Source organism: Abramis brama, assembly GCF_963993115.1.
Source record: "Abramis brama genome assembly, chromosome: 20".
In the NCBI taxonomy this organism is placed as follows: Eukaryota; Metazoa; Chordata; class Actinopteri; order Cypriniformes; family Leuciscidae; genus Abramis; species Abramis brama.
In genome coordinates, this window is record NC_139982.1 from 33,145,529 (window position 1) to 33,217,617 (window position 72,089).

Genomic DNA, 72,089 nt, shown 5'->3' on the forward strand with positions numbered 1-72,089 from the left:
CTAAACACACTCACTTACACGTATGTGAGAATCGAAATATCAGATAGGCTAGTTGATGACATGGTAAGCAAGTTTGTGAATATTTTGAATAAAAAAGGAAAAGCGAAATAAAAGCGACACATCTGTCATACAGTATTATTGTGGCTGCGGTCAATCGCGTGACGCGTCGCCATGGAAACATAAACATGGAAACGTTCGCCTTGAAAAAACTCACTTTCTCGTGGCCACGAGTTAGTATCTTGAGGCCACGAGTTACTATCTTGAGGCCACGAGTTACTATCTTGAGGCCACGAGATATACTATCTTGAGGCCACGAGATATACTATCTTGAGGCCACGAGTTACTATCTTGAGGCCACAAGTTAGTATCTTGAGGCCACGAGTTAGTATCTTGAGGCCACGAGTTAGTATCTTGAGGCCACGAGTTAGTATCTTGAGGCCACGAGTTAGTATCTTGAGGCCACGAGTTAGTATCTTGAGGCCACGAGATACTATCTTGAGGCCACGAGTTACTATCTTGAGGCCACGAGTTACTATCTTGAGGCCACAAGATAGTTATAATAATTTTTTTTGCCAAAGTGGGACTAGGGGGGCTCCGTAGAGATCATATGTTATTTATAATGAATATAATTATATTTAAAAAAATTAAACATTTTTTTAAAAAGTCATAGCTTGTGGGGTACGCTGAGGGGTAAAACGCCCCCCTGGGAGCATAGTTTCTCTCTATCATAATTACTATAATAAAATATTTCTGTCTATCAAATCCTTTGTTTTACACTTAATGCAGTATAACTAGGTGGTAAAACCAAAATATTTGAACAAAACATAAAAAAATTACCTCAAGTGAACATTAACTAGCTAGCTTGCTAGCAAAGTTAGCTCACTGATGGAAGGTAGTTAAATTTGGCTATTTTGGACATTGCTGAAATAAATATTAATATACATGTTTATACATTACTTTTACTTTTAGAGATTAAAAACTATTGTCTGTTAATTTTGCTGTTGATCTATGAAGCAAACTGGTTGGTAAGAAAGGGGGCATTTTACCCCACCGCTGGGGCAAAACGTCCCCTTTGTACAAAAATATTTTCAGTCAAAATGCTAATTAATTATTAAGGCTGAGCAATTTTAATATTTGGTGAATAACTCCTGCCATAGTCACTCAAAACCGGGATGGCAATTCTAGTCATATTTATGTTTTGTTTCACTGTAATGTCACATTTTCCTTAAGGGGGGCGTTTTCCCCCACTCTACCCCTCGCTGCCGTCTCATCTCACTGAGCTGGTAGCTTTTCTTGCACTACTAGCGAGCAGTGTTGGGCAAGTTACTTCGAAACTGTAATGCGTTATTTATTACTTGTTACTGTCATTTCAAAGTAATTCGTTACATTACAATATTACTGTATTTAAAATGTAAGGCATTACACTACTATTGCATTACTTTTAAGTTACTCTCACCAAAATAACTGCAAATATGGATTTGGCAATCTAAATGTATAAGAAATTTTACCATGATGTACTATAGTACATACCATGGTATACCATAGTAGTACCATGGTAGTACCATGGTACCTTACATCTAACCATGGTACATACTATATAGTACTTCAGATAATATCATGGTACCATGGTACATTGCATGGTACTGTAGATGTTACTATGGTACATAGTATGGTACCTCAGATTTACCATGGTACCTACCATGGTACATACCATAGTACCTCAGATATAACCATGGTACATACTTTATAGTACTTCAGATATTATCATGGTACCATGATAATATCTGAAGTACTATACTGTACAGTATGTTACTATGGTACATAGTATGGTACCTCAGATTTACCATGGTACATGCCCTAGTACCTCAGATATAACCATGGTACATTCTGCCGTACATATTACCATGGTACATACTACCTCAGATATAACCATGGTACCTCAAATATTACCATGGTACTTTGCATGGACGCATGGTACAGACATCTTTTTACTTTAAGCCCGGGGTAAACTTTAGGCTTAAACTTTAGCAAAAATAAAAATAACTAATGAATAATAACTAAGCCAAATATTTTTATTTTATTTTAATTATTATTGTGAGTGACTGCAGTAGTGTGGGCATAGGCCATTTGGTCTATGAACGAGTCATAGATCTCCAAAATCAGTTTTAAATGTATAATTTAATATTAATGAGATTTTTATTTAAGTAATGTTCTAATTCTAGATGTTTGTAAATGCTGCATGATTTTGACGTGGTTTAATCAATGGCCGTGCGCGTGAACTTTGAACATTCATGTCGCTTTCAAACACTGGAGCGGCCGCGGCGCAGAGTTGCCATGGAAACGGCGCTGGACCACTGCGACTGGTAAGCAGGAAACTCCCTCTCTCGCTGTTGAGAATGTACTATCCGCTGCAGGCTCACTCATCTCGGCTCTGTCTGATTAACGTACAGGAAGTGAAACATTTTGCGCGGACGTTTCTCCTCTGCTGATCTCGCGGTGATTTTGGCGAATTTGTATGAAGAAAAAAAAACTACCACTTTATTCCAGGTTAACTAACAATGCTTGTAACGCGCGTTACTGACATTTGTACCGAGTAAAATATTACTTTTTTTCCCCCTGTAACGCCTTACATTACCGCGTTACAGCAAAAAGCAATGCATTACAGTAATTAATTACTTTTGTAACGCGTTACTCCCAACACTGCTAGCGAGACGCTGCATTTTGATGAACTGGAAGGGTCCTCGAGTCCCTTCTCATACTCTGTGGATAAAAGATGCCTTATTTTTTGTTAAATTGGAAAAAATTAAACACAGCCTTCGTGATTCCATGATTACATTTTCAAGAATTTGGTTACCCTTTTTTGAGCATGTTAAATCTCTGCAGCTGGACGCAGTCTCATCTGTCTGACTGACCGCCCAACCCTGCACTCTCAGTGGTTTTTATTATCGTTAGCAGCACACATTATTTTCTAAGTTTTGAGGTTACTCAACTTTACTTGCTGGACCTAGTTAAGGCTGACCTTGTCCTATTTCTGAATTATGACATAAAGCTCTGTTATATATTATATACTATACTAAACCTGTTAGTACTGTAAGGGATTTTGTGTTGGTGTTTTTGTATTAATGTTTTTATTTTATTTTATTTTTTATGTCGTTTTTTTGTGCTTTTTATTATATTATTATTATTATTTTTTGTTTTTATATTGATTGTTTGTGTTTGGTGTTGTGAAAAAATCAATAAATAAATCATAGCCTATATAAAAAATATATATCTTCATAAATCTCAAGGGTGCGTGTGGAGTGTGAGGATGATCAATCACAGTCGACTCACGACTTTCCATTAGCAGTGACTGCAAATACAGTATTGGTAAAAAACAACATTATATTAAAACTACATTAATCACTACATTCTCAACTTTTGTGGTGATAATGATTTAAAATGTTTCGCTCACACATGCATAAATCATTTTATGACAATCAAATGTATGTTTATTGAAGATTATAAAACAAATCTATAAATAAATGCAAACAAATAAATAAATGCACATAGCCCATAGTCTACAAAAAAAGAAAGAAAGAAAGAAAGATTATCACTTCCGGAAGAGTTCATATAAAGTGGGCGGAGTCTATCTCTGAGCGGATGCCGTTACAACAGTGAAAGTAAACCTAAACACTGCGCAATATTCATTTTATATTCATTTCAAATTCTACATTAATTCCACAAAATGAGGTGCACAATTAATGTCAAAGACCTTCACGGAAAGACAACACCAGTAGATGTGGGTTCAGAGGAGAAACTGAAGAACATGACCGTTGGAGAGCTCAAAAGAAGACTCGATCCCACAGTTCCATGTAAGTCGAACTCTTCAGAGTTATGTGTTAATGTCCATGTGTGTTTCTGTCACTCAGTTAATAATAACATTAATTATCATATGCGAAAATGATATAAACAGGAAAAACTGTATCAACATGTGAATGTTTATTCATCAGCTCTGATCAACCCAAAGGCCTGAACTACATCAGATTGTATAATAACATCTGCTGGATTTATCCTTATATAAATTAACCATTATTACTACAGTAACCATATTTCAACCATGATATTTATAGTAAAATGATGTTAATTACAGGAAAATCCTCTTAATGATGAAATGATCGTCTTCAGCTCTTAATGAGGTTTATACACTGATGATTCTCACGCATTCATTGTTTGTTTATAGGTGAAGATTACAGACTAACGTTACTCTACAGAGGCATGGTACTGAAGGATCAAGTAACACTGCGGGATTACGGCATTGAACATGAATCTACAGTGATTAGGGTTGATCTTCAACGTGGAGGAGGTAAAAACAGTGTTAGTTTATAATGTTTAATCTGACTCTTCATGTCGTCACTGAAGACAAACTCTTGTTTTCTCTATAGCAGTGATTTTATATTAGTAATTCTTCAGTGAATTCTGCTGTTAAACTGAATGTATATTGTATTATTTTCTGTCATTATTAATATCTGTTACACGATTAAACCCCACAGAGGAACAGCAGTCAAGTGTCAGTTTATGATCACAGTTTTAACCAGTATTTTATACTAACAGGGAACGTTCTGGAAAGATTCTCTCAAAGTTATGATCAAACGTTCCTCCAGTAACATTACACATTTGTTCAGAGTTATCTGGTGTTTAATAAAGTCCTCAGAACATCAGCACTAAAACATTATTAATACATCATTAATGGAGCTTTTATTCTGGAACGCTTTAGTTGGATATTTAACGTTTTTAAAATTTTGCTACTTGTTTCAAAACATTCAACATTCAAAAGTAACGTTCCCATAATGTTTATAAAATGATAATATGGAGCGTTCTCTTAATGTTTTGCTGATTTTCACATAATCAAGAATAATGTTTTTAAAACAATAAAAAATAACATTCAGAAATAATGTTTTCATAACTTACTGTGAATGTCACCAAAAGTTCTCAACATTTCTTTGTTTTCTGGGAAGATTGAGTGTTTAATGGCGACTGTAAATCAGGCCGTTATCATCATGTGCTTTACTGTACATGTGATTTACTGAATGCTGGTCAGAACTTTGGTTTGTTTGCAGTTTTACTGTTGTTTTATTCTTCATAATTGTGTTATTGTTGATCTTTCTCTGACTGATTTACACATATAGTGAGACACACAATTTATGTCAAAACCCTTGACGGAGAGAGAATAATACCAGTAGATGTGGACTCAGAGAAACTGAAGAACATGACCGTTGAAGAGTTCAGAAGAAGACTCAATCTCTTATTTCCAGGTAAGTCGAACTCTTCAGAGTTATGTGTTAATGTCCATGTGTGTTTCTGTCACTCGTTTAATAATAACATTAATTATCATATGCGAAAATGATATAAACAGGAAAAACTGAATCAACATGTGAATGTTTATTCATCAGCTCTGATCAACCCAAAGGCCTGAACTACATCAGATTGTAGAATAACATCTGCTGGATTATCCTTATATAAATTAACCATTATTACTACAGTAACCATATTTCAACCATGATATTTATAGTAGAATGATGTTAATTACAGGAAAATCCTCTTTATGATGAAATGATCGTCTTCAGCTCTTAATGAGGTTTATACACTGATGATTCTCACGCATTCCTTGCTTTTCATAGTGGACAGATGGAGACTCATCTTTGCAGGCAGAGAACTGGAGGATAATCAAACACTGCGGGATTATGGCATTATACATGAATCTACAGTGCATATGGTTAGACGTCTACCTAGAGGAGGTAAAAACAGTGTTAGTTTATAATGTTTAATCTGACTCTTCATGTCGTCACTGAAGACAAACTCTTGTTTTCTCTATAGCAGTGATTTTATATTAGTAATTCTTCAGTGAATTCTGCTGTTAAACTGAGTGTATGTTGTATTATTTTCTGTCATTATTGATATCTGTTACACGATTAAACCCCACAGAGGAACAGCAGTCAAGTGTCAGTTTATGATCACAGTTTTAACCAGTATTTTATACTAACAGGGAACGTTCTGGAAAGATTCTCTCAAAGTTATGATCAAACGTTCCTCCAGTAACATTACACATTTGTTCAGAGTTATCTGGTGTTTAATAATGTCCTCAGAACATCAGCACAAAACATTAATAATACATCATTAATGGAGCTTTTATTCTGGAACGTTTCAGGTGGACGTTTTTTCTAGTGGTTTTTAAATGTTACTGTAATTTCCGGACTATTGAGCGCACCTGAATATAAGCCGCACCCACTGAATTTTAAACAAAATATTGTTTTGAACATAAATAAGCCGCACATGTCTATAAGCCGCAGGTGCCTACCGGTACTTTAAAACAAATGAACTTTACACAGGCATTAACGAAACACGGCTTGTAACAAAAATAAAAAATTAGCGGTAAACAGTAGCCTACCAAGAAAGTCATTGGTCACCATCTTCCTCCTCCTGTGCACTGAAACCACTGAAGTTATCTCCTTCGGTGTCGGAGTTGAATAGCCTCAGAATTGCTTCATCCGATATTGGATCGTTTTAATTGTTGCTCTCGTCACTTTCATCCGGAGGCAAATTCACCGCTGAGCTCATGCTGCTCTCTTCAACACGCAGCAGTCCAGCCTTTCGAAACCCGTTGATGATAGTGGATTTTTTGACAATGCTCCACGCTGTCAGGACCCACTGGCAGACTTGACCATAAGTTGCTCTTCGCATGCGGCCCGTTTTAGTGAAGGATTTCTCCCCACTTGTCATCCAAGCCTCCCACTGAACAGAGAGAGCCACCTTAAATGCACGATTTACACTGATGTCGAGTGGCTGCAAATACTTTGTTGTGCCCCCAGGAATCACAGCTGGAATTGAGTTTGTCCTCTTGATGGCTTCTTTCACCGAATCTGTTATGTGGGCCCTCATGCTGTCCAAAACGAGCAATGCCTTGTTCCTGTGTAACACTCCGTATGCCATTCATGCATTAGGCTTTCCGTCATCCATGAAAGCGTAAGCGAAAGTTCTACCAGAAAGACTTCACTGCCACGTCATTAATTAAAGGTGCTCTGTATGTAACTTTTCTACTAAAATGAATCCTTTTTTTATTGCATGTGTGTGAAGGGGTTGTAATCTCACATTAAAATGATCCACTTTGCAGGTTTTGCTATTACCTCGGAAAGCAAGTATTCTTATTTCTATGTGAAGGTGCCGGGTCGGATTCACCGCAAAATCCAGTGACGTGACCTGTACGCGCACTCCCGAGCCTCTCGCCTCGTCTAGCCTACTGACTCTGCACTCAACAGCGACGACACTGCAACTTATAACATGTCTGATAACACTAAGAAACGACCTGCTCCCAGCAAAACACAGACTCCAACACAAACTCCACATATTGATAAAAAACAAAAAACAAGTTTTTCTGCTGAAGCTCGTAAGGCCAGACGTGAATCGGATGAACTTCGGGTGAAAACACGGATCCACATCGGCAGGGCATTTGAATCATGGAGAAACCTTATCTACAAACCTAGAATGTACATTTCCTGAAGAAAATGTGAAGTGGTGCTTATTGCAGTGGCACAATTCGGCACGGTTGATAGGGTTCCATACTTATCATGGTACGAGCATGGAGCATTAGTTCAACGTCAAGCTGATAAAAGTAGCCTATTATTGTAACGTTGCAGTGGGAGTTTACCTGAGTTTCCAGCATGTTGTGTGATGCTTTCTCCGGTGTGTTGCGTCTCAGTCTGGAAGGTACCCACAGTGCCGTTTATATACTGTCTATGCACAGTGCTCGCTCATAAATTCGAGCACGGTCAGCACGCGCAATGGCAAGAGCACGCGCTTGTAAACTTATTGGTTGCAATCTGAAACATCACCGCTAGAGGTCGCTGAATCCTACATACAGCACCTTTAACAATTCCACGCTATCAATCACAACCTGACATCAAATATAAAAGACTGATCTTACCCCGTCCCATTTTGTTGCCCGCAGGTGTCGTAGCAAAGTTTTCCCCCATCCTCCCCACCACCACCAGAATGGCTCCCGTCCACTTGTCAGGGGGTAGGCTCCGCCCCTGCCTCTACTATCAGGCAGGACCTACAAGCTAACATTCAGACCCGGACGGAGGACGGGGCCTACGCCAAAGAACTATGAGACGGAGCTTGTCGAGCATCTACTTTTATTTTTGTCTGTAAAATCCTTTCATAAAATAAATAATTTTTTTATTCGAGAATCCTCCTGAGTCTTTTTGGTAGAAATCCTTTTCTTGTTGACTTTCACAACAATTCCTCTCGGGAATTTTTCTTTTGGTATCGTCGTGCGTTTAAAAATCACCATCGGTGGAAGCTGTTCTCCCGATGCCGTGCAGCTCAGAACACAGGTGAAGTCCATATTTTCATGCCCAGTTGTTTTCAGCGTGACGGATGATTCACCTTTCCTGTTGACAGTCCGAGTGAGAGGCAGGTCAAACGTCAGAGGAACCTCATCCATACTTATGATGTCGTGCGGGCCAATGGAATGCTCTGCTATCTTTGCATCAGTGAATTTGCGGAAGTTTGAAACTTTTTCCTCGTAGTCGGGAGGGAGCGGCTGACACAGACTCGTCCGTACCCTGATGGACAGGCCTTTACGTCTCATAAATCTGAGACGCCACGATGGTCCACCTCTAAAATCCTCAAACTTCATAGCGGTGGCGATTGTTTTGGCTTTCAGTCGGATCTGCACAGTTGAAACACCTCGGCCGTCTGCTCTCTGTGTGTTGACCCAGTCTTCGAGCTCATTTTCTAGTTCGGGCCATCTGCTTTTCTTCCCTCTGAAAGCTTTAGTTGTCTTTTTGCACCGAGTCAATTCCTCACGCTGCTGTTTCCAACATCTTATGATCGACTCATTAAGACCAAGGTCCCGTGCAGCAGCTCTATTTCCTTTTCCAACAGCCAGATCAATCGCCTTCAACTTGAAAGCTACATCATATGCATTTCTCCGTGTCTTTGCTATGATGAGGGTGACAAAATGACTTCCGTAATCATAATGATGGGAAGTTTGAGCACGCTCGATTTAATCTAAACGGTAAACGAAAAAGTTGTTTGACCTTAACCCGTTCTGCAATTTCATTGGCCTAATGAAAGCTTCATGCCGCCAAAAAACTGAGCACGTCACAGAATGCGTTCAGTTTTTTGGCGGCATGAAGCTTGTGAAAGCAGGAAAAATCCACAAATTAGCTGCGTCATTGTTTAAGCCGCGAGGTTCAAAGCGTGTGAAAAAAGTTGCAGCTTATAGTCCGGAAATTACGGTACTTGTTTCAGAATATTCAACATTCAAAAGTAACGTTTCCATAATGTTTGTAAAATTATAATATGGAGCGTTCTCTTAATGTTTTGCTGACCTTCACATAATCAAGAATAATGTTTTTAAAACAATAAAAAAGAACATTCAGAAATAATGTTTTCATAACTTACTGTGAATGTCACCAAAAGTTCTCAACATTTCTTTGTTTTCTGGGAAGATTGAGTGTTTAATGGCGACTTCTGTAAATCAGGCCGTTATCATCATGTGCTTTACTGTACATGTGATTTACTGAATGCTGGTCAGAACTTTGGTTTGTTTGCAGTTTTACTGTTGTTTTATTCTTCATAATTGTGTTATTGTTGATCTTTCTCTGACTGATTTACACATATAGAGAGACACACAATTTATGTCAGAGACCTTCACAGAGAGAGAACAATACCAGTAGATGTGGGTTCAGAGGAACTGAAGAACATGAGCATTGGAGAGTTCAAAAGAAGAGTTGATCCCACAGTTCCACGTAAGTCGAACTCTTCAGAGTTATGTGTTAATGTACGTGTGTTTCTGTCACTCGTTTAATAATAACATTAATTATCATATGCGAAAATAATATAAACAGGAAAAACTGTATCAACATGTGAATGTTTATTCATCAGCTCTGATCAACCCAAAGGCCTGAACTACAACAGATTGTAGAATAACATCTGCTGGATTATCCTTATATAAATTAACCATTATTTACTACAGTAACCATATTTCAACCATGATATTTATAGTAAAATGATGTTAATTACAGGAAAAGCCTCTTAATGATGAAATGATCGTCTTCAGCTCTTAATGAGGTTTACACACTGATGATTCTCACGCATTCCTTGCTTTTCATAGTGGACAGATGGAGACTCATCTTTGCAGGCAGAGAACTGGAGGATAATCAAACACTGCGGGATTATGGCATTATACATGAATCTACAGTGTATAGGGTTGATCGTCTTCCTGAAAGAGGTAAAGACAGTGTTAGTTTATAATGTTTAATCTGACTCTTCATGTCGTCACTGAAGACAAACTCTTGTTTTCTCTATAGCAGTGATTTTATATTAGTAATTCTTCAGTGAATTCTGCTCTTAAACTGAATGTATATTGTATTATTTTCTGTCATTATTAATATCTGTTACACGATTAAACCCCACAGAGGAACAGCAGTCAAGTGTCAGTTTATGATCACAGTTTTAACCAGTATTTTATACTAACAGGGAACGTTCTGGAAAGATTCTCTCAAAGTTATGATCAAACGTTCCTCCAGTAACATTACACATTTGTTCAGAGTTATCTGGTGTTTAATAATGTCCTCAGAACATCAGCACTAAAACATTATTAATACATCATTAATGGAGATTTTATTCTGAAACATTTCAGGTGGACGTTTTTTCTAGTGGTTTTTAAATGTTACTTGTTTCAGAATATTCAACATTCAAAAGTAACGTTTCCATAATGTTTGTAAAATGACAATATGGAACGTTCTCTTAATGTTTTGCTGACCTTCACATAATCAAGAATAATGTTTTTAAAACAATAAAAAAGAACATTCAGAAATAATGTTTTCATAACTTACTGTGAATGTCACCAAACGTTCTCAACATTTCTTTGTTTTCTGGGAAGATTGAATGTTTTACTTCTGTAAATCAGGCCGTTATCATCATATGCTTTACTGTACATGTGATTTACTGAATGCTGGTCAGAACTTTGTTTTTTTTTTTACTGTTGTTTTATTCTTCATAATTGTGTTATTGTTGATCTTTCTCTGACTGATTTACACATATAGTGAGACACACAATTAATGTCAGAGACGGTTGCAGAAGGCTAATATCAGTAGATGTGGGTTCAGAGGAACTGGAGAACATGACCGTTGGAGAGTTCAGAAGAAGACTCGATCGCTTATATCCCCAAAGTAAGTCGAACTCTTCAGAGTTATGTGTTAATGTCCATGTGTGTTTCTGTCACTCATTTAATAATAACATTAATTATCATATGCGAAAATGATATAAACAGGAAAAACTGTATCAACATGTGAATGTTTATTCATCAGCTCTGATCAACCCAAAGGCCTGAACTACATCAGATTGTATAATAACATCTGCTGGATTTATCCTTGTACAAATTAACCATCATTTACTACAGTAACCATATTTCAACCATGATATTTATAGTAAAATGATGATAATTACAGGAAAATCCTCTTAAAGGGATAGTTCACCCAAATATGAAAATTCTGTCAGTAATTACTCTCCCTCATGTTGTTCCAACCCCGTAAGACCTTCGTTCATCTTCGGAACACAATTTAAGATATTTTTGATGAAATCTGAGAGCTGGATCACTCCTCCATAGGCTTCTAAGGGTTTGAAATTTGCTGGCCCAGAATAGTTAGTAATACGTGAACTAACTCAAGGCCCACAGAGAAGATAATGAATAGTGGAATAAAGTCGTTATTTTTTTTTATTGGGGCGGCAGTGGTTCAGTGGTTCATGTAGGTTGTGTACAAACCGTAAGGTTCAATCCCCGGTTCCACCTGACCAAGTGTCGAGGTGTCCATGAGCAAGACACCTAACCCCAGCTGCTCCCGACGAGCTGGATCGCCTTGCATGGCTGACACCGCCGTCGGTGTATGAATGAGTGAGTGAATGGGTGAATGTGAGGCAATATTGTAAAGCGCTTTGGTGGCCATAGGTCTGTGAAAGCGCTATATAAATGCAGTCCATTTACCATTTACCATTTTTTTTAATATATTTTTTTTTTGCGCATAAAAAGTATTCTCGTCGCTTGATAAATTTAAGATTGAGCCACTGTAGTCACTTGGACTATATTAACAATGTTTTTGCTAACTTTTCTGGGCCAGCAAGTTTCAAACCCTTAGAAGCCTATGGAGGAGTGAGACAGCTCTCAGATTTAATCAAAAATATCTTAATTTGTGTAACGAAGATGAACGAAGGTCTTACGGGGTTGGAATAACATGAGGGAGAGTAATTACTGACAGAACTTTCATATTTGGGTGAACTAACCCTTTAATGATGAGATGATCGTCTTCAGCTCTTAATGAGGTTTACACACTGATGTTTCTCACGCATTCGTTGTTTGTTTATAGGTGACCAATACAGACTATTCTTCAAAGGCAGAGAACTGGAGGATTATCAAACACTGCAGGATTATGGCATTACACCTGATTCTACAGTGTATAGGGTTGATCGTCTACGTAGAAGAGGTAAAGAGAGTGTTAGTTTATAATGTTTAATCTGACTCTACATGCCGTCACTGAAGACAAACTCTTGTTTTCTCTATAGCAGTGATTTTATATTAGTAATTCTTCAGTGAATTCTGCTCTTAAACTGAAAGTCTTGTTGTATTCATTTTCCCCATCACACATCTCCATAACCTTTACATATCAAAAGATTTGATATTACCTTCAGGTTTTGAGCGCTGTTTGCTGGTTAGACATTTCAGGGGGAGTCCGTGCCAAACTCAGTCTGGATTCAGGTGCTCCTGAGGCTCAATGGGATTGATTGTCCAGGTTCAGATAATAGGTTTTAGAAGTAAATCACTCTGAGACTTGTTAGAGAAGTTATAGAGAATCAACACAATCAATGGCTTCGTTTTAATAATAAAGTACAGAATAAATATCAACATAAAACAAACACGAGTAGTCTTCACCACGAGATTCAGCCTTGAACTGGGGCATGTCTCACAATTTATACTCTTCAGACATCACAGGGATTTTCCCCCAAGCAAGAAGCATTTGCATAGTATATGAAACAAAATACAGCATTTGATAAAACAGTCATACAGCTTTAGTCAGCTTCTCCTCGTGTTTCATAGCTGCAGGTCTCATGACAATCTTTTCTTGCCCTCACACTTTTAACATACATGTTCATCATAGCAAAGCAGAAGTTATACATGCCTCGGTTGCTTAATATACTTTTTCAATGAGACCGCTTATGCCTACCTATCATTAGTTTAGTAAGCTTTCTTAAAGCAACAACATGGAACTTTTCCTCTGCGGTCGCCCTACAGGTTGGAAGCAGAATTGTCCATTACCGCTGTCGTAAAAAGATTTACAGTTACTGTATATGAAGCATGCAGGTTTTTTTCATATGGGCAATGATAATATTATTAATCTTCCTCCTTTCATAATTTATACATGTTTAGTAGACTAAACATTTTATCTCAAACATTTGCGATTTGCATGTCGATTGCAATGCTCAAATCTGAACGAGAATGATAGCGATAGCATCCTAACCATCTAAAACTACCATGTTAGTGTTTACTAGCTACCAGATTGATAATTCGCTCATCTACTAGCTGATTCATGAAGATAAATAAATGGAGGACCAGATAGTTTCCGTAACGTAGCCAGGCAGACAACAGATTAGAAAAACTAAAGATAGTATGCAAGCAATTTACTTACTAGTTCAACAGCATGACGGCCAAGTCAGCATCGGTCTGGTAACTCTCCTCCTCCATAAGCTAACGCCAGCGAGCAAACGCTCGACCAATATTGATCCTCGTCCTGCCTTTCAGTTTATCACTCTCCCTTTTCCTCTTCCGACTCTACTCCGACAAAACCTTGGACTTCTTCCGTTTCGCTGCTGCTTCAGCCATGACGAAAACAGACGTACGAAAACAAACGCTGGTTGGCCTGTCACGGCCGAATTTGAGGAAGTGGTGGAGGAAGTGACGTATGCCGTAAAGCAGTCGAATTTTGTAGTTCTTTTTGTGCTCTGGTTACTACCCGAACCCCGAAGTTACGCAGTGCCAGTAAAAGCGATACAGACCCCGTCAGACTCTGGCAGACGTGTCATTCAACCTATTGTAAGTCGATGTACCATCACAAGGGTCTTGGAAATATATTATGAAGGTTGAAAAGCTACATGTTGTTACTTTAAGCAACATGTAAAAATTACTTATCAGTAGTTTTGCACACTTCATGTCTCTTTAAGGTATATGTAAAAACGGATTCATCACCGTATATGAGTTACACATCACACTTTCTTCATGATTTACTGAAAACAAGCTCAGTAGGGGGTGTCGAGCTTCAAATGAAGTTCCACTGTTACACACAGACACACTTCAGAAATTAATCGATCACCCATTTATTCATGTACACCATACTTCACTCTACATCGTTCGTGCTCAACCAACAACAACTGCACCTTTTTTTCCTTTCGGTAAACAGTCGACTATGTGTAATCTTAAACAATATTAAACACAGAGGTGTACATGTGCATGAACTCATTTTTTAATGTCTTAAACTTAACACCACTAGTCTGTCCAGTTTATTTTTCAAACAATTTTTCTCAGAATGTTCTTCATCAATTTACTGTTTCATATTCCATATTCAGTCGCTCTTGTTTAGTGGTCGACCGATATATCGCCAAGGCCGATATATCGGCCGATATTTGGCATTTTTTTAAATATCGGCATCGGCCGATAAGTTTTTCTGATTGGCCGATGAGTTGAAAGCGGGACTTTTATTTTGACGGCGCTCCGGACTTTTATCTTGACGGGCGGCGCTGAGAACACCAGCCAGAAGAGAATGGCAACGGCTGCTCCTCAGATGATGTCAGATCAAACAGCGCTCACTCACATTCTCCGTCTTCATTAATTTACGATCTCTGTCAGTCATATCTAATACTTTGTTAGACAGAACTGGCAAACAAAGAAAGTAAATGGTAACTTATGCGAAGTAAGTAAAGCGTTTGCTTTTATATTATTTGTAACAGAAAAGGCAAACAATCAGGCTAAACTACTTTCTCATTTGCCGTCAACATTCAGCAAATGCGCATCTACGTCATTTAAACATATCTCTGAATATCTAATAAACATTTAATTTCACAAACCTTGCAGATTTAATCGAATCCAGTTGTGATATCTTGTGAAGTGTGCAATACTGTCTGCGAGTGACGGTCGGTCCGTGCGAAGTGAGTGAATGCGAACAGAAGATCAGCTTCACAGGAGACGCCATCGAAAAACTTTAAATCCTTAATTTTAAAATATGCTGATATATAACCAGTTGCCAACTGTGTCATATTCATATCGTTTTCACTGTGCTGTATGTAAAATTAGCGTTACGTTGTCTTTATTTGAAAAAATAATATTACCAACACGAAATTACCAGATTACTGAACCTGCGTGAAGTTGGCCCCCCACCCAACGCAAACCGTCGTCAAACTATGCTCAATCGTTTGTGCTCCGTTTGTGCTGGTTTGTGCCGGTAAAATTTTCGTTTGTGCAGCGTTGGGTTTTAAAATATTATACATTCAATTATTGTTGATGACGTCACCAGCCCCCCCACATGCTTCAAATTCACCCAAACTATGCTCAATCGTTTGTGCTCCGTTTGTGCTGGTTTGTGCTGTAAAAAGTTTAGTTTGTGCTGCTTCGGTTTTTTAGATATTAAAATTATATTTTTAGGTCATTCTGAGGTCACTCAGCCCCCCCACATGCTCCAAATTCACCCAAAATAGTCTCGTTCGTTTGTGCTTCGTTTGTGCTGGTTTGTGCCGGTAAAATTTTCGTTTGTGCTGCATCGGCCTTTAAAATATTAATATAATAAATAATAATTTTTTTTTTTTTTTTTTTTTTTTTTACACAGTAGCTAGTTGAAGTAACAAGGTAAGACCGAAACGGATTAAATTAATCAAAAGGGGAAAAATTATCAAAAATTACATTTTCCACAAAAAATATTAAACATAAAAAAAACACAAAAAAAACACACGCAATATGTATTAAAATAATACAAAATACAATACAAAATAAGAGCCTTTCTTAAATGAGCAGTGAGTACCAATAATAATTGAGCACAACATCAACATCTTATGATTTCTAAAGAATAATGTGACGTTGAAAACTGGAGTAATGATACAGAAAATTCAGCTTTGACATTTCAGGAATAAATTACATTTGAATTATATTAAAACATTAAAATATTAATTATATGAAAATATCTATTTATAGGCTAATCATTTTTCACAATATCAGCAGCACTTCCAAACTGTAATACATTATAGATTACTTTGTTACTTTTATTAAAAGGAAATAATTTAGCCTACCTTACAATAAAGGCCGTCTCAGAATTGTAATGCATTAGCTACTCCAGTTACTTTCACCAAAATAACTACAGAAGTAGAACTTAACATTTCTAAAACAAACGACTAGGGCTGTGTAACAATATGCAATATGAAACCGAAATCCCGACACTCCATCCACGGACCTGTGTTGCGGTGTGAGAAGGCAGAATCGCGACACACCCCTTCCAACTCCTGAGTCCAGATCCAATGCTACCACATCTTCATATAACTATTATTTGAAGTTAACATTATAAAATACATAGACTTACACCACAAAAATAGTTGAGGATAAATTCTTTAAAATTGGTCAGTGGACCAAAATTCCAGTGGACGTGACATTTGCAAGTCAAAACTTGAAGTATAAATTATCAGAAAATGCACTTAATACCAATATATTGAAACTGTCTGTTATATATCCATAGGCTTCTCCCTTAATAAAGGAGTCCAGACATTAGAAAAATATCAGTCTACTCATGCGTTTTATATTTAATATGAGGGAAATAGCATGTGCGTTACATTTTTTATAGTAATTCTAATTACACTGCGCAAACCAAAAGTAGCCTAATACTAGCCCACCGGATGAAGAAGCGTTGTCTCTCTGCAGAACATAAATTATTCATTTTATTAAATTTTTCGTGTTTGCATTTATGAGGAAAAAACAATGTAATGGACGGAGAACTGCGTTACGGACTGACCACTCTGAAAACGGCACTAAAAGACTGCTTTAAAACTTTCACAGAGACCTCAAACAGAAAGCACAAAGCCTTTCTTTAAGGTGAAATTCGTTTTGTATTAATTGTATCTTAATTTTAATCATTGTTTCATCAACCAAATGCCAGGATTTAATAGGCAAAATAAGAAGTAAATAGGCCTATATCAGACAATATAATCAGGACATAGAGGCGCCGACGCCTGAACTGCAGTTCAGACGAGACCACTTTGGCAAGTTTACTTGAGTTTATTGAACACAATTTATCTTTGGCGGTATGGTTCCTTATGGGGGTTCTTGCTCCATAATTAATGACATACGTAGCTTTAGCATTAACCCCCCTATGGAACCATCAGCTTGAGCAATATACAGATGATTAAGACAGTTTAATAATGTCTTTAAGCCGTGGTTAAACATGTAGACGTAGCAGTGAAGTCCGGGACGTCTATGCTGTAGCTTGCTATGAGGAAGGGTGTGTCTCTCACGATGATGTCTGTGGCTCTAGGACTTGGAAGCCTTGATAATCTGAAACAAAGAAGACCACAGCCAAAAGGTGCACAGAAATATGCTTGATACTTATAGTGGTGAGGGTGGGGGGGTTGCGAGTAGTTTAAGCATGTTTCCCAGGCGGAAGTGCCGCGTATATATATCCTTCCGGTCTAATAGGAGAACGGTAGTGGTTGGAGCAATTTGACAGCTGACCGCGTCAGCTGATCGCAGCCTATGCCTACGTGGCCTGTCTGAACTAACGCTGTGCTTGATTTGGTCTCATAAATGAACCGAAACTCAGCGCCTAGGCCTACTTGCATCACAGACATGTCTACTTTTAAACAGAACAATTCAAAATGAAAGAAAACAGACTGCTCTCTGCTTATGTATGAAATGTGCATTTCTCTGTGGTGCGTTCATGAAGATGCATGCTGGTTGAAGTCATTTAATGGGCTGGTGAAGTCACCGTCTATAATTCGTTTTCATTCGGTGTCTAATATTTTAAAGATGCAGCACAAACGAAAATTTTACCGGCACAAACCAGCACAAACGAAGCACAAACGAACGAGACTATTTTGGGTGAATTTGGAGCATGTGGGGGGGCTGAGTGACCTCAGAATGACCTAAAAATATTCTTTTAATATCTAAAAAACCGAAACAGCACAAACGAAAATTTTTACAGCACAAACCAGCACAAACGGAGCACAAACGATTGAGCATAGTTTGACGACGGTTTGCGTTGGGTGGGGGGCCAACTTCACGCAGGTGATTAACCTGCTGCAATGTTACAGTGTTTACTTTCTTTTTATTCACATATTCATATATTTCTAAACAATTACTTTGTGAAAAATACTGTAATAGGATTGCAAAAATTGCAAAAAAAGTATAAAAGCATGTTTATTTAAAAAATTTGTTTTATAATTTATTAAATATTGATTAAAATAAATATAAAAATATCGGCTTTATATCGGCCATCGGCCACCCTGCTCTCTAAGATATCGGCATCGGCCATCAAAAAAAACAATATCGGTCGACCACTACTCTTGTTGTCTAATTATTTTGCATCATCTTTCTTGCTTTGGAAACGGTCGTCTCCAGAAGAGAAAACTCCCTTCTTCTGTCTCCTCCATTTCTTGGCTTCTTTCTTTTCTTCTTTACTGTCTTTTCTGAAGGTTTGCCACAAATAAATCATCCACATTAATCTCAAGCTTGTTTGTTATTATTTTTTCTTCACCCAGGGAATTTACAATGGATGTACACATCAGAATCCTCTACTGTCTATATATATATATTGTATTATTTTCTGTCATTATTAATATCTGTTACACGATTAAACCCCACAGAGGAACAGCAGTCAAGTGTCAGTTTATGATCAAAGTTTTAACCAGTATTTTATGTTTTTTATAGAATTTATTTATCAGTATTTTATGGAATGTTTTCTGGCGACTTCTGTAAATCAGGCCGTTATCATCATATGCTTTACTGTACATGTGATTTACGATTATGATTTACTGAATGATGGTCAGAACTTTGTTTTTTTTACTGTTGTTTTATTCTTCATAATTGTGTTATTGTTGATCTTTCTCTGACTGATTTACACATATAGAGAGACACACAATTAATGTCAGAGACGGTTGCAGAAGGCTAATATCAGTAGATGTGGGTTCAGAGGAACTGAAGAACATGACCGTTGGAGAGTTCAGAAGAAGACTCTATTGCTATTGTCCAGGTAAGTCGTGTTAATGTCCATGTGTGTTTCTATCACTCGTTTAATAATAACATTAATTATCATATGCGAAAATGATATAAACAGGAAAAACTGTATCAACATGTGAATGTTTATTCATCAGCTCTGATCAACCCAAAGGCCTGAACTACATCAGATTGTAGAATAACATCTGCTGGATTTATCCTTATACAAATTAACCATCATTTACTACAGTAACCATATTTCAACCATGATATTTATAGTAAAATGATGTTAATTACAGGAAAATCCTCAGTAGATGTGAAAGATATGTATAAAAATTATGTTATTTAAGCCAGCGCACATACCTGTATTTACATCCTGTTTTCGGTTGAAGTCCAAAGTAATCGATTGCCGGTTTAGTACCTATGATCACGCGCGTGAACTCGGCAATCGACTACTTTGGACTTCAACCGAAAACAGGATGTAAATACAGGTATGTGCGCTGGCTTAAATAACATCATTTTTATACATATCTTTCACATCTACTGCAGTCAGATTCACCCGTGTTCACTCTGAAGGAATCACTCACATGACCTGTGCACTTGTAATGACACATCAAGGATGTTAAGAGCCTAAAAGCAGGTTTAAAACTTGCCCCATTGAAGTCAACAGGGTGCAAATTTTAAAAATAGAATAACTTGGTGTAGGCAACACAGATTTTTGTCGTTGTTCTCTGTATTGACAGCACTCCAAATGTACAAAAAAATGAGCTCAATGTTAAAATTGACCGGAGTTCTCCTTTAATGAGGTTTATACACTGATGTTTCTCACGCATTCCTTGTTTTTCACAGGACGATATTACAGGCTGATCTTCGCAGGAAAAATACTGCAGGATGATAAAACACTGCAGGATTATGGCATTACACCTGATTCTACAGTGCATCTGCTTCTACGTCTACCTGGAGGAGGTAAAAACATTGTTAGACTCAAGACAAACACTTGTTCTCTATAAGGAGTGAATTCTGCTGTTAAACTGAATGTATATTGTATTATTTTCTGTCATTATTAATATCTGTTACACGATTAAACCCCACAGAGGAACAGCAGTCAAGTGTCAGTTTATGATCACAGTTTTAACCAGTATTTTATACTAACAGGGAACGTTCTGGAAAGATTCTCTCAAAGTTATGATCAAACGTTCCTCCAGTAACATTACACATTTGTTCAGAGTTATCTGGTGTTTAACCCTCTGGGGTCTGGGCTGTTTTTGGGGCCCTTGAGATGTTCTGACATGCCCTGACATTTGTGCTTTTTTCAGTTGCTTATAAACATATTAATGGCAAAGGTGTAAATTCACTCTATAAAGCACAAACAGGGCTACCAAAATATGTGAGCCATGTGTACATGTTTTCATTTTTGAGAGAATAATGTTTATGCATGGTTATTGAAAAAAATAAAAAATAAAATTTCTGAAATAAGGCCACAAAACACATAGTAAATATGTGTCAATAAGACTTTTGACTAATGGATGTCCTCGCCTAGTGTTTTTTCTTCAAAATTATGTGAAAATAGTCTTGCTTTATCGTTCACATAAAACCATACATTGATTTAAATTGATGTAAAACAGGTTTTGCTTGGAAAGCCAATATGCGAGGGGGAGGAGTAGTTTACACCTTATATTACAATGCCCCACCCACTCTGCATAATGACTCTGCATAATGATGAGCCATTCACTCAGGTGTGAAACTGACTGAGCCACAATACAAGGACAAAAGATATATTTAGAAGAAGACTTATATTGACCATTTAAGATTTTGCTTACATCTCTCTTGTAAATATGTTTTGCTATTTTATTAAAAAGGTTACAGTTACACCAATAATTACAATTTCAACAATATTTCAAGTGTACTCTTTCTTTGTAAAAAAAAATGATTATAGGCCTACATTTTATCTATGTATTCATATTTCAGTCGATTTTTACTCATCTCAGTAGCAATACAGTTTGCTAAAACATCATCATTCATTCACACACGCGATTTAAATTTAACTTCTGGCAAAGATGAAGTTGACGATAGGCTATTGACTCGCGATCTTCGCAGTAGGCTAGTGTTTTGGATGGTTTTGTTTAGAACCAGCTTTCTGTAAATATATTTCACATTTTTTAGACATGTGAGGCGAGTAGGCTACGGTCTGGTTCATGATGATCTCCAGTTTAAGCACCTTATGTTGTGATTGCTAGCCTATATTTACTTTAAATCCAGGAAATTTGTTAATGAAAAAATTATTAAAATTAAGATACAATTGATACAAAACGAAATTCGTTTTAAAGAAAATTTGTTGTTTTTTTAGAGCGCTCGCGTCCATAATGGAGAACTGTCACGTAATATTGTTTTTTCCTCATAAATGCGAACACGAAAAATAAAAGACAAAAGACTTTTAAGTAAAACTTACTCCGAAATTGTGTCCTCGGCGGAATTCGCTCTTCAAAATGCTGCCGTTCGTCCTCTGAGGAAAAGGTGCATTCTTCCTCGCTGTCCAGAATTTATTACCGGAGAAGCGTGTCATACTCAAAACGCGATGAACTATCAGTAAGTCTGATGAACAAACTGTGTTTTTATGGCATTGATCGGGGGGCGTATGCGATGCATACTAGATCAGGTAAACTATTTACATGTCAATCGCGCCGGGGGCGGGGCGGCTGCAGCTCATTTAGAGATAATGAAGGGAGAAGGAAAAACGGTACCTCTCCTTGCTTTCAAAGGGATTACATGAGTTAAAAACATTTGTTTTTTATATAAATTACTTCATTTAAAAGAAGAGATTTCAAGCTTCATAAAGACATATCTCAGTGTGAGAAGTATTCGCTGAGTTATGGTTCATTTTCGGACGCGTTTCAGAATGGACTACACGGACAGAGAGAAGGCAGAACTCGCTTCGTGTTTATTTTTCTTTATTTGGCAAAAAGCACAACACTTTGTTTTTATTGTGAGTATACACAAAAATAATACACATTTAACAGAATCGATTGATGTATGAAACTCCTATGGAAAATCAAAGTCAACAGAGTATTTATGAGTTTCTTTTACACTGATAAAAAAAAGCGAGCTGGTATCGCCGGCGATACCGTCGACCTCAGGGGGTTAATAATGTCCTCAGAACATCAGCACTAAAACGTCTCGGTTATATGGTAACCCTTGTTCACTGAAGGATGAACAACAATCTCCCTCTGGGAGAGCCAGGTCACCGGCTCGTCTCCCGAAGTGCTGTCGCACCTGCTGCTCGTAACAGCTGATGCAAATGATTGCACACCAATATGAATTGGCTCGTTTAGTTTCACTCTAAGTAGATTGGCCTCTCTAGCAAGATTCCTGTTCGTCGGTCCCCGATGAATAATAAAAATTCTTATACCATGGTCTGGATGAATACTCGATTCTGATTGGCTGCAGGGTGTCCATTAAAAAGTGATAGAGGACACCTAGTAAAGGAGTTCTGGTGAAACTGCCTGTTTACCGTTCGAAAGTAATAAATAAATGCGCTGGCTACATCAGCTGTGAGTAACCATAGCAACAGGCGGTCATATTGTATCAAAACAAAACTGAAGGGTTCTACGAGCTGAGCGGACTATAAATATCTCTGAAACCAAGTTATTGTTTGTAAAAACTTTAGATTTCGATTGTAAAACTAATTAAAATATAAACTAATGTTTTAAAAATGTGTTATTTGGAAAGTGACCATGGTATAAGCGGGTTAATGCACTTCGAGGTGTCCATTGTCAGGTATTAATGGACTTCGGCGGAGGCAACCGCTGCGCATCGGACGGTTCACGCCTCGCCGTCGTCCATTAATACCTGACAATGGACACCTCGTCGGGCATTAACCCTTACATATATATCGTTCATGGAACTTTTTTGTTCTGAAACGTTTCAATTAGACGATTTTCTAGTGTTTTTTAAATGTTACTTCTTTCAAAATGTTCAACATTCAAAAGTAATCAAAAGTGGATGTTTTGAAAGTTCAGAGAACATTCATAAATAATATTTTCATATCTTAATGGGAACGTCAGTAAAAAAAATTAATTTCTTTGTTGAACTGAGTTTTTATGGCGACTGTAAATCAGGCCGTTATCATCATATGCTTCATATACATGTGATTTACTGAATGCTGGTCAAAACTTTGGTTTTTTTGCATTTTTACTGTTGTTTTATTCTTCATAATTGTGTTATTGTTGAGTTTCTCTGACTGATGAACACATATAGTGTAATAACATGCTCTCTATGATGCTGTATGATTGACATTTCTCTTCTTATGAACATTAACAGTGGAAAAGTGCACAAGTTTAGTTTGTGATGAAAACTTCAGTTTGTGTCTATACAACAATGCACAGAAATGAACAATTATCCCACATATCCTCTACATAATATACATGTAAACTTTATTATGATGAGTGTAAAATATGTTGAATTATTGATCCTTCATACAATTAAAGTTAAAGGTACAGATTGACAGATTCACAACACGATATTATTCAGTTGCTGACGGATGTTTTGTTGTTCTGCTCCACATCAGCTCACATACGTCTACCTGAAGATGCATTCCATAATGTAGATGAAGATGAAGGATATGCATATGAAGAAGATGAAGATGAAGATAAAGTAATTCCCAGGTCCCAGTCTATGGATAATTTATTATGTGACATGAATCAGCCTCAGCTGGAACCCAGTGAATAATGTTGAATAATGTTGAATAATGTTGAATAATGTTGAATAATGTTGAATAATGTTGAATAATGTTGAATAATGTTGAATAATGTTGAATAATGTTGAATAATGCTGAATAATGTTGAATAATGCTGAATAATGCTGAATAATGCGTCACGTTCATATACGCTCTTGTCTGTAGGCTATATAGTTTTCCTCCTATAGAGCATATTATAAAGAAAAAGCTTAACGTCAATGCAGTAATGACGGTGATATTTAAACTCAGTAGTAGCCAATACACCTTACTGAACATGCAACGCGCGATTGCACGTTAAGCGTTTTATAATGGTTTTCTATGGGTGTTGTTCATAATCTGAAGTAATCTGTTTGCCTCTATAAAGTATGCTTTATTAATAAGGTAGGCCTATATTGTGTACTAAATTTGGTGCTTCAATATCACTCTCATTAGCGTCTTAAATGCGGAAGAACGATTGATTACGCTGCCGTTGTCTGTTTTAGCAGAACACTGCCATCTAGTGGTAGCAGGTTTACTCAGACATCTGTGTGTGGATCTACAAGGAGAAACCCGCAAAATGAAAGTCTCAAAATCCAAATGAATCAAATAGGATCGACTCAGAAACGGGTCAATGAATGCACGCGTGTCACCTCATCCACAAATACACATCTTACTTGTTGCATGCACAAATTCTGGCCTACATTAATACAAAATCGAGGTTTTGTATTAACAACTATGTCTCTATTTGTACAAAATGCTGCACATTCATGTGATTTTGGATTTTGCACGCACAAGTTGTATTGTATTAGTTTAAATGTAGTGACGCACATTTGTGAATTTGTCAAATAGATGGGTAGTTGTGCACACATTAATAATTAGCACCATGCCTATTCATTTGTAGTTGTTTGTGTGTGGGTTGTGAAATGCTTAAAAACCGCGAAAAGAAAGTCTCAAAATCCAAATGAATCAAATGAGATCGACTCAGAAAAGACGTCAATGAATGCACGCGTGTCACCTGATCCACACATGCACATCTTTGTTGGATGCAAATTATGATACACTAATACAAAGGAAAACATTTTTATTCACAAAAAGGTCTCTATTTGTACAAATTGCTTCACATTCATTCAATTTTGAATTTTGCACACGCAAGTTGAAAGGCATGGATAAAACATTTCTGCAACAAGTATCAAGTTCATTGATAAATGTGCTTGCACGTGTTAATCATTTTGATACTAAATTCATCCCATATTCTCTTCTTATGAGCATTAACAGTGGATCTCAGATCAGTTTCATTCATTTGTTCAAAACTATAGAATGAATTCAGGAATAGAGAGGAGAGAAATAAACGTACTGTGCAAAATGTAAGCCTATTAAGTATGATTATGTTTTAAATCGTTTTTTTTTACCATAAAAATAATGTATAAAATTATTGTTAAAAATTCTTTCTTTGCTCAGTCACGTGACTGAAGACGAAGTTTCAATTTGTAATTAATATTCACGAGCACGCCTCCATCATAACCGAGTAACCCTCGTCATTGTTTGATGTCAGTTGTATTATTAAGAGTGTGTAGTCCTACTTATTATTATTAAATATATCTTCATTAATCTCAAGGGTGTGTGGAGTGTGAGGATGATCAGTGAATCACAGTCGACTCATGACTTTCCATTAGCAGTGACTGGAAATACAGTATTGGTAAAAAAAAAAAAACATTATATTAAAACTACATTAATCACTACATTCTCAACTTTGGTGGTGATAATGATTTTAAATGTTTCGCTCACTGTAGAAAATCCTGCTGTGATCTGATTGGCTGACTGAGTCTTGATAAAGAGCACCTGTGGCTCCTTACTAATTATGTTTCAGTCTCCTCTTGTTTGAACCAAAAGCTGTTATTCAGACATGGCTTGTGTGTAATTGTTGTGTTGTTGACCATGTAAGTTTCCTTTTTGATTGTTTGTTTAGTTTAAAGGATTATGTGTTTGATATATGTTGAATTCTAATTATGTTTAGTAGCTCTTTAATGTTATACTCATTTGATTGTTAAAGCTGATTTCAGATGTATGATTTAAGATTTGCAATTGTGTTTGTATTTATTAATGGTTTTGTTTATGGGTTTTAGAAACCAACAATTACCATCACTGCCATCTGTGAAATGTCTACTCCTATATGTCACCAGAAATAAACTGGGAAAAGTAATTGATGACTGAATGAGTTTTAATGGACCCACCCTTCCAGTAGCAACAGCCAAATCAGCCTAGAATTTCTGCTAAATTTCTACATGGTCCTTCGAGCCGGAGAGGCTACTGGAATGGAGACTGAGGATGACTTGTGTGAAACCTAAACGTTCATCAAGGGTTGTAAAACCTCCAAGATGGCACAAAGATTATATGATGACTCTGTTAAATCCTTCAATGCATCCAGTTGGACAATTGTCACACCAGCCAGAAGATTTGAGCCATTTGGTTGCATCACAAGGAGCTTCCATTACTGCTACTCAAAATGAGGTGAAGTCTTTGTCTGAGGAGATTAATCAAATGAAAGGAATGTTGTTGGATGTGGGGCACATGATGAAGGATATGCAAAGGAAAATAAGTTATTCATTTTCTACTGGTTCTGAATGCAGTTCTATTCAAGCATCCCCTGTTCATATCCCCATACAAGCAAACCAGCAAGATGAGATGAACACCAGAGATTCTATTGTGGATGAGTTGAGTGAATGTATGCGACGACATCAAACCAAGCAGGATAATGTGCTTTCTACACCACCAAAAGTTCAGAGACAAAATACTTTGCCCCATCTCAGTATGTGCCACCTACCTCTTCAATGCCTACTTCCTCAGCAGCCACCACTAGAGGGCCATCAGAGATACAACACCAGCAGCTTTCTGATCCATGTCCGCCTATTAGGCTCTCAGTTCCACTCCCAGATAACCTCAGGTCACAACCTTTAATGCATCCCAATGTAATGGGTGAAGGCTTAACTCAGCAACAACGTAATGGTCTTTCATCTTCAGTCAGTCATCATCAAATGAATCCCAGTTTTTATCCCAGTGATCAACAAGTAGGAAGGGACCAAAGCCTTTGGCCGCCTGATCAAATGCAGGGAAATGCATTTTGTATGCCTGGTCTTCCGTGGATGCCTCCAAGTTGGCCAACCTTCCCTCCAAATGGAGGATTGTTAAGGCCTCCATATATTTACCTGATTTTCCTTATCCAGTATTATATCCAGCTCATATCCAGAATGTTCTGCCTCCTAGAGATTTATCAGCTGGATTTACTTATGCTTCTCTTGGTCATTCACATCAAACTTCTTTAGAACAGCAGACAACTAGAAATGGAAGCTTTAGCGTAAGTTCTGCCGGGAAGACTTAATTGTTGCGTCACTTATTACCTTCTCATCTATCCAATCATGTTCTAATACTAGAAGTATAAAGGACCTGTACTTACACTTGTCTGAGTTCGCAGATGCTGAACGCTTCCACTCAGTTGCTCGCGTTCAGTTGCCGACCGAATATGTCTCAGGACTCGCACAGTATTTGCGACTATTCTGATTCCGACGACGAAATCGTCTCGCCCTCACCTATTACCGCCCGCCGAAGTTCGCGCATTCAGTGCCGGACTTCTCCATGGGCGCAGTGGTCTTCCGAAAGTATGTCTAAACTTCTCGAAGATGCCGGTATACCAGTTAGTCAAGGCCTCTCAAGAGAAGATCTACTTTCTCTCGCCCATAATACTTTGGGTAACCCTCCTGTATCTATCTCTTCGACTCCAAATGCATCGATATCGACAACTCAGACAAAACAAACTGGAAGGAAAAGAACGGCTAAATCTTCTTCACCCATTCCGGCAAAAAGAACATCACAGTTCGCCAGAGCACCATCTTCACCTCAAATCAACGATTCCACTGACATGAATTTCCAGCTCATCTCTGCTCATCTAAAACAGTCAAAGGTTTACAATCCAAAATGACTAACCTCGAACATTCCTTCGCCAGTGCTCACTCCAGCGCAGATCCGGCATTACACTCTCCAGTGATTCCACAGTCTCGTCGTCCTCCTTTCGGATTATACAACCAGAGTGTGCCTTCGACTTCAGCTACCTTTCCTGCTTCTCTGCCTACCATCCAGACGCCTTTTCAAAATGTCTCCGCTCCATCGGCTTCTTCAAATTTCAACCTCTCTTCAGCAGCTCCAGCACAAGAGTTCGGTAGGCGTTTTGTTTCACCAGCCGCTGCAACAGTGTCTAACTCTCTAAGAGCCAATATCATCCAAGGTAAGGACATTAACCTTGCTACTCTACTGCTTCCTTCGGCTGCCGCCGACAGGAAAATGGTTGACTGTGGTGACGTGGCAGTACTCCTAAAAACTTCCGACCCCCGATTACAACGTAATCTTTCGTTTGGCGAATTTGTAATTGCTTTCAGTATTTACAGAGAAATTTTGTGTCAAGTTTACCACGACAGAAGGGAAGAGTTAGATCTTTATCTAGCTATGATGGCGGACTTCAGTCAAAGATACAGGGGTACTTTATTTTATGAATACCACAAGTCCTTTTCCGCCAAATCTGCCTCCATCTCACTTTTTAATTCAAGGCTAGACTGGTCAGTCACTGATACTGAACTGCTCATCCACCATTTTGGAGGCCAAAAAGCTTAGCTTGTGCCATTTGTAGCGCTCACGGTAACAAGGCTTCATTTTGCCCGAAAGCTTTCGCTAGTAATGACCCGGCCGCTGTCCACGGTCCTGAAAATGTAAGATTTTCATCAAACTCCAGAGGTCGCTTACCTGTTGCTGAATTCAATGGTGTACCTCTTTGCATTCAATTCAACGAGGCCGTTTGTTCTTTTCCTAATTGCAAATTTGCTCATATTTGTAGTGTCTGCAAGGATCCACACCCGAAATCTGTCTGTCCACGCCGGTACAAACCTGCTCCCCGAGGGAAAGCCCCAAATCTGAAAAAATTCTAAATAAACACCCGTCTACTCCTATCAATATTCCTAATCTTTCAAGCTACCTCTCTTCTCACCCCGATCCACTATTCGTTGATTATTTAATCGCCGGTTTGTCCCAAGGGTTTCGGGTGGGCATCCTTTCTCATCTTTCTGCCTCTTTTGTTGCCAAAAATTTGCAATCTGCCAGAAACGAACCTGATGTGGTTTCAGCTCTTCTAGACAAAGAGGTTAATAAAGGATATGTTATTGGCCCTTTCACTTCTCCTCCTTTTTCTCCTTTTCGGATTAATTCTATCGGCGTTGCTACTCGCAAATATTCTGGTAAAAAACGTCTAATTTTTGACATGTCTTCTCCACATTCCTCCAACATAGCAAGCGTTAACGAATGCATTCCCCTAACACCGTTTTCTCTTCATTACACTACGGTGGATAATGCTATCCAGTTAATCAAAGTAGCTGGCCAAGGTGCCTGGTTAGCCAAAGCTGACATTACCGACGCTTTTAAAACTATGCCAATTCACCCCTCTGACTGGCCGTATTTCGGAGTTAAATGGAATTCAAAATTCTTCTTCGCTGTGAGGCTTACATTCGGTTGTAGAAGTAGCCCGCATATCTTTAACAGTCTCTCCGAAGCTCTGTGTTGGATTCTGCTGAACGTCTGTAAGCTCCCTTTCGTTTTGCATTTACTAGATGATTTTTTGCTAGTCAACTTTCCATCTTCCCAATCTTCCATACTCAACATTCTTAAACAAATTTTTAGTGATGTCGGCGTTCCCCTCTCTGCTGAAAAAACTTTGGGCCCCTCTACTTCGTTAGAATTCTTAGGAATTCATCTTGACACGGTCAAAATGCAAGCTTCCCTTCCACAAGAGAAACTTCTAAGGATCAGGTCGTTTCTGGAATCTTTTTCCTCTCTACGCAGCGTTTCGAAACGAGATATGCTCTCTCTGCTCGGTCACCTCAATTTCGCCATGAGTATTATACCACAAGGCAGAGCCTTTATTTCTCGGCTGTTAACTCTGGCTCATTCCGTCCAAAAATTAAGCGATCCGATCCAGATAGACGATGGATGTTTCTCCGACATCAAATTTTGGACTCAGTTGCTTAATGATTGGAACGGTATTTCTTTCTTTTACAATGATGCTTTCGAATCGTCCGCAGACCTACATCTATCTACTGATGCCGCCCCATCTATCGGTTTCGGTGGGTTTTTCAAGGGCAATGGTTCGCTGAGAAATGGCCAAACGAATTTCCAAAGACAAAATCAGGCTCCGTGTCTTCTGCGCTCTACGAGATTTATCCTTTAGTCTTAGCCAGCGTAATCTGGGGCTCAGAGTGGTCAAGGAAACGCATCTTGCTGTTTTGCGATAATGAAGCCACAGTAGCCATAATCAATAAAGGCAGATCATCGTGCCACACGATCATGCCTTTTTTGAGACGCTTAATCTGGCAATCAGTCACTTTCAATTTCATTATTAAGGCTGCTCACATACCCGGGCACTGTAATGTTATTGCTGACGCGCTTTCCCGCTTTCGTTTTCAGACGTTCAGACGGCTTTGCCCTTCAGCCAATACGGAACCAACACCCTGCCCTCCCCTATCAGCAACTATGTTAAATTAGACGATTTGCAAAGATCTGCTAGACTTTACATGTTTAAAGGAGTAGCTCCTTCCACATTCAAACTTACACTTCCGTTTGGTCTTCTTTTTTAATGTTTTGCTTCTCCTTTCAGATTCCTTTTATTTCCTATCCTGATTACAACCGTTTGCTCTTTTCTTGTTTTCAATTTCGAAAATCGTAATCTTAAAATTTCCTCCATCCGCAGATTGCTCGCTGGCATTCAATTTTATGCAAAATATTTTAATCCCGATTTTCCAAGTCTTTTTACTGCTTCTTCTGTTCGATTACTGCTCAAAGGCATAGCTAAATCCTCTACGAATTCCCCTGATAAAAGGTTGCCTCTTTCTTTGCCTTTATTGCAAAGATTAATCCTTTCACTACGCAATGGCCTTTTTTCCACATACTCTAATATTCTGCTAGAAGCTGTGTTTCTAACTGCTTTCTACGGATTCATGCGCCCAGGCGAATTCTCTTCAGCATCTAAATAATTTGATCCCGTCCGCGGTCTTTCTATCTCCGACTTACAATTCTCACCTAACTTCTTTACTCTTTTTCTTAAGTACTCTAAAAATGACTCTCTAGGTCAGGGGTCGGCAATTAACTTTGGCCGCGGGCCAATATTTTCTTTAGCCAGTAGATGGCGGGCCAGCTACACGGAGTAGGCCTAAGGTTCCTTTATTAAACGTTAGTTAATGTATTAACTAACATGAACTAACAATGAGCAATACATTTATTACTGTTTTTGTTAATCTTTGTTAATGTTAGTTAATAAAAATAAAACTGTTCATTGTTTGTTCATGTTAGTTCACAGTGCATTAACTAATGTTAACAAGATTTTAATACAGTATTAGTAGATGTTGAAATTAACATTAACAAAGATAAACAAATGCTGTATAAGTGCAGTTCATTATTAGTTCATGTTAACTAATGTAGTTAACTAATGAACCTTATTGTAAGTGTTACCAATAAATTTGTAGCTTACAATATTTTGGCAGTGATCGGCTTCTTTTCAACACGGGGCCTTTAATTCCATGTCACCCACCTCATCACATGATACAATGTTACAATAATATGTGTTGTTACGTAGGCCTACAAATATTTCGCGAAGTTAGCTAAGAGGTAGCTGGGATAAAATGTCTTTGTCCAAAGGTCTTAAGAGGAAAGTTGATGACGAAAATAGAGTCTTTAGAGAGGAATGGAAAGAGAGTTTTGCGTTCATTTTACCGGATTTCAAAAATGCAAAGCCGGTGTGTCTGATTTGCAAAGAAGTTGTCGCTGTTTGCAAAGAATATAACATAAGACGGCACCATGAGACAAAGCATGGCAGCTTCAAGGTTGCCTATCCACTTCAAACAGAGGCACGTAAGCGCAAAATTGAAGCGCTGACACAAGGGTATGCTCAGGGCAGCAGGATCCTAGGTTTCACCTCGCAACAAAAAGCGACAAGTGCGTCTCTAAAAGCGTCTTGGTTGCTTGCGCGAAACAACAGGCCTTTCACCGACGCAGAGCTTTTTAAAGAAGTCATGGTTGCAGTGTTGGAGGAATTGGCTGTTGACAAGTCCATGGATGGAATCATTGCCTCTGTCAAACAGGTGCCCCTTTCTGCAAGGTCCGCTACCCGCCGCATAGAGGCGTTATCTGATGCTGTGCAGGGAGTCGTTATCAGTGATCTCAATAAGGCTAATTACTTCTCCTTAGCGGTAGACAAGAGCACTGACAACACAGATGTTGCCCAGATGTGTGTCTTTGTCAGGTATTTTGATGGGAAGAAGTTTAGGGAAGATTTGCTGTCTCTTATTCCTTTGGAGGGGAACACCACTGGAGATATTATATTCACTGAACTGTCAAAAGTGTTTGAGCGGCATTCATTGTCATTTGAGAAAGTCAACCTACTCGTGACAGATGGGGCCCCTGCTATGGTGGGTAAACACAGAGGTTTGGTGAGCAGGTTGAAGGAGATCGCTCCTCAAATGCATGGGCTGCATTGTCTTATCCACCAGAGTGTCTTTGTGCAAAGCTCAGTGGTGAGCTGAAGGTAGTTATGGATAAAGTGATGCGTGTCATCAATTTTGTCAGGGGTACATCAAGCACCCAGCATCGGCTTTTCCGACAGCTTGTGGCAGATTCAGAGGAGGCCACCCACGACGACCTGCTGCTGCACAATGACGTGCGCTGGCTAAGCAAGGGCAAAGCGTTGGACCGCTTCTGTGCGCTACTGGGTGAGGTGAAGGCATTCCTTATATCTAGCAAGAGTAAGGCAGCAGCAGATCACCTTGTCTTTCTGGAGGACGAGAAGTTCATGTCCAATGTTGCATTTTTAGCTGACATATTTGGCCATTTAAACAATCTTAACATGCAGCTACAGGGAAAAGACAAAACCATCGTGGACATGGTTGAAAAGCTCCAAGCATTCACCGTCAAGCTGGGGTTGTTAGAGTCCGACATATCAACTGGCAGGCTCCTACATTTTAGTACTCTAAAAACACAGGCAAGACGAGTGACGGGACTGATGGTAGACTTCATCAAGCAACTCCGAGCCAACTTCTCTTCCAGGTTGGAGGACTTCTCCGTCCCGAATGAAGTAATTGCTTTTGTGCGTGACCCTCTCACAACCCGACCTAGCGGAGAACTCTCCACCCTGATCAAAACAATCGTCCGTTCCTTGGATGAGGCTAAATTTGAGATGGAGTTAATTGATTTCCAAACAACCTCTCTGATCAAAGATGCATTCAGATCTGCAGAGTCCCTGAGTGCCTTTTGGGTGGCATGCTCAGAGGAGTACAGCACAATCAAGAACCTTGCGTTTTATGTGTTGACAATGTTCCCTTCCACCTATACATGCGAGTCTGCCTTCTCATCAATGAATGCAATAAAGACGTATGAGAGGAATCAACTGACACACAAAAACCTTGAGAACTGCCTGCGGATTTCAGTGACAACTGTAACACCAGACATCCGAAGCATTGTGACGAATGAAAGATGCCACTTTTCACATTAAGTGAGTACACTGTAAAAAAAAAAAACGTAAAAAACCGGCAATTTTCTGGCAGCAGGGGCGGCAGAAAATTTCTGTTAAAAAACAGAGAAATACTGTAAAAAAATTGTTTTTGTTGTTTTTACGGAAAAAAACTGTATATTTAACATTGGATTTCAGTAATATGATATAAGGTTAATTTACCGTCCTACTGAAGTATTAATATCTGTTTTGTACACTGATAACCACCAATCACAGCAGTGATGAGTCACATGATCAATCAAAGCTCAACACAAGCAGTTCTTCCACAAGAAAGTTAATACTAATATATATAGAAGCTGCACAGTGTCATTCACACAAACATTAAACACCATCATGGTAACACATGAAATTTTAAAAATGCAATAAACATTAATTTAACAACATTAAATGTAACATAAACCCCTAATGTACATAACTGATTAGAAAAAATGAAGAAAAGTATGAAGAAACAAACATAGTTATTTCAACAAAAATACATCAAATGTGAAGTGTCACAGGGAATTGTGGGAATGTCAATTTACGGTTTTTCACTGTAAATTATACAATGAGTTGTTTTTTCACTTTCAAAAACTGTAAATTTAACAGTATGTTACAGTAAAATTACATTAAATGTACCGTTAGATCTATCACAGTTATTTACCGTATATAGTTCGGAAACTTTCTGTTAACCAATTAACAGTCTTTTACCGTTAAAATTACGATCATTTTTTACAGTGTAGCCTAACCCCATCAATAGCAAATTATATTTAATTGTCAGATTGCATTTTGAATGTAACTAAAATTGTTCTGAAATATTATTCTTCATGTCGTTTCAGGTGGATAGATCTGCACCTGGACCTCCCGTTGTATGTCCATAATCCATGTTCCGTTTTTTTAGGCCGCTTTTGTCCGAATAGTTTTGTTTCTGTTCATGTGTCTCGCGTCGTGGCCAAAATATGTGCTACTGTTAAGCTGCTGTTGCCACACTTATTCGTCCAATAATTACCCCCTCTTTTGAATTAGCCTAGTATAGGCTATCCAATCTTTTGTCAAGCAACATTGTCTTTATTTCTGATTTAAAAGACGACATTAAAAATTGCTACAAAAATGGTTGTTCTGGTGTTTCTTTGTCTGTTTGCGCCCGCAGTAGGCCTATAATCGTGGAATATGATGGGTCCGTGTATCATTCGTTCAATCGTTTTTTTCAAATTAATACCAAAAAAAAAAAAATTAAAAACGACTTGTTTTTCCATTATTTATTTTCTGAACTAAAAAAAAAAAAAAAAAAAAACGAATAACGACTCATTTTCCGATTTTCTGATTGTATGTTTAGATCAAAAATAGAAAAAATGTATAACGGGTTTTGACAAATTTTAATTTTGAATTTTAATTTAACACCTTAGCAGACATATAGCCTACCAATGAAATCATTTTAAACAGATCAAGTACTTTGTGGTAACAGATTACAGCCATTTTAATAAAGAAAATCAGAAAACCCGTCGTTATTATTATTTTAGTTCAGGAAATAAATAATGGAAAAACAAGTTGTTTTTATTATTATTTTTTTTTGTCCGTGTATCATTCGTTCAATCGTTTTTTTCAAATTAAAAACAAAAATAAAAAAAATAAAAAATGACTTGTTTTTTAAATAGAGAAATCAGAAAATCAGAAAACAAAAATAAAAAAAATGAAAAACGGCTTGTTTTTTTAAACAGAGAAATCAGAAAATCGGAAAACCCGTCGTTATTCGTTTTTTCATTTTAGTTCAGGAAATAAATAATGGAAAAACAAGTCGTTTTTCATTTTTTTTTTTTTGGTTTTAATCTGAAAAAAAAAACGATTGAACGAATGATACACGGACCGAACTAAAATGAAAAAAAAAAAAAACGAATAAAGACGGGTTTTCTGATTTTCTGATTGTGTGTTCAGATCAAAAATAGAAAAAAATGAATTACTGGATTAGACAAATTTTAATTTTGACACTTTTAGGCTTATATCAATGAAATCATTTTAATTTGGGGTTTTAACTTAAAAAAACACAAAAAAAAACCGATTGAACGAATGATACACCGTTATTGTAAAATAAAAATAGGCTGATAAAAAAAAAAAAAAAAAACGGACTTCCAAAATAATCCGGCGGACCAGAAAATATTGCTGGCGGGCCAGTTTTGGCCCGCGGGCCGCCTATTGCCGACCCCTGCTCTAGGTTCTGGTGTCTCTATAACAATTTCTAAAATTAGCAATAATTTTTGCCCCTTCTCATCTATGATTAGATTTCTTAAAATCCGCCCTAGATTCTCAGATCACTCACCCCTATTCTCACTTCCTAACGGAGCTCCTCTTTCCAAAGCCTGGTTCAGATCTCATCTAGTTTCTGTCCTTAAAAACTGTAGTCTATTAGCCTGGGTTTCCCCATACTGCCTTGCTCGCAGCGCGATTTCATTCACGCTGCTAGGCAGTCTGGACACCATGGAACAAATTTTCCCCTGAAAAAGGGAACCAATCACAGAACGGGGAGGGAGCAGCAAGATGATGACGACACCGAAGCAGTTTGTTTATATCAGACTCGACGTTACCTTCTACCCTCATGTTTATCTTGCACAAACGGTAATATTCGCTAAACGCCATCGTGTACAAATAAATCTTTGACCCATCGTCTTTTTCCTCGTCAAATTTCTCTCACTCTACATACGTCATCTGGTATAATTGAAGCGATTGGCTATGAGCTACATACAGGCGCATTTGATAGACATTCATAGCGCCCAATAAACGGCTCTGGGCATTCGTAAACCACGCCTCAAATACGAGAAAATGCACACGTAGTTCCCAGACCAAGTCTCAATGAGACTTGGTCTGACGTTAGCCAGGCTAGTAGTCTATCCCCTTCCCTGTACACCGGACACTCATTCAGGATTGGAGCAGCTACTACAGCAGCCGAACGTGGCGTTTCTACAGCTGCTATCAAGATCTTGGGAAGATGGTCTTCTTCTGCATTCGAGTCTTACATAAGACCTGATCTAAAGATCATTCTTGAAGATCAGCAAGCTCTGCAGTAACGATCCAGGTAAATCTCTATGCAACTACTGGTGGTGGTGCTATGCTTTATCTATCTGTTGATAGTTCAGTTGTATAACTCTCACTATGGCTTAATTGCCATGATTCTGTGTCACCTCATCTCTGTATGGCTTCAGTGGCCTCATGTATATCGCTGCCTTCAGGGTTTTGGTTTAGCAAGGACTAGTGACCTAGATAGGAGCATTTTGCTATGTGTGGCATTAGCAGCCTCATGGCTCAGCGTGGCCTCGTCTATGTGTGGCTCAGCGTGGCCTCGTCTATGTGTGGCTCAGCGTGGCCTCGTCTATGTGTGGCTCAGCGCGGCCTCGTCTATGTGTGGCTCAGCGCGGCCTCGTCTATGTGTGGCTCAGCGTGGCCTCGTCTATGTGTGGCTCAGCGCGGCCTCGTCTATGTTTGGCTCAGCGCGGCCTCGTCTATGTGTGGCATTAGCAGCCTCATGGCTCAGCGTGGCCTCGTCTATGTGTGGCTCAGCGCGGCCTCGTCTATGTGTGGCTCAGCGCGGCCTCGTCTATGTGTGGCTCAGCGCGGCCTCGTCTAAGTGTGGCTCAGCGCGGCCTCGTCTACGTGTGGCTCAGCGCGGCCTCGTCTACGTGTGGCTCAGCGTGGCCTCGTCTATGTGTGGCTCAGCGCGGCCTAGTATATGTGTGGCTCAGCGCGGCCTCGTCTAAGTGTGGCTCAGCGCGGCCTCGTCTACGTGTGGCTCAGCGTGGCCTCGTCTACGTGCGGCTCAGCGCGGCCTAGTATATGCGTATTCTAAAAGCAAAAAATAAAGCATTAATATCTTGCGTAATTACAGCAGCAGGAAGTATATTGCATAAAAGTATACCTTCAGATTATATTCACTGATTTACCGTCCCTCGATGATACAAATGGTTCCACGTCTATCTCGCTGCTTGCTAACTCTTTTTTATTTTTCTTTCTATATTTAGGTACTACACGTTAGACGGCCGGCAGGCATAATTCTTTTCCATTTTTGGGGGTGGGCTCCGTTCCAGTGGAATCATCTTCCACCAAATTTTGGGGGTCGGCTGCGCCGCTGCCTTCATCTTCAGGCAGGAAATGCTGAATCCGTACCCTCGGATCGCGAGTTACGGACGGGGCCTACGCCAAATACTTTATTGCACATATTGTTTGCTGGATCACTAATAAATGCATGCTTGTTACTATATCTATTCTCCCGAGTCTTTCTGGTAGAACTGTACCGCAGACAACTAGAACTGTGACGCAGCAAGATAATCCTTCCATTGGGTATCAAAGGATTCTGATGAGACATAGAGTTATAACTACTGCATCAGCACCTCAGGGGCAGCAAAGAGATGTGAATCAAATAACTGCACTTTCCCCAATTGGAATGCAAATGATGGTACCTAACCAGCATATGTCTATTCATTCACCTGTGAATGTGCCCCACACAAGTATGTCAGCTCTACACCCTTCCAGGTCAGCCCGTATTGAGAGACTTTCATTTCCATATTTGAAGAGTGATGACCCCCAAGAGTTTGCCATGCTGAATATGGCTTTAAAGAATTTGTTACCCTCAGAGGAAACTGAGCAATACATGTATCATATTCTTCTTGATCATTTGAAGTGGGAGGCAGCTCGACTTCTGGCCTTGGCTTATGCCCATCATTCCCGGCCTTATACTGCCTTAAAAGCTCTGCAGAAAAGATATGGGCAACCCCACCAGTTGGTGCTGCGAGAGATTGCTACAATTAAGAACTTACCCTCTGTACGTTCAGGAGATTCTGTTGGATTCAGTGACTTTGCTGTACGAGTTCAAGCTCTTGTGGGAATGCTTCAATCCTGGGATCATGAAGAAGGAGCAAAGGAATTATCTTGTGCATCACATGTCCATCAGTTACTCAGTAAACTTCCAGCACATCAAGTTGCTAGTTTTGCAAGATATGCCAAAACCACCCGACCAGACCAGTCCTACAACTTGGTGAATTTTTCAGTTTGGTTGGAAGAGGAATCAGATTGTCAGAATCTAGCTACCCAAGTGTTTGAACAATCTAAAAGTATGAAAAAGTATCAGGTAAGAGAAGCAAGGCCTACCAAGTCCCAATATCACACAGCTACATTTCTTCATGGCATAAGTCAAGAAGTTAATTCCACTCAAAGAAAGAACCCTGAAACTGCAAACCATGAAATTCAGTGACACTGCAAGAAGGAGGGCCTTAAACCGTCATGTGCAAGCTGTGGCAGTAATGATCATCATCTCAGTCATTGTCCTAAATTTCAGAGCTTCGATACGGCAGCCATATGGAAATGGATTATGGACAATAATCGTTGTTGGAGATGTGGTTGGGCCCATAGATAATCTAAGTGTGACTTAAGAGGAAAATGTCCATTGTGTGAAGATCGTCACTTAGGAGTACTGCATGAAGTAAATGTTCGCAAACCAGATTCTAAGATATTTTATTTGAGCCGATCAAGTAGTCCGAACTCTGTTCTTTTGAAAATTGTGAAGGTAGTTCTATGCCACAAAGGAAAGACTCTGGAGACGTATGCCATCCTAGATGACGGTTCTGGGAGAACTATGCTCATGTCTTCTGCAGCAGAGAGTTTCGGTCTTAATGGGGCGGCAGAATCATTGGTTCTTCGAACCATTCGGCAAGACACAGAGAAAATTGAAGGTGCAACGGTTTCCTTCACCATATCTCCAGCTTCTCACAAGCAAAGTAAATACCAGATACAAGGTGCCTTCACTGCCCAAATGATTGACTTACCTGAACAGACTTATCCTGTGCAAATCCTACAGAGACGCTACCAACATCTAAGAGGCCTCCCTCTGGAGGAGTTTCAGAGAGTTAACCTGTTAACTGTTGCCAGTGCGCGGGCGCACTGAAGCGTTTTTTTTTATACACTGCTCAAAAAAATTAAAGGAACACTTTGAAAACACATCAGATCTCAATGGGGAAAAATATCATGCTGGATATCTATACTAATATGGACTGGGTAATGTGTTATGAACGAAAGGATGCCACATCGTTTGATGGGAATGAAAATGATCAACCTACAGAGGATTGAATTCAAAGACACCCCGGAAATCTAAGTGAAAAAATGATGCAGCAGGCTTGTCAGTTTTGCTGAAATTTCATTGCAGCAACTCAAAATGGTACTCAGTAGTTTGTATGGCCCCCATGTGCTTGTATGCATGCCTGACAACGTCGGGACATGCTCCTACTGAGACGACGGATGGTGTCCTGGGGTATTTCCTCCCAGATCTGGACCAGCGCATCACTGAGCTCCTGGACAGTCTGAGGTGCAACCAGGTGATGTCAGATAGACTGAAACACAATGTCCCAGAGGTGTTCTATCGGATGTAGGTCTGGTGAGCGTAGTGGCCCTTCAATGGTATCATTCCTTCATCCTCCAGGAACTGCCTGCATGCTCTCGCCACATGAGGCCGGGCATTGTTGTGCACCAGGAGGAACCCAGGACCCACTGCACCAGCATAGGGTCTGACAATGGATCCAAGGATTTCATCCCGATACCTAATGGCAGTCAGGGTGCCATTGTCTAGCCTGCAGAGGTCTGTGCGTCCCTCCATGGATATGCCTCCCCAGACCCTCACTGACCCACCACCAAACCGGTCATGCTGAACGATGTTACAGGCAGCATAACATTCTCCACGGCTTCTCCAGACCCTTTCCTGTCTGTCACGTGCTCAGGGTGAACCTGCTCTCATTTGTGAAAACCACAGGGCACCAGTGGCGGACCTGCCAATTCTGGTGTTCAATGGGAAATGCCAATCGAGCTCCCTGGTGCTGGGCAGTGAGCACAGGGCCCACTAGAAGACGTCGGGCCCTCAGGCCACCCTCATGAAGTCTGTTTCTGATTGTTTGGTCAGAGACATTCACACCAGTGGCCTGCTGGAGGTCATTTTGTAGGGCTCTGGCAGTGCTCATCATGTTCCTCCTCGCACAAAGGAGCAGATACCGGTCCTGCTGATGGATTAAGGACCTTCTACGGCCCTGTCCAGCTCTCCTAGAGTAGCTGTCTGTCTTCCTGGAATCTCCTCCATGCTCTTGAGACTGTGCTGGGAGACACAGCAAACCTTCTGGCAATGGCATGTATTGATGAGCCATCCTGAAGGAGCTGGACTGCCTGCGCAACCTCTGTAGGGTCCAGGTATCGCCTCATGCTACCAGTAGTGACACTGACCCTAGCCAAATGCAAAACTGGTGAAAAACAGTCCGAAAAGATGAGTAGGGAAAAAATGTCAGTGGCCTCCACCTGTAAAACCATTCCTGTTTTGGGGGTTGTCTCACTGTTGCCCATCTAGTGCACCTGCTGTTAATTTCATTAACACTAAAGCAGCTGAAACTGATTACCAACCCCCTCTGTTACTTAACTGACCAGATCAATATCCCAGGAGTTTAACTGACTTGATGCTATTCTCTGATTAAAAAGTGTTCCCTTTATTTTTTTGAGCAGTGTATATAGTTCAAAGTTACTATCAGATTTAATGTTATACCTTGACAAACTATACATCATTAAAAAGATATAAGACTCAAGTTTCAGTATTTGACCACTTGAGAAACTTATAGCGACAATTATTTCTTAATTTGTGTCAGGAGTTATGAAATGAAAAAATGAGTCGATACCTTTGATATGAATTATGCGCGTCAGCCGCTTTCATTCATAAAAAAACTCCCGTGCTGTCGTCATGACAGCGATTCACAAAACAACGTCCTTCAGGGCTTTTAGCTAAAAAATGTGCATATTTGGAGAAATATTGATAGATTCTCATAGATTTACATCAGATTTCTATAGACAGGAATAATATTTATTGAATTTATACCCAAATGCGTCGATGTAATCATTATGAGCGTTTGGATACTCTGATACTGTGTTTTCAATTCATACCAATAGCCTGAGGGCGCTATTATGCACAATAATAGTCCATATATGGAACATGAAGAAGAACCATGATCATGTGACATTCCAGGACGTCACTGATACACACAAAGCTAACAAGAGATCGCTGTAACATGCAGATACAGACGTTTTGAAGACAATAAACATGTTTGCAATGATATTTGAGTTACCTGTGTTTTTCAAGCCATGCCAGGTATTTCCATAATAATAGATTATATTTATAATGTAATGCTAATCTATATAGACTGTCATTGTGCAGAATACCATACAATAGTATATTTTCTGTCTGATTTTTTTATCTGAAGCCAAATTAGATCACAGAAGATTATTTAAAATACTCACTTGCGTTATAAAGTAAGTTTGGAGCACAAACATGGTTTTAATCTCATAAATTGTCGTGTATTGATGATGTGCTAAGCTCACATGCTAGCTAGCCCTAGGTGCACCTGCCACCTAGAAGTTATACTTTTTTTATGATTTTTTGAATGCTTTCTGAAATGTTTCTTTATTCAAGAAATGCATTTGATACAGTTTAAAATGTGAGGTGAACTTTGAGAAAAGAAATTAGGGACTGAAACCCTATGAATAGCCTGTGAATAGCCAGTCATTAGTAACTATAATGCAGACAAAAGAAATGCATATTTAGAGCCATAACCAGGCTGGAGAGGTGTGAATGTGTGCAGGGGGAGACTGAGACTGAATGGGGCTCGTTTGCACCACAAAACAATAAAGACAATATACTGGATAGATGCTTAGAAGATGGCAATAAACATCAGTTGCATTTTAGAGTCAAATCAAAATGAAGTAATTTGACATGGTCTTGAAAAACATTTAACTAACTACAGAGTTTTGGACTTATCATCTTCAGATTTTAAACATAAAATGTTTAGACGTGGCTTTAGCTGTAGTGCAATTCTAGATTGCTACAGGGCCAACTTCAATTTTATTTTCATGAGGATGTTTCATAAAAATTCATTTCTAATAACTTTACAAAACTTTGAAGCTATTTATAACAATTTTTTTCATTATGACAATAATTAATTCTACATTTACAATAAACTGCCAGGTGTCAGCTTTCAAATGAGATCATACTTGTGCTTTTAGTACAAAGGGTTCATGAACTGTATCTGTTTCAGTTTGGGTATGTCATTTCTGGGGATTTTTCAAAAGTGGGGTTGCTGCTTAACAGGTTAAACCTTTGTTACTAGTGGGAGCTCACCTTCTTTGCTCCAAAGAGCGAGTACGTTTTGGTCCTCCTGGAAGTCCAGCTGCTTTGCATACTTGACTGGGATGGGCATTACATGGACCTACTTCCTTGGGTGAGAAGACTAATTCCACGGCTCAGTGTTTCTTCCAGGCATCTCTCTCCATGGATCAGTTGCATAAAGATGTGGAGAAGTTATTAGCCTGGGTTTCCCCATACTGCCTTGCTCGCAGCGAGATTTTATTCACGCTGCTAGGCAGTCTGGCTACCATGGCCCAGATTTTCGCCTCAGTTAGGGAACCAATCACAGAACGGGAAGGGAGCAGCAAGACGATGACGACATCTGTACGCGACACACCGCAGCAGTTTGTTTATGTCTATGGATCTAACATGGCAGCAGGCGCAAAATTACCTTTCGATGCAGCCTTAGAAAGTGTTCTAAGTAGTTTAAAACGCAAGTTTATTTTGAAAAAAAGAGCAACTTTTGGCGTTAAACCATTTCATAACCAAGAAGGATGTTTTGCCCTGCTACCAACGGGCTTTGGCAAAAGCCTCATATATCAACTAGCCCCGTTAGTGGCTAAGGCAATGGGGCTTAGCGAGACCCCAGTCGTCATGGTTGTCTCGCCATTAATCGCCCTAATGGAGGACCAGGTACAGGAGGCAGCCAATCTTGGAATCTCTGCCGCTCAGCTGGGTCCAGATAAAGAAAAGGCAATAAACAATTGTCGATACCAACTTCTGTTCGGTAGTCCCGAGGCTTGGATCAGCGCAAAGTGGCAAGACATGTTAGCCACGGAGTTGTATAGGACCAACCTGCTAGGCATCGTCGTCGACGAAGTTCATTTAACTTATAAATGGTAAGAGGTATTTATTAATATTATATTGTCATTATGCAAGCGTACCTGATAAAAGTTGTTGACACTTGAGTCATTAAGTTGTAAATACACGTGTGAAGTACAAGCGTAAATAATTTCTAATGCAAATGACAATTTCAACATCTATGTTAAGCTGTACTTAACACTTTTTGTTTTTCTTTTCTCTAATAGGGGGAAGGCTGCGAAAGGACAGAAGGCCTTTAGGGAATGCTTTGCAAGGTTGGGGGAACTTAGAGCAATCGTAAAACCAGGTAGGTTAACAATAACAATAACATTTCACTGAACTTTATTGACTCGCATTACCCTTTCGACGAGAAGCCATCTTTCTAATCGTGGTTTTGCTAGTGTACTATCACACCACTCTCACACCATTGATTTACCAGTGTTAAGTAACTCACTGTCTGAACCAGAGTATTAGCCTCTGTGTAAACACTGACATTATAACATTACAAAAATTACACATTGCAGATTTATCAGTTAATGCCTTGTCGCTTTGACATTGTTTCTTGCAAAGTATTTCAGTCTTCAGTGGAAAAAAAACTATGCAGTGAGATAAATAATATGTGAATGACTTAAAGGTTTCTGTTTTTTTTTTTTTGTTGTTTTTTTTTTTAGGAACTCCGGTACTGGCATTGACTGCATCTGCGGATTTGCACTCAAGAAACATTGTCAGGAGACAGCTACACTTGCAAAATGCAAACAACATCACTGTTAGCCCCAATCGAACCAACATTAGACTTGGGGTAAGACGACTTACAACAGATTCTCTGGACTGTTTCGACTGGCTGGTAAAGGACTTAAAAGAGAAAGGACTGGAGATGTTACCGATCATCATATACTGCCGGACAATAAACACTGTTACACGAGTATTCTGCCACCTCAAGGCTGAACTGGGGGAGAATGCCTGGGTCGGTGAAGAGAAAATAGGTAAAAACCTATTGATTGGAATGTTCCACAGCCAGACTCTACCTGTGAACAAGAGCAGGGTACTTTCTTCATTTAATGGAGAAGGCAGCTGCAGAGTGACTGTGGCAACTACAGCACTTGGAGTCGGCCTAAATTTCCCCAAGGTCTCCCATGTGGTCATGTATGGGTTACCAGAGGACCCAGAAGCCACTCTCCAACAGGTTGGAAGAGCAGGCAGAGATGGCTCTCCCGCTCATGCTGTTCTCTATGCAAACAAACAGCTTGCCAACACAGACAAGGCAGTAAAGGGCGTTCTTCAAAAAAGCCTAAATGGCTGTTTTAGGAAGGCCCTATACTCACATTTTGAGAAAGATACGTGTAGTGTTGAGCCTGGACATTCTTGCTGCACCTATTGCCATTCAATATGCAAATGTAGCTCTGACAGTTGCTCTGTAGAAACACCAGATTACGATATGTCAAAACAGATTCCATCACCTGTCAAATGCAGACAAGTCACATTAGATGAGCAGGGATTGGTCAGAGAGCTTTTAGAGAAGTATAGGGACAGTCTAATTCCACCAGATGAACACCTGTACACAAATGCCTCATTCTGCACCGGTTTCAGCAATGTACTAATTGAGTCAGTTGTTGAAAATGTTAGTGAAATATTTGACATCACCTATGTCATGCAGAATCTACCTGTATTCGACATAAATCATGGCCTAGAAATCCTACAAATTGTTCACAAAGTATTTGAAGACTTTGATTTATGCAAGTTTCCAGACACGCGGCTATTTTTCACATCTTCATGGACACCACAATGATTTCCATCGTGTGTTAATATTTTTCCTTATAATAATGTATGGTTTTCTAAAAATGTGAACTGCTGCGTCTGTGTGTAGATGAGAGAAGCAAAGTGTGTGTGTGTTGTGCACACGCTACATTATGGCCAAGCACGTGCCCTTAAAATAGCCTCTGAATAACATGCGCAACGTGCCACTGACTTTAGACGAGGTTTCTCCTGGTCAGTGGAGGAATTGTTTTCTGAAACTGCAAAATAGCACCAGGGAACATTTGCACATGTGATGAGTCAGTGCATGTTTGGCAGCGTGTTCCTTGTGAAAACAAGAGATTTTCTGCATGAGAATTGTGCCGAATGCAGAGAATTGTGTGTAGTGTTTTGAAAAAAGTGTGTTTTAGATCTGCAATTTAAGTGTAAAGCAGGAATTGTGCTTGTAGTTCAGCAGAACTGGTTCAGGGGGTTGGTGCATGAGTTACATGTTGTGGTCATTGTGTCTTAAGTACCAGCATGCATTGGTGAACGCAAGAATTTCCTAATTTCTTCAAATCTGTTCACGGAGAAACAACAAACTCCTCTAGATCTGATGACCTGAGGGTGAGAACATGTTCAGCAAGTGTATGTGTGTGAGAGAGTGTGTGTGTGTGTGTGTGTGATAGGCGTGTTGGATTTCGATCCACCTTTGATGATCTGTGTGAATTATAGGAGAAACTACCCTTAAACTGTAAACAATCAGCAAAAGGATATTCGCTCTATGTCTTTAAAAATATGAGATGACATACTACTTTCTACTCAGCCTTCAACCATCCAACATTAAAAGGACATTTACAAGTGTAAAAGCATAAACAGCTACAACAGACCATGAATAACCTTGATTATTTCTACAGCAATATTACAGAAGTGTTAAATATAACTGTATAAATCAGTCTGACCCGAGTTTGGTGGTTCTAGCTCTAATGCTCTATAGCCGTCAGAACGTTTAATAGCATTTCAGTTCGCTGGCGTTCTCACTTCCTCTGAGCAATAAATGCACAAACACTGGCCTCAGCACTTTACTAAACATCCGCTCTTCAAGATGCACGTGGAGATTTGTCTGATCCGTGACGAGATCACGAGGAAGAGTTGATTACTTTGATCCAATATTTGATGTTTAAAAAAATAAACAATAAAAATGTTTTAGATTTAAGTAGCAAATGAGAATTGACTATATTTGAGACAAATGTCTTTTGTGATTTTTGTGAATGTCTTTTGTGACAAATGTGATTTTCAGTTTTGTTCAAGGTAATTTGTTCTGCCCATTATCTGGTCATGGTATATATTCACCTAGTGGCCATTTTCAGTATTGCAGTTTGTCATTTTTCTGTACATACGCAGTGTTGATTTATTATATCGGCAACAGTTCAACGTGCAGCATCAATTTCAATTAGACGCACAAACAGTCTTTGCCTTGGAGAAAGATATGCCTGTAAGTTTATTTACTATTTTAAATGATCTTTAAAAGTGTTATGTGGTAACATAATATTACCTCTTGAAAATAAGTTTGTGATCGATATGAAAATCGAAGGAAGTTTTCTATCACTTGAATACGCACGTGCAGATTGTAGTTTATATTTATATCAAACGAATTAATGTACAAGTTGTAATTTCATTTCTTGTTTATTGTATTTCAGTTTTACTAAAGAAAAAGGATCACACAAGTAAACATTCTGGAAAGGATAAACTGCTTCATGTGTGTTTGTTAGCTAGCTGTCTAGTTTCTTCTAAGTGACTCAGTTGCAAGGACAGCAAAGTAAAAAGGCATCAACGCATCGGGAAAGAATAACAAGAGCTGTATTTACCATCATATGCTGCACGATTCTGTGATCAAAAAGTGAAAGATTGCACTTTGCATGGAAGCAAGATGATCCAGATAAGGATGCTGAAAAGCAAGCTAATTTGCATGTGCTACAAAAACAAAGGGCAGCGGTTGCAGCCTCGGCCGATGAAGCCGCAGTCAAACCGGAGGATCTACTTCAGGACTTCTCAGTATTAGCGATTCAAGATTCAGCACAAAGAACCAGTAAGTATGTGGAGGATCATTCTCTGACTGAAGATAAGTTGGAACAGGTTCACATGCAATCTACGTCTCATGCATCACAGCAGTTTCCAGATTCTACATGTCCACAGTTCACTCCAAGAGCTCCTAGGTTTATTCCTCTCCCACAAAGTAACACAGTCGATGTCTCAACACCAAAAGTAAGCATAAGAGACAGTGGAGGCTACAGTGCTCCACAGCATGCCTTACGAAAAAGAAGTTTATTCAAGTGTTCTATTAGTATACTTCTTTTAAACTAAAAATAAGAAAGTATACTTTCAGTCTACATTTTATATACTTCTCAAAAATATACTTTATGTACTTCTCAGAAATATACTTAAAATTACACTTAAGTGTACTTGACTTATAGGCCTACTGAGTGAAAAGTCCAAGTATATTTGGCCTGTACTTCTACTCAATCTTTTATATAAATAGTAAACTATAAGTATAATGTTATGTTCACTTAAAGAAAACTTCCAAGTATACTTGTAGTATAAACTACGAAACTAGTAGTTTATTGAGAGTACACTTCAGTGTGTACTTTCATAAACTAAAAAAACAAACTAATTGTATTAAAAATAGTAAACTACTAGTATACTTATAAGTTTACTTGTAGTACAGATGCATTACAAATGAGAAACCTAGTTAACTTAACCTTGACCTAACTTAAAGTTTACTACTCTTACACTTATAGTACACTTAAACACATACATTTATAAACTAAAAGTGGGCCAATTTAGTCCCAAGCAGTATTGAAATTGTACACTTACAGGTTTACTAGGCTACATGTACACATTGATATTAATATACTTAATAAACATAAAGTATACTTAAAATATACTTGAACATTACTTAAGTATACTTCATAAATGAACTTGAAGCATACTTTTTTGTAAGGGATGCTATGCAAAGTCTCATGAATCCTCTTGCAGAGACTATGAGACCTTTAGAGACTACTGACCTAACGAAACATCTGATACGACAAGAGTTAGTGAGTACTGGATTACTGACATTCAATGACTGCCCAGAAAACTATTGGGCATGGAAGACATCATTCCGGAGTGTGATAAGAGACCTCAATTTAACCGCCAGAGAGGAGTTAGACCTGCTCATAAAGTGGCTGGGGCCAGAACCATCACAACAGGTCAAAAGAATCAGGTCAGTACATGTTCATAAAGCACTAGGTGTTCAGATGGCATGGCACTGGTAGCACTGAGGTCATTGAGGATGCTCTGTTAAAGAAACTGGAGAATTTTCCTAAAATCTCTATTAAAGACAATGTAAAGTTGAGAGAGCTTGGAGACCTTTTGTTAGAAATGGATGCAGCAAAGTCAGGAGGCCACTTACCAGGACTGGCTTATCTAGACACTGCTCGTGAAGTTAAATCAATCATTGAAAAGCTGCCGTACAGTTTGCAAGATAAGCGGATTGCACAAGGCTCCAAGTACAAGGAAGATTACCGTGTTTCCTTTCCACCATTCAGTTTCTTCACCAGATTAATTGTTAATCAAGCGAAGATCAAGAATGATCCAAGTTTTTCATTCTCAACGAGTAGTAACCAAATTTCTGCAAAAACAGAGCCGTCTGCAGCAAGGTACAGCAACCGATCATCTGTATCAGTCAGAAAGACAGACGTGCCAACTGTGCATACACCCTTTCAAAGGAAAAACCTTGAAAAGAAATCGATTGAACCAGGCAGTCAGTGTCCAACCCACAATAAACCTCATCCATTGGCAAAGTGTCGTGAGTTCAGAAGTAGACACATAGATGATCGCAAAAAGTACCTAAAAGAAAACGACATTTGTTTTAGATGTTGTTTATCCACTCAGCATGTTGCCAAAGACTGTAAAGTCAACATAAAGTGCACAGAATGCAACAGTGAGAAGCATACCACAGCACTTCATCCGGGTCCAGCTTTCTGGGTTACAGAACCGCCTGTGGGAGAGAGCCAGCATGGCGGGGAGAAAGAAGAGGCTACTTCGACAGACATTGTCTCCAAGTGTACAGAAATCTGTGGAAACATGACAAAGCCCAGATCGTGTTCTAAAAGCTGCTTGGTATCCTTGTAACAAACCTGAAAATGTTGTGAGGATGTATGCAGTACTGGATGATCAAAGTAATCAATCATTAGCCGAATCACAAGTTTTTTGATGTTTTCGGCATCACAGGAGAATCATTCTCATATAACCTAAAAACATGCTCGGGAACTATGGAGAAAAAAGGACGCAGAGCATCTGGTTTCACAGTTCAGTCCATCGATGGGAAAAGTGGTATTTACGACAGTAACGTTAATTACAAGTAGTCCACAGCGACTCTAGGGTTTCCAAAACGGAATTCTTACCTAGTGGGGCTTTAATATGCTTTTTTTGTAGTATGATCTTCGTTACTTGATTTATATTTTATAAACCTTTTTTTAATCAAATAATATAAAATAATTACTAATAGAAGTATTTTATTTAAATAAGTACTAAAATTTTGATATAATAACTTATTTGCCTGGCTAAACCCCCTCCGACTTCCGGTTATTAGCGGCCGCTGACGTCTGGATTTATTGACAGCTACTTCCTGCTGCCAGCTGCCGATTCTTTGCTGAACCCCCTCTCGATTTCTCTTGGCACAGCTACTAGACAGACAGGTTTCTCACGTCACATCTACGTCGTCAAGCTCAGTTTGAGTCTCAGCCATCAGAAAGTGAAAGCTTCTAATTGACTTCACTTTTCTCTGTTGAAGTCTATGGGGTCGCTGTGTCCATTTCTTTTACTGTCTATGGCAGTGACTGAACATGAGCGTTTAAACGGAGGAAGTGAAACTATCACAGTAACGTGCGGTGAAATCTTGTCATGGGTAGGCTGTGACCTATCAATGTGGCATATATTCATTCAGTTAATGTAGCAACCCAAGTTCATATCAGGCATCATCACATCGCTGCCTGCATTCAGCAAAGTCAGTCATATCCTCCTGGGACCCAGAAAAAAAAAGTTTTTTGAATTTAGTTTTTTTCCATGTCATCACACTGTTTAGAGCACAATAAACAAATGGTAAAAAAACATTTTTGAAAAATAATATTTTATTCATACGTTATGCTATGTCCTCTGTAGTCGACACCAGGACTAAGTTGTTTAAAAAATAAAATGACATGAAATTATATGTATAGGCAAAAACAATGGGATTTTTTTTTCAATCACCAATAAATTTGGGGGTTTCAGGATTTTTTCAACCAAAATTTGTATAAAGATTATTCTCAACTATGTTATGAAAGAAATAACGGAATGAATTGATAAACCATTTTACTTTATGCAATATGTGGGTAAAATATCCATAAATTAATATTCCCATTCAATGCAATGTATCTATAAACTGTATCTAATTTGCACCTTAATGTGTTCTTGGAGCAACATTTAATGAAAAAAGAAGTGTAATAATTGGAGTAATAATTGGCAACATTTGAATAATAATATCTAATATTTCATAGGAATATTGATGTGTAATTTATTTCCATATTCACTTGTTGTGTCTCACAAAATGCCTGATAAACATGATTTAAGTCCTGGTGTCCTCTACATTGGACATGTATGAAATCAATGCCCTGTTCTGTAACAGAATTATTATTTTTTATTTGAAACCCCTTAACATTTTCCTGAGATGTTGTTTTATGAAATACAATCTGAAAAGTAGTCCAATTTAAATTATAATTACAATATATTAGCATATTTCCATAAGAATGCTACATTTGATCACTAAATTAATGTCAGACATTTTTAAAGACCAAGGAGAAGTTGTTTTCATGGTGAAACCTCCAAACATTTCGTATCTCTGAAAAGTCCTGAATGTGCTCTTTACAGGACACCCAGGTCGTGTCATGTGACATGTATGATGTCAGAGAAATTCACTAAAATATAATGTCCACTACAGTAGACAAAAGTCTATTCTTGGGTCCCAGGAGGATATGTGAGGCTAATGCACAATCAAATCTAATAATCAAATTAATGGACACATCTATCTTATGACTTACACAACAAACAAATGTTTTGTGCGGGACACAGTAAGAGAGGGAGGCGGCGCGGTGTCAGCGAACCGACAAGCAGCCTAGTCACTATTGTGTAGTTTGTATTAATGCCATGGTTCAACAAATAATGTAAAGGTTAAATAATAATTCACTTAGACTTTATAAGAAGCAATTGCGACTTTATTTCACACAATTCTGACTTTATATCTTGCAATTCTGACTTTATAACATGCAATTGACTTTATTTCACGCAATTCTGACTTTATATCTCGCAATTGCGACTTTATTTCACGCAATTCTGAGAAATAATGACAGAATTCATTGTGAGATAAAAAGTCGCAATTATCTTTTAAAATGTTTTATTCTGTGGCGGAAACAAGCTTCCATACCTCCTGGCCTCTTCCTCCCATCCATCCTCCCTGACGCATAGCTACCGGGCCGGCCCAGCTATCGGTAGGCGCCGGCGGTGCCGCGGTAGTTACCTGAGAAAACGTTTTGGAAAAGACGGGCTATGGACCCAACCAACTCTATAGGAGGGGAGGGGAGAACTCCCTCACATGGTACAACCCATGCAGAGGCTGCGCGCTGCGGTGTCAGAATGCGGAACGTGTGTAGCCTAATGTAACTATACGTGACAAATGTGAAAAAAAAAATCCTCGACCGGCCCAAAAGTGAAGCGGCCCACCGGGAATTCTCCATACCCACCCCGGGCCTGTTGACAGCCAACGCTAGGCGCAGCTAGATCGGGAAGCGCGGATTGAGTGAGAGCGAGTGGATCACGTGACATGAAGCAAGCTCGGTCTCTGCCTCAATGTTGATAATTCAAGACAGCATGAGAACTGACTGCGCATGCGCAAACCTACGTAAACTACGTTCTATGGACCAAAGAGGCACTGCTAACATCTGCCTCAATGGCCATGGCCTTGAATTTCCTGCATGAAACAATGGTTTTAAGAGCAAACAATGGCAAAATGAGTATATTATGTGTATTCCTGAGAATTTTTGTTACAAAAATTAATATTTGGAATAAAATAAATCATAATGTGGTGAATTAATAAAGTTCTTGGAATTAATAAATGTAATGTCAACATTTCCTTTGGTGAGGCACTGCCTACCCTGCCTACCCTGACCGCACGTCCCTGAACTATCATCACTGTGAGCATCAGTGCAGTTACTACTAGATCCTGAGGGAATATAGTTAAAGTTCGAGCACATTCAACATGAGTTTCCAGATCAACTTTACAGATATGAGACACGGACTGGAGAGAAGAAGAGTTTCTGTGGCGAATTCAGAAGAGGAGTTCAGGAACACCACAGTGCAGGAGTTAAAGAGAAAACTCATTCCTGAAGACCAACGTAAGTCCAACACTTCTATGGGCTGAAATATGTGCCACCAGAGACTGAATTTGAATCATTTATATTTGAATTTGAATTGCTAAACTTGAAGCGGTTGTCAGGCTGATTATGCACGTGCGCGCATCTCTCTCTCTCTCTCTCTCTCTCTCTCTCTCTCTCTCTCTCTCTCTCTCTCTCTGCGTCTCGCGCAGCGCTTTAATTCAGTTAAACACAGATATTATGTTGCTTCTCTAATTTTACATGCAAGTATAGCCGAAATTACAGCACAGATGTTGTCTTTATCTTATGTGTATTTGATTTCATCAGACGACGTCTCGATTATCAGGATTTTTGGTCTTGGAAGTGAGAGCTGGTTATGTCTTAATGGGTCGCGTTTCAGTCACCATTTCATATTCATTCCGTTGTTTGACAACAGAAAGAGTAAAATATACCAATGAAAACAGTTTTATTGAGAATTTAGCTTAATCAAAATGGGCACAGAGAGAGACAAACTATGTAATAATAAATAATAAATGTACATTTAGCATTTTCAGAAGAGCTGCCCTGCCTGTCATGCAAAAATCGAAACATGTTTGTGTTAGTAAATTGCTCAGTGCAAAAAAAGAGAAGTAATGGGAACTCTATCCTCGATTGCTCTTCCTTCATCCTCCAACTACCCGGATGTCTGTCACAGTAACTTGAAATTGAATTTGGTGATCTGAATTGTGAGAACTGAATGTGAGGATATATAGAGAGTTGAATTTTCAGTGAGGACAAAATTGTATTGGACTTCAGTTCCAAACAAATAAATTCAATTTCAAATTATACAATTCAAATTCAGTTTTTCAATGCAATTATTCAAATTAAACTATTCAAATTCAAATATAATTGATTCAAATTCAGTTTCTGGTGGCACATATTTCAGCCCGTACACTTCAGTCTTCTGTGTACATTAGCTAACATATGTGAAGTAGATTGTGATGTTAACACAGAAAATCTGTATTTGAATGTAGACTCAGCTCTTATTAATGGAGAAGCCTGAGATTGAGAAGTTAGCAAATAAATAACAATTCAGAAAGCACAAATAAATGAGGAAAACATTGCTCTCTGATATTGTGTGTGTGTGTGTGTGTGTGTGTGTGTGTGTGTGTGTGTCTGTGTGTGTGTGTTCCTCATGTTTCTTCACAGTTGAAGACACTATTCTTTGCTGCCACTTCAAGACACTGGAGAAGAATCACACACTGGGTTTCTACGGCATTAAACATGAGGATCATATTATCGCAGTGCGCTGTAGAAGTATGCATTATTTACACTAGTATTCGACATTATTAAAAGCATTTATTTATAGTCTTACACTGACTGACCTTTTCACTTCAGTCTCCGTTAGAGAGAAACGCCCGAGAGACTCTTCTCCTGTTCACGAGTCGACAGGTCAGCTTCACAATCCCACAAATGCTTGTTTTCTCTATCAGTGGATTTGCATTACGAACATTTTTATAATAACATGTTTACAGCGTTTACACACATCAGACCTTTTTTTGTTGACATTTTTTTTAATGAGTTTTGTGCTTCATTTTGTGGCAATATAACTTGAAACTTTATTATGATGAGTGTAAAATACTTTTGATTATTGTGTTCGCTGTTTCTTCACAGTTAAAAACTCTAAACTTGACAACTCTGATCTCGAGACACTGGAGGATGATCACACACTGGGTTTCGGCATTAAACATGAGGATGAAGTTACAGCAGCAGAGACAGCATCCAGTGGACGTATGCATTACACTAGTATATGAAATTATCAAAGCATTTATTAATAATCTTAAACTAACTGAGCTTTTCATTTCAGCCTTCTCACCGTCATCCTCGAGTGACTCTGAATGTCTTGTGTTAGGTCAGTTTCTCTTCTGAGTGTAAAGTCCACAAATGCTTGTTTTCTCCATCAGTGGTTTTGCATTACACACATTTATAAAGGCACTGATAGACAGATCTAAGGCAAACAATCATAATCTCCACATCGTCTCACAGTGTCAGGTCTCTCTGAAGAGAAATATATAAGAATATCCAGGACTGAATCTAGAGTTAAATATGAGCTCTTAACATGTAAATGCATTAAAGTCACACTGAATTCAGAGAGGAATCTTAAATCATGTTCCAGTATTAAACACTGATAAAACACATAATCCATTATAAATATATTCATACTGAGGGTTGAAGTGTAATATTATGATGGAGTTTGTGTTTTCCTCTATTCATATGCAAATATGTAATAATATGCAAATAATATAATCCTTTCTTTTGCGCACATTTATTAAATCAAGTTTGCACTTAATATTTTTATTTTGTGAGAATTGTTTCCCTTCCTTGTGTTTCAATGGTTTAATTAAAGGTTCTGTGAGTAATTTCAATATAACTTCCCCAAAAACTAGAGCGAGAACATGAATAGAGGACAGAAATAAATGTACATGTGAACTAACTCTCAGTATTAGTAGAATAATAGAGTTATAGTTTGTATATAATAAGTTTACATGTAGTTGCAAAGTTATAGTCTGTTGAGGAGCATCAAAATAAAGAGTCAGCTGATATTAACCAGAGGGTTTATTAATACTCTAATAACTGATAAACTGATGTCCACATAAAGAGTTTCCGAGTATTTTTATGCATTACAGTAAACAGAAAAGAAAAGTTGTTTCAGGTTATAAAGTTATTACTTTGATGAAAGATTATGAGATAAACTTCTTTATAATAACATGCACTGATGGCTCGATATCAATAAGAGGAACATATTTCATATTTCCATGAGTTGTTTATTATAAACTCATTTGTGTAATGTAATATTTTATTTTAAGAGGTCGACATTAGAAGAGAATATAGTGAATTATATGGTAGTAAGTTTGAATGATCTCACACTTTAACTGATCAGCTCACAGTATTAATATATTTATGATGATTATGTGAGACTGTAGTTATGATCTGTTTATAGTCTTCAAACTGTCGTCACTGAAGACAAACTCTTGTTTTCTCTATAGCAGTGATTTTATATTAGTAATTCTTCAGTGAATTCTGCTCTTAAACTGAATGTATATTGTATTATTTTCTGTCATTATTTATATCTGTTACACGATTAAACCCCACAGAGGAACAGCAGTCAAGTGTCAGTTTATGATCAAAGTTTTAATCATGCTGTATGATTGACATTTCTCTTCTTATGAACATTAACAGTGGAAAAGTGCACAAGTTTAGTTTGTGATGAAAACTTCACAGTTTGTGTCTATACAACAATGCACAGAAATGAACAATTATCCCACATATCCTCTACATAATATACAATTATTAATAATCATAATAAACAATCATAATAAACTTTATTATGATGAGTGTAAAACATGTTGAATTATTGATCCTTCATACAATTAAAGTTAAAGGTACAGATTGACAGATTCACGACACGATATTATTCAGTTTCTGACGGATGTTTGTTCTGCTCCACATCAGCTCACACAGGTTGTTCAGGTATCGAAGAAGATGAAGATGATGAAGATGAAGATAAAGTAATTCCCAGGTCCCAATCTATGGATAATTTATTATTTGACATGAATCAGCCTCAGCTGGAACTCAGTGAATAATGTTGAATAATGTTGAATAATGTTGAATAATGCTGAATAATGTTGAATAATGCTGAATGATGTTGTGTATTGTAGTTCAGCCTCTCATAATCATCAGATCAATCATATGTGTGTTTATATCAGGTCAGTGTGAGTGTTTACTGTTGATCATATGAGCTCCATCATACACTCACTGAAATATTTCACTGTCAGAGGCCGACATCAGAAGAGAATATGATAGTGAATTATATAATTATAATTATATAATAAATTTGAACTGAATCACACAATCACACTGATCAGACCACAATTTGAATATATTTATGATGATTATGTGAGACTGTATAGTTGGTGGAAGTGTGTAATAACAGTGTTTACAATTATTTTAAGGACCCCTTTATAGGGCCTATTTTAATGATCTAAGCTCATGGTCTAAAGCGCACGGCGCAAGTTCACTCAGGGCGAGTCCGAATCCACTTCTGCTAGTTTAACGACGGGATAAATGGTCGGCGCTCCCGGCGCTGGTCTAAAAGGGTTGTCCCTGTTCTCTTAATGAGTAATGGGTGTGTTTTGGGATTTACGTGCATTACACCAATCAGAGTCTCGTCTCCCATTCCCTTTAAATGCCAGTTGCGCTCGTGCCGTGGTGGATTCGCTATTTACATGAGGGAATCTGATAGTGGAAAGACCGAACGCGTCTCCAGAGCGCTAACGGATCTGCTCACACGCGAGGTCAAAGCCCGCAAGCAGAACATCTACGGGACAAGCCGGATTCACCATATCTTTATGTACACAATAATAATCTTTTACATTGTAATACTTTTATTTTTAATGTTTGGCATGTTTGTGTGCAGCTGTGCATCCCTGTGTGTGTAATAAGCAGAGTGTGTGTGTGTGTGTGTGTGTGTGTGTGTGTGTGTGTGTGTGATAAGCAGAGTGTGTGTGTGTGTGTGTGTGTGTGTGTGTGTGCAGAGTGTACGCGTGTTGTGGACTCGCCTATAGGCGCACATTACTAACGCGCTCTTTAAATGACAAAAAATATTGCATCTATTTCTGTTGCCTCAAAATAGCAATGCGCCAGAACACACACCTCGTTCTCAGACCAGCAGCTCATGAACAAATGGGCACAAATGCATTTGCTATTTAAAGGAACACGCCACCGTTTTTTGAAATAGGGCTTATTCACCGACTCCACATTTAGATAGGTGGGCAAACGCATTTTTGTCTCAGTGAATGCATTGTCTTAGTCTGGCAGCGCCGCCACTAGCTTAGCTTAGCATAATGAATGGAATCCTTTGTTGCCAGATAGCATGTCGTGAGTAAAAGTGATCAAAAAAAAAAAAAAAACCTAATTACTTCTTGTGGCCTGCGTATTCACAACGACTACAAATAGCGATGCAGATTAACACTAGGCGATTTCCTAGGCAGATACTGACTTGGGACTATATTAGGGGGAAGTACAGGCAAAGCACTGCTATTGGGCACAGAGATATCACTCAACACCTGAAATCCCCCAACTTCCGTCAACATACCAGCGTGAATATTAGCTGGTATTAGTATTAAGGTGTTGCGTGATATCTCTGCACCCAGACTAAGACAATGCATGCACTGAGACAAAAATGCATTGGCCACCTATCTAAATGTGGGGAGACGGTGAATAACCCATATTTAAAAAAACGGTGGCGTGTTCCTTTAAACAACGTGGTCCAGGACGTGAGAATGAAAACTGCGTCGGACTGAAACTAGCAGAAAACACTTGGTCTCGCGAGGCGCTGCATTGTGCCGGGTGTAAGATAGGGCCCATAGTCTTAAAAGTGACCAAATTCGCGTTTTCTCTATAGAACTGCTTTTATATTAGGAAGACTTGCTTCAACTAAACTACACATTATTTTATAAATAATATATATTTATCCATTTTGTATATCTGTTACACGATTAAACCCCACAGGAGCAGCAGACAAGTGTCAGTTTATGCTCAAAGTTTTAACCAGTATTTTATACCCAGCAATAAAGTTTCTCTCAAAGTTATGAACAAACGTTCTTCCAGTAACATTAATAGACCGTTCGTTCAATGTTATCTGTTTTTTTTTTATGATGTTCTCAAAACATTAGAAATATTCTCAAAATCAGGCCGTTATCATCATATGCTTTACTGCACATGTGATTTACTGAATGCTGTACTGTACTGTTATTTTATTCTTCATAATTGTGTTATTGTTGAACTTTCTTGTTGTGTTCTCTCTCCAGTGCATTGCTATAATACTCATGTCCACTAGGTGGCGCTGATGTGTTCACATGTTCAACTGATGTAAGAGCTGTGTGGAAGAAGACGATATAGTTGAGTAAAGTGAATGCTGAGCTTCTGCTTGTGTCTGTCAGCTTTCATTCCTCCTTCAACATGACATTTCTCTGACTGATGAACACATATAGTGTAATAACATGCTCTCTATGATGCTGTATGATTGACATTTCTCTTCTTATGAGCATTAACAGTGGAAAAGTGCATAGGTTTTGTTTGTGATGAAAGGTTTGAAGCCACAGTTTGTCTACAAAAAGTGACATAAATGAGCTTCATTATTATTAATCTTAATACTGAATCCTCACAGAATTGCACTGGTTGCCAGTTGCCGCTCGCATCGAATTCAAGTCTGTGGCGTTTGCCTACAGAACAACCCCTGGCTCTGCTGCCTCTATCCTAAACTCATTACTCCAAATATACTTTAAGCATATAGCTCACCAATGATTGATGTGTGTAAAAATGTTACATATTTTGTGACAGATTTATATAATAAAAAGAAAGAGTTGTATTTAAAAGTCTCTTATTGTTCTGATTAATCAAGCTGTCTATAAAACGAACGAAACAAACCCTACAATTTAATAAAATAACACATATTATAAAGCTAGAAAAAGTTAAATGCATTAAATTGATTAAAGCTTCAATTAAACATTAGCAGTGTGTGTGTAAAAGGTGTTTTCATGCGTGTTTCTGCTTGTAGTTATACAGTTCTGACCAGCAGGAGTCGCCAGAGTGGCGATGAGAATCAGTGAATCAGTTCATGAAGCAAGTGATTCAATCGATTCAAAGCATCATTAAACTTTGTTTCTCCCATTGCCTGAGTTTACAATAATCCATACCAAATGAATTTAACTAAGAGAATTATATTTTGAACTTTGCATTTTTCATGTTTCATGCTAATGTAATCCTACCATTGTATCATGTCCTCTGTAATATCTGGCTCTGTGGATCAGAAGGTCGATGTGCTCAGTCGTAACAGAGGCTGCACATTTCACGCACACACGTGATCAGACCAATCATCACATTGTAAGAACCAGAAGGATCAGTAATTTAAAGTACATTGATTTGTTCCTATTCAAGCTACAGGCTTTCTGTGCGCTGGTTACAAACTAAAGTCTCTGCTTTTCTTTTAATATTTGCTGCATATTGTCATATATCAGTGATATAAGTTAGTTTCTCTATATGTAATGACTGTGGTGTGTTTATATTAACATATAATGCAGAGTTAGCGAGTATTTAATCATATTCATGAGAGGAGCATGCTGGGAACTTTTCATTGGTCGGCTCCTCAACCCTTTACCTTTTACTGGACAAAACGTGGTCATGTGACTGAAGGCACCTCATTAATATTCATGAGCATGCCTGATTTACATCTCCATGGCTGCTCTTTTAGTTAGAAAATGCTGCGGAATCTTCGTGTGTTGCTCGTCTGCTCGCTATTAGTCTTCTTCTCAGTGCTCTACATATTTCATCAGCTGGTGTCGTCACTGGAGAGCGCGAATCAACACAAGATGACAGGTATGTAAGAGAAACGTCTCGGGTTACGAATGTAATCATGGTTCCCTGAGAAGGGGAACGAGACACTAGGGGAACGCCTCCGGCATGAACGGTGTCAGAACACACATTTTTCTATTATAAATATGCCTTTTTGTGTATGAAGCAATTATGTATTGGAGTCAACTATAATGGTGACCTTATATAATGGAAGTGTTTTTATAAAGCAAGACACCAGAAGTTGTTGTTGTAAAATCATTTATTGAGAAAATTGTTTATAAAGAAAAACACCACACTGAATGTTGTAAGCATTTATTAAGCAAGTGGCAGAGTAGAGATAAATTGAAAATGTGTTAGAAAGAGCTTTGCCAAAGAAAGAAGAAGAATGCAATCATTACCGTCGACGTGTTGTGGACGAGACACAGAAGATACAGCGATGAAGAAAAGGTCCAGAAGAAGGAGGACGAAGAGGCAAAAGCTTTAATGAACCAGTTATAGAGAGTTTCAGGAGGGGATTACTGAAGATGGCAGAAAGTTGATGGACTTTAAAAGAGCTGGAGAGATTGTGTCCATCAGACGCTGATTCACCAGGACGTCTCCGGTGTTAGATGCCTTGCCATTGTGCCTCATGAAGATAAAAGCTTGTAAATTATTTGGTTTTGATTTACTTTTATTTGTATCTTTTATGTAAACTAGTTAACCTATATTTAACAAAAAATATATATAATTAAAATTAAGAAGCTCGCCTGCCACAAGTCTCTGTATAACACAAGATTGAGCTGAACTGACCACGGAGAAGTCTTCTGTGATCTAAATATATGGACATTCAAATGCTTATTATTTAGGACAGATTTGACTTACTTTACCTAACCTGAGAATAATTAAAATAAGGTAAAAAATTTGTGTTTAAAATTACGCACCATAAAACATCACAAAAATATGATGCAGCACAACTGTTTTCAATATCTGAGAAAACAACAAGATCAGATCAGACATACTGAAGTGAATTAATTCAATGAGACGAACTACCACACTCTCACATTAATCACACATTAATTAATAACACATTTTTTGTGTTATGGCTATTTTAACACATTTTGTGTCATTTTAAGTTGATCATGTGTAAAAAGAAAGAGAGAGAAACAACAGTGTGTCCAACACAATAGATGGATGACTAGGATGCACATGGTATTTCAATTCATTTTTTATTAGAAATTGTCAAATATAAATTGTCAAATGTATTTTATTATTGTTATTTTTTTTAGACGGTCAAATGTGCCTTTAGTTAGCGACCTCTACTGTGTACGGGTGTTTTCCACAGACGCGAGAGTGTTGAACAACCGCATCTGATAGTTAACGTTAGTGCTTCACAAATGATGTTATTTTTCCTCAGACTTTGGTAGGTTTGTCCCTCACTCTCTAGAAGAGAGAACTTATTTTTAACGAGTTTTGTTTTTCTTTGTTTGATTTGTTGCTAATGGCATGATGTCTGATGAAACGCTGCAGCTCGTTAACGAGTTTGACAGAGTCCTAACGTTACCACTTTCACTGCTATCTGTCGCCTCTCTTTCATTAAACAACAGAATGCATTGATGTTTTGTTAAATGCCCTGAAATAATAACAAGATTTATAAAGGTAAGGGTAACAATTTGATTGACTTCGACAATCGAGTACGTCTCCATCTCAAAAAGGATGTGTTAATTGAAGAATGAACACAGTGAAAAATCCTCTGGTCGTGCCAGCTGGTAATGAGAGTGAAGATGGGCTACTTTGCTCGTTCTGTCAAAATGTTGCATTTCTTTCAGTGGACACCATTAGTTTTAATAGTTCAGAGAGTTTAAAGTCAGCCATTATACCAGCCATGAAAAATGTCATTATATTTTGTGTTTTTCTATCATACTGCAGATTCATGTTATGAGCTCTTCAAACAATTATTATAACAATTACAGGAAGGAGCACAGGGTGGGCCAAATGCAGTACAGAGTCAGCCCTGGCTTATCTCTTGGACATTAAGCCGGTGAACAACTTAATTGTCCTTTTATGTTAGCTTTATTTTTGTTTGTCAGTTTTCTGTACACGCACTTTGTGATGTTATTAAATCATATGACACTGATTTGCATAAAACTATACTGTTTTAATTTTGTTTTGTTGTTTAGGTATGCATGATATTAGATTTTTGCAGATATTTTTAAACTAATTTTGGCCAAGTGTCTTAAGGTTATTTGTGTATTTCCATTTTATTTATTAGAGAATGGGCATTAGGACCCAGGGGAGGCTGTTTTTGCTGCTCACAGTAGTGACTGTTTACTCGATCATGCTGGATGTTTCATTCTGTATGTACATTCTCAAATTAAATGCAGTGATCCAAAACTATGGAGTTAAATCAGTAGCTTAACTCGAGAGGTTGAAAATCTGAGTGTGAGAACTTGTCATTTTAACATTTGTATTTGTAAGTTGAAATTTACACTCACAGCTCTGATGTGAAAAGCTGAATCTTTCCAAAAAGTCCAACTCACATCCGTCTTCAATTTCTTTGAAAATGTGTATGACATTCCTTTCTCTTGTGGGAAGAGATTAAGGAACACCATACTAATACTGTGTTTGACCCCCTTTCGCCTTTAGAACTGCCTTAATTCTACGTGGCATTGATTCAACAAGGTGCTGAAAGCATTCTTTAGAAATGTTGGCCCATATGCAGTTGATGGAGATTTGTGGGATGCACATCCAGGGCACGAAGCTCCCGTTCCACCACATCCCAAAGATGCTCTATTGGGTTGAGATCTGGTGACTGTGGGGGCCATTTTAGTACAGTGAACTCATTGTCATGTTCAAGAAACCAATTTGAAATGATTCGAGCTTTGTGACATGGTGCATTATCCTGCTGGAAGTAGCCATCAGAGGATGGGTACATGGTAGTCATAAAGGGATGGACATGGTCAGAAACAATGCTCACGTAGGCCGTGGCATTTAAACGATGCCCAATTGGCACTAAGGGGCCTAAAGTGTGCCCAGAAAACATCCCCCACACCATTACACCACCACCACCAGCCTGCACAGTGGTAACAAGGCATGATGGATCCATGTTCTCATTCTGTTTACGCCAAATTCTGACTCTACCATCTGAATGTCTCAACAGAAATCGAGACTCATCAGACCAGGCAACATTTTTCCAGTCTTCAACTGTCCAATTTTGGTGAGCTCGTGCAAATTGTAGCCTCTTTTTCCTATTTGTAGTGGAGATGAGTGGTACCCGGTGGGGTCTTCTGCTGTTGTAGCCCATCCGCCTCAAGGTTGTGCGTGTTGTGGCTTCACAAATGCTTTGCTGCATACCTCGGTTGTAACAAGTGGTTATTTCAGTCAAAGTTGCTCTTCTATCAGCTTGAATCAGTCGGCCCATTCTCCTCTGACCTCTAGCATCAACAAGGCATTTTCGCCCACAGGACTGCCGGATACTGGATGTTTTTCCCTTTTCACACCATTCTTTGTAAACCCTAGAAATGGTTGTGCGTGAAAATCCCAGTAACTGAGCAGATTGTGAAATACTCAGACCGGCCCGTCTGGCACCAACAACCATGCCACGCTCAAAATTGCTTAAATCACCTTTCTTTCCCATTCTGACATTCAGTTTGGAGTTCAGGAGATTGTCTTGACCAGGACCACACCCCTAAATGCATTGAAGCAACTGCCATGTGATTGGTTGATTAGATAATTACATTAATGAGAAATTGAACAGGTGTTCCTAATAATCCTTTAGGTGAGTGTATGTCTGAAGTGAAGTGAAAAAATCAACTTCGAAAGACATCCGGAAACTTTTAAGTCATCTTAGGCATGTCCATGCACTTTCTGATGGACAGGCTTATACAATTGTTTGTAGTCAAAACAACTGTCAACGAACATACTATAACTTCAATTCTTATGCTAAACATCTAAATAGAGAGCATGCTCAAGCTGCAAACCCAGTACATGTAGAACAAGACTCTGACACTAGCATGAGCGAGAACTTCTCTGCTGCTGTTGATATTCCAGAGACTAATTTTGATGGCTCCAGTAACTGCAGCACTTCTGACTACCAAAGCTGTGCATTTGTTGCAAAACTGTTCTCCTCTTCAAATACCCTGAGCGATGTGCAAAGAAGCATCACATGCACAGAAGAACGACTCTGTGAAACCCTGGACTGTGTGCAAGAGAGAATCTCTGCTTAATCGTTACTCTATACCCAATGATGAACTGCAGACTTTGAGGAAAGATTTTGAAAGAGGATGAAATATGTTTGAGGAAGTTGATGCCCCCTTCAAAATGACCAAGTATTTCGCTGAAAACCACTCTTGTCTTTTATCAAGCCAGCAGAAATCTTCCTTGGAGACAGAGGTGACACTGCAAGAAAGCAAGGTAAATTAACTCAAGTGTTAATAGCAGATACATGTCAACACATCTCTATTATTGATACCCTAAAGTTTCTTTTTGACAATGAACAAATGCAAAAGCTCTTTTAACCGAAAGTGATGGTAAATTGCGTGACTACTGTGATGGCTCACATTTTAAAAATCACAAATTGTACAGTAGATTTCCTCAAGCTTTACAAATTCAACTTTATTTTGATGATTTTGAAACAACAAATCCTTTAGGCTCTAAAACCAAAGTTCACAAAATGGGAGCAGTTTAGTCTTGTTTGAGAGATTTACCTGCTAGATTTAACTCGTCTCTTGAAGACATCCACTTATATTTGCTTTTTAATTCCATTGACAAATAAATTTATGGTTTCAACAAAATATTTGAGCCATTGTTGGATGATATTACATTTCTTGAAACCAGAGGGCTAGAAGTTCAGATAAATGGCGAAAGTTCAGTGTTATTTGGCACAGTACGCTTATTTACTGCTGATAATCTGGTTTAACATTCACTTGGAGGATATTTGGAGAGTTTCGCAGCCAACCAATCCTGTCATTTCTGTCTGATTGACACACATGAGATGCAGGGTATATTTGATGACGATTGTTTGGAGTTGCACAATGAAGTTAATTACAATGAACATGTCATGCTTAAAAATCCTAGTTTAACAGGCATAAAAGCTCTAAACTCTCTAGAGTACTTTCATATTACCGATAATGTCTGCGTTTACATTATGCATGACATGGCTCCACTCGAGATCAAACTAATGTTACAACATTTCATCTATGAGCAAAAACTTTTCACTTCAGATCAGTTGAAGGACCGAATGATTAGCTTTGACTATGGTGTGACTAACAAGAAAAACAAGCCTAGTGCCGTTCATAATTTAAGAACATCAGAGAACCCCATTAAGCAAAATGCCAGTCGAATGTGGTGTCTCATCCTTTATTTGCCTTTCCTGATTGGAAATTTTATAAGTGAAGGTGATAGTCACTGGAAATTGTTCCTTCTCCTTAAAGAAATTTGTAGTATAATTTGTGCACCAGTTGTTACCAAAGGATTAGCTGTATTTTTAAAGCAGCCAGTTATTGATCTCCATAATTTGTTTTAGACTCTATCCAAACAAATCGCTAATACCAAAGCATTATTTTATGACTCATTACTGGCGAATGATGATAAAATTTGGCCCACTGTCTAAATTTTGGTGCATGAGATTTGATGGAAAGCATGGTCCTCTAAAAAGACAAGCACAAGTTGTATGTAATTTTGTAAATATAAGTAAGACATTAGCCTACAAGAGTCGGTTCAGACTGTGTTTCATTGGAAACTGGGAAGTTCATTAACAGAAAAAATTACTGTCCCAAATGTTTTTCCAGTCATGGTTGGATCTTTGGAAAAAAGTGTTCTGTTTGTTGAAAACATGAGAGTGTTAGGGGTTAACAGTTTAGGACCCAAGGACCAGGGGCCTCATTTATAAACGTGCGTCGGAAACGGCGTACGCACATTTTCAGCCCCGTTTTGTGCGTACGCCGCTTCCAACGCATAAGTTGTGATTTATAAAAACAAACTTGACGGGAAAATTTGCGCACCTGCACGCAAACTCTGACCCATGCGTACGAACGTTTTGGAGATGGAGCAGTTTGGCGACACCGATGGTGAGCTGGAGTTAAGCGTCTTTTTGTTCACTTTTAGACAGAAAATCTAAAGAAATACAAGATAATACAAATATAATTTCACTCACCAAGCCTGCCACTTGAAGCAAATATCCATCCGTTCTTAAATGTCCGCGCCAGCGAGCGCGTTGGGCCGTTTAGTGAAACTGACGCAGTTTAAATAAATAAAATAATGATTTAAACTGTTTTACTTCTGATATAAACATTTAGATTAAATATGCCATTCAAATTAATGGAGAACACTTAAACATGAAATCATTACTGAGAAGTTACATTTTTTATATTCAAATTCAATCAATAGAAATATTTGTTGTGGATGCGATATTTTTGAACACTTTTCCTGTAGCATGCTGTGTTTTAATGTTTTAACCACAGAGATAATTGCTTATCATGATAATACAAGATTGTCTGAGAAAATAGATTCGTGCAAATAATGCCCAAGGCCTATCTGTTTCCATTAAAAATATAAATCAATTAAAAATACTATTCGGCCAGTGGAAAAGATGAAATGTATTTTACACTATTTGATTTATGTATTCAAAAACAAGACAAGGATAGGCAAGTACATGATTTTTATTAATGTAATGTGTCTTGTACCGTTAAACGTTATCACATGGATGAATAATCATATGCAAATGATATGCAGATGAGGATATGCATAGTAAAACTAGGCGTTGTAAACTCCATATATGGTTATTTCAGGGTGGAGACGCATGTGCGCACAATCTTCCGCTGACTGGGATTTATAAAGTGAATTCTGCCCAGGTTCGTGCGAATTCTGGCGTACGAACGGTTTTATAAGTCTGAATATTTTTTTGCGTACGTCAGTTTGAATAGCGCGCGCTCTCCGTGGGCGTGTCACATTACATTTGAATGAGCTGTAATGAGCTCGACTGGAATCACTCTCTTTTAATACAGATTTCACAAGATGAGAATATTTGTTTTTTATATAAATTACTTCATTTAAAAGAAGAGAATGCAAGCTTCATGCCTGTGTGTCTGTATGTCTGACTGAGTATTCGCTGAGTTATTGTTCATTTTCGGACGCGTTTCAGAATGGACTTCACTGACAGAGAGGAGGCAGAACTCGCTTCGTGTTTATTTTTCTTTATTTGGCAAAAAGCACAACACTTTGTTTTTATTGTGAGTATACACAAATACACAATAATACACATTTAACAGAATCGATTGATGTATTAAACTCCTATGGAAAATCAAAGTCAACAGAGTATTTATGAGTTTCTTTTACACTGATAAAAAAAAGCGAGCTGGTATCGCGGGCGATACCGCCGACCTCAGGGGGTTAACCTATAAGCAAGAAGACTAACACACACACTGACACACAGCTTTTCCATGGTAGGATTTGGCCAGGCTCTAACTATAAACAGGAGTCTCGTCTCAAAACATCAAGATAACAAGTTCTTTCTCTCAGGATAGGACACTTTAGTCTAAATGGAAAATATAGGCTTTAACTGAGAAATGGTCCCTCAAACTATAGACTTCAATGACCCCTATATGTTTTAACACATTGAAGACCTTTCTAACAACACAAAACCAGTCCCTATTTCATTTCTGGAAGCCGGGATAAATCAGCAAGCACTGTTACTGCATTCAGATATCAGATACAGACATTAGAGAACACATGAAAAGAACATCTCAGTAATCACACTGGTAACTTCTATAACAAAGTAAAATCTCCATTAGAGGTTATTCAACTCATTTGATATTCAGAAGGAAAAATATTGATTAATACCTTGATTATAATCACTCATTACATATACACTGACGCAGCAGTGGATTCCAATCCCCCCTTCAAGAGACTTTTTTTATTCTTTGTGATCCCATGTTTTAAACTTTAGTTAGTGTGTAATGTTGCTGTTAGAGCATAAATAATATCTGTAACATTATAAAGCTCAAAGTTCAATGCCAAGCGAGATATTTTATTTAACAGAAGTCGCCTACATCGAACGGCCCGTTTGGACTACATCCCTCTACTTCCTTCTTTAATGACGTCACTAGAACCGTTTTGTGACTAAGCTCCGCCCACAGGAATGCTCCCTCAACTCTACCGAAATTCGTTTATGTACTTGCGCACTTCTTATAACTTACTGTGTTTACTCAGCTGGTGATTTTCTGAAGTAAAACTGACGCTTCATCTTTTGTGTGATGTACAATAAACTTTATTAAACTCATATGTTTGATCATCATTCAGACAGCAGACTTGTAGGCTATTAATAAATAATGGATACATACAAGCAGATGACAAATACGTTATAATAACCGTAATTAAACTACTAAACTATACCTGTTTCATCTCTATACAGCACTCTGACTCTGTAGGCATTATTGTCCGACTCGAAATGAACACCGTTACTGAGAGTTTCTGATATCATTCCGTTAGATGAGACTGCCCTGAGACTGAGCGCGAGCTCATGAAGCTCCACCCCCTGTGCCAGCAGCAGCAGCTTATTTGCATTTAAAGGGCACACACTAAAACAGCGCGTTTTTCTGAGCCCCAAAAAATGACAATTTAAACATGCTGTAAAAAATGATCTGTTGGGTATTTTGAGCTGAAACTTCACATACACACTCTGGGGACATCAGAGACTTATTTTACATCTTGTGAAAAGGGGCATAATACGGGACCTTTAAACTGTGACTTAAGAGAAGAGCGTCTCATTTAGTTCCACAATGTGAAAAATAATTTGTTTTAGTTTTTCTTAGAGTTCTGTCACAAATGTACTTTCACCCACACTTGTATGTTTACACAGTCCAAAGAACAAATGAATACACAGTGATTAATGTGAGCAATGCTGCTGATGTAATACCTCTTCACATGATTTCCTACAAAGAAAACCTTTTTGTAAATCCAAGATATAAAATTGTTTAAAAATGTCTGTATGAAATTCAAATGACATGTGAATGTTGACTTTGTAAAAGTGTAGCAGTTAAGTTTTAATAAATACATTTTTTAAAAAATGTTTTTTTGTTGTTTTGCATTCATTTTAACTGGTCAAAAATAGCACATCTATGACACAAATTGTGTGCTTTATGACACATTAGTGTGTTAAATATTTGTTAAATATTTTAACACACTCCCTGTGTTAAGAACAATAAAACACTGGTTGAGTTAAAAGTAACACAAAATGTATTGTCCTCAACTAGACACACAGGTGTGTTGAGATATAACACAGGTTGTGTTGTTTTTAACACATCCGTTTTAAGAGTTTCAGGACACACTGAATGTGCGGGAAAAGCTACGATTCCAGGAAAACATCACATAGAGCGAAAGAGGAAGTAAACAGTGTCCAAGCAATTTCCCAAACCCCAAAGATGAAAATGATAATGTTATAATAGCATTATAGAGATGTGAGAGTACCAAGCTCCTTATATACTCATATCTAAACTAAGCTGGCAGGGACAAGAGCACATAAATATTCCGTATTCAGCCGTATTCAGTCAGAGCGGATCGCTCTTCACTCGCTCCAGGTAGGAATATTCTCTATTTCCAGTCAGTTTGTGTCTCCAATTGATGGATGATCACATGGATGATTATATATTTTGATTTTATTATTTTGTCGCAGACACAGGAAACTGTTGAACTCTTCTGTGAGATTCATACATTCTGCCCAGCAGATTTGAAAGATTTCAGGTTTTGATTAAAATTATTTACAAAACACATATGGAGGACTCCAAATACAATATTTGTTGAAGCTGAAATATGTGACTTAAAACCCTCATTTTTGGGATCCTGGAGATGTTTTGACGGCATGGCTTGTTGTGCTTCAAGAAAAAATATTTTTAAGACACTGAGATAGGGCCACAAACACATGCTAAACATTTCACAATACTTTTTTTTTTTTTACTTTTTCATTGACACACAATTGACATACTTCAGCTTTGAACAATTACATTTAAATTCCTTTTCTGACATTGATGACATTTCCTGTTCACTAAGATATTTAATTATTGAAGACATTTTCTGTAAAGCAGCTTTAAATCAAGGTGTTTTATTTTGAAAAGCGCTATACAAATGACTTATGTGAAATGCCTGTCTGGATATAAAATCTCTGTTTTATGGTGAACAAATAAAGCACTGTATATTGTTAGTTTTTCATTATGATTAAAGTAACCTTTGAAAATGCTTAAAGGCAGGGTAGGTAGGAATGGTCTAAAAAACTTCTTTTTCAAATTTGTTTAAACTTTATGTTCATATCAATACATAATTAAAATGTAAGTACTCTGAAAAAGAAAGTATAAAAATCGAGTGTCTGTAGACCTCTCAGGACTGTTTTAAAGACAGTTCATTATTTCCATTCACTCCACCCCCTCCCTTCTGGGCTCCTTCCAAAGCCACGCCCCCAAAACACATGAACGCGCGACTCCAACCGCTGAGCTGAAGACGCATTATTTACCTGAGACAAGCAGAGAGGAAGGAGCACAGTGCATGTAGTGACATCATGTCAGAATCACATGTAATAAAAAAATCTAACGCTAATTGCTTATGAATATAAACAAATAAGATGTATTTTAGTACTCACTATCAAGCTAGCATATTGATATTGGTAAATTTAAAATATATATTTTTTGATTCGCTAACGAGCTAGTTATATAAGCTAAAAACAGGTTGCATTGATACACTTTTTTACATTACCATCAGTTATATTGTGATGAAGATGAATTTCGTGTAAGATTCATAACATATATGGTGTTCTGCATGTAGGGGTGGGAGATATTGACAAAAATGAATATCTCGATATTTTTTTCCAATATCTAGATATCGATATTCAGGCGATATTTTTGCCATCCTTCAAAGAAATGTGAGCAAACTGGCAAAGAAGGTCCAGTTGGTCTTTTGACTTGCTGCATTTGACCTATATTATTCTAGGCTATAGAAAAAACAATAAAGGAGCTAACTAAACAGAATCTGTGGCACCCCCTACTTTTTCCACTTACAAAAAAAAAAAAAAAAAAAAAACTTAACTAGGCACTTCTTGCAACAGTGATTATTAAATCAAACAACAATATTGTTGATGATCAATTCAAAGTAAAAAAAAATTAACATTTTCAAAACGGTATAAATCCATTCATTTTTCCCCCAAAACGCTATAAATCCATCTTTTTTTTTTTTTTTTTCTAAATTTATGGTTTGTCTTTTTAAAAAAGTTTTTGTCTTTTATTTTTCGTGTTTGCATTTATGAGGAAAAAACAATATTACTTGACAGTTCTCCATTATGGACGCGAGCGCTCTGAAAGCTGCACTGAGACTTTCAAACTTTAACAGAGACCTCAAAACAGAAAGCACAAAGCCTTTCTTTAAAACGAATTTCGTTTTGTATTAATTGTATCTTAATTTTAATATATTTTTTTTTCATTAATTCATTAATATTTTCATTCCTGCATTAAATACATAAAGTAAATATAGGCTATCAATCACAACATAAGGTGCTTGAACTGGAGATTATATCATCGTGAACCGAACCGTAGCCTCGCCTCACAGGCCTAAAAAATGTGGAATATATTTACAGAAATCTGGTTCTAAACAAAACCATCCAAAACAAAATAAAACTATGTAGCCTAATAAATGTGCATTTCTCCGGTGCATGCGTTCACTAGCCTACTGCGAAGATCGCGAGTCAAATATCGTCAACTTCATCTTTGCAGCCGACACAGAAATTAATAAACAATTAAAATGTCTTATTGCAATATTTTACACATTCATAATCATTACTTTTGCTGGTTCTTTGAGGCAGCTTTTTAGGTTTATGGCGTTTTGGAAAAGAGCTCTTCACGTACAAACACCGTTTCACCAAGGCACAGCAGCCCTTCAGCACATAAGAACAAAAAGAGAAAAAGCACGGACTTACTAATTACGAAACTTTGATGTGGTTGAACAGCTGAAACAGTCACAAATTC

General features: G+C 38.2%; 2 protein-coding genes across 2 annotated transcripts; both read left to right on the forward strand.

Moving 5' to 3' along the window:
• Positions 1-3,591: 3,591 nt before the first annotated feature.
• Positions 3,592-26,179, forward strand: LOC311071297 (polyubiquitin-like). Its single transcript, XM_084095631.1, has 11 exons — positions 3,592-3,851; positions 4,220-4,342; positions 5,166-5,291; positions 5,658-5,774; positions 9,666-9,791; positions 10,157-10,273; positions 11,091-11,216; positions 12,408-12,524; positions 19,191-19,313; positions 20,126-20,242; positions 23,841-26,179. The coding sequence occupies exons 1-11, from the start codon at positions 3,725-3,727 to the stop codon at positions 23,999-24,001; spliced, it is 1,380 nt and encodes a 459-aa protein (XP_083951757.1). The 5' UTR covers positions 3,592-3,724; the 3' UTR covers positions 24,002-26,179.
• Positions 26,180-52,543: 26,364 nt separating this feature from the next.
• Positions 52,544-55,377, forward strand: LOC311071122 (uncharacterized protein). Its single transcript, XM_084095350.1, has 5 exons — positions 52,544-52,740; positions 53,908-54,015; positions 54,097-54,150; positions 54,373-54,489; positions 54,566-55,377. Exons 1-5 carry the CDS (start codon positions 52,605-52,607, stop codon positions 54,625-54,627), a joined length of 477 nt encoding a protein of 158 aa, XP_083951476.1. The 5' UTR covers positions 52,544-52,604; the 3' UTR covers positions 54,628-55,377.
• Positions 55,378-72,089: the final 16,712 nt, after the last annotated feature.

Coding starts and splice junctions, on each gene's coding strand:
- LOC311071297 (XM_084095631.1), top strand. CDS start 3,725: ATGAGGTGCACAATTAATGTCAAAGACCTTCACGGAAAGACAACACCA. Junction 11,217..12,407: donor CGATCGCTTATATCCCCAAA/GTAAGTCGAACT, acceptor GTTTGTTTATAG/GTGACCAATACAGACTATTC. Junction 19,314..20,125: donor ACTCTATTGCTATTGTCCAG/GTAAGTCGTGTT, acceptor TGTTTTTCACAG/GACGATATTACAGGCTGATC.
- LOC311071122 (XM_084095350.1), top strand. CDS start 52,605: ATGAGTTTCCAGATCAACTTTACAGATATGAGACACGGACTGGAGAGA. Junction 54,151..54,372: donor TCCTGTTCACGAGTCGACAG/GTCAGCTTCACA, acceptor GTTTCTTCACAG/TTAAAAACTCTAAACTTGAC. Junction 54,490..54,565: donor AGAGACAGCATCCAGTGGAC/GTATGCATTACA, acceptor TTTTCATTTCAG/CCTTCTCACCGTCATCCTCG.